At 43.9% G+C, this 71,359-nt stretch overlaps 4 protein-coding genes and 1 pseudogene across 6 annotated transcripts in view; all 5 read right to left on the reverse strand.

Moving 5' to 3' along the window:
- Positions 1–20,971: 20,971 nt before the first annotated feature.
- Positions 20,972–24,644, reverse strand: LOC310787672 (ATP-dependent RNA helicase DHX58-like; annotated as a pseudogene). The gene is made up of 11 exons (XR_014554092.1): positions 24,468–24,644; positions 24,117–24,321; positions 23,723–23,913; positions 23,498–23,611; positions 23,272–23,410; positions 22,859–23,047; positions 22,491–22,744; positions 22,050–22,361; positions 21,768–21,958; positions 21,568–21,664; positions 20,972–21,350 (listed from the first exon to the last, which is right to left on the reverse strand). The product of XR_014554092.1 is annotated as an ATP-dependent RNA helicase DHX58-like (transcript).
- Positions 24,645–29,668: 5,024 nt separating this feature from the next.
- Positions 29,669–33,894, reverse strand: LOC310787540 (ATP-dependent RNA helicase DHX58-like). The gene is made up of 12 exons (XM_083648990.1): positions 33,789–33,894; positions 33,239–33,429; positions 32,888–33,092; positions 32,494–32,684; positions 32,269–32,382; positions 32,043–32,181; positions 31,636–31,818; positions 31,262–31,515; positions 30,821–31,132; positions 30,540–30,730; positions 30,337–30,436; positions 29,669–30,113 (listed from the first exon to the last, which is right to left on the reverse strand). The coding sequence occupies exons 2-12, from the start codon at positions 33,413–33,415 to the stop codon at positions 29,928–29,930; spliced, it is 2,052 nt and encodes a 683-aa protein (XP_083505116.1). The 5' UTR covers positions 33,416–33,429; positions 33,789–33,894; the 3' UTR covers positions 29,669–29,927.
- A 6,271-nt stretch (positions 33,895–40,165) lies between these two features.
- On the reverse strand, positions 40,166–44,329 carry LOC310787670 (ATP-dependent RNA helicase DHX58-like). The gene is made up of 12 exons (XM_083649154.1): positions 44,267–44,329; positions 43,737–43,927; positions 43,386–43,590; positions 42,994–43,184; positions 42,770–42,883; positions 42,544–42,682; positions 42,138–42,320; positions 41,764–42,017; positions 41,323–41,634; positions 41,042–41,232; positions 40,839–40,938; positions 40,166–40,610 (listed from the first exon to the last, which is right to left on the reverse strand). Exons 2-12 carry the CDS (start codon positions 43,911–43,913, stop codon positions 40,425–40,427), a joined length of 2,052 nt encoding a protein of 683 aa, XP_083505280.1. The 5' UTR covers positions 43,914–43,927; positions 44,267–44,329; the 3' UTR covers positions 40,166–40,424.
- Positions 44,330–45,817: 1,488 nt separating this feature from the next.
- Positions 45,818–57,054, reverse strand: kat2a (K(lysine) acetyltransferase 2A; the record flags this gene model as incomplete). The annotated part of the gene is made up of 18 exons (XM_083648952.1): positions 45,818–47,690; positions 47,834–47,918; positions 48,687–48,750; positions 49,843–49,879; positions 50,262–50,376; positions 50,471–50,614; positions 50,723–50,833; positions 51,248–51,374; positions 51,458–51,666; positions 51,796–51,932; positions 52,623–52,727; positions 53,242–53,348; positions 54,325–54,516; positions 54,704–54,885; positions 55,688–55,777; positions 56,041–56,186; positions 56,384–56,507; positions 56,830–57,054. 18 exons carry the CDS (start codon positions 57,052–57,054, stop codon positions 47,497–47,499), a joined length of 2,394 nt encoding a protein of 797 aa, XP_083505078.1. The 3' UTR covers positions 45,818–47,496.
- Positions 57,055–59,773: 2,719 nt separating this feature from the next.
- The window catches only part of rab5c (RAB5C, member RAS oncogene family), a 16,790-nt gene continuing 5,204 nt past the window's right edge, over positions 59,774–71,359 (reverse strand). For both annotated transcript variants that reach the window (XM_083649835.1, XM_083649836.1), the window contains exons 2-6: positions 66,418–66,749; positions 62,202–62,353; positions 61,870–61,992; positions 61,632–61,725; positions 59,774–61,270 (exon numbers count right to left, since the gene is read on the reverse strand). In XM_083649835.1, the coding sequence (XP_083505961.1) occupies positions 61,143–61,270; positions 61,632–61,725; positions 61,870–61,992; positions 62,202–62,353; positions 66,418–66,583 (663 nt within the window). In that variant the 5' untranslated portion in view covers positions 66,584–66,749 and the 3' untranslated portion in view covers positions 59,774–61,142. The remainder of the gene's footprint in view (positions 61,271–61,631; positions 61,726–61,869; positions 61,993–62,201; positions 62,354–66,417; positions 66,750–71,359) is intronic.

Raw genomic sequence — 71,359 nt, forward strand, 5'->3', positions numbered from 1 at the left:
AGTTTGTTAAAATTTCCATGTGTTCATTTAACGTTATACCAATGGAGGGCAGAGGGCAGATATGTGGTCGCTATGGGTGGAGGGCAGATATGACGACCAGGTGTGGGTGGAGGCGAGTAAACTTGCGGTGAAAGCAAACATTCTGTCAGGTGGAGACGAGTAAGGCCAAGTAAGAGTAGAGTCGTACTGTGCTGTTACTGTATATGTGGTGGAAATGAGCCATTTGTGACCCAGTGAGTGAGTAAGATATGGCCCCGTGAGCGAGTTGGTGAGTCAGTTAATGGCCTATTGAGTGAGTGAGTTAGTGATACAAAAAGAATAAAACTGCTTGCACACAGGGCTCTCTTTCAGGATTTTATTGCACCAAGTGTTAGGGTGATATTTCGAGCATGATGCTCTTCATCAGACTGATGGGTCAGTGTCTGATGAAGAGCGTCAAAGACAGTGGCCATTACACACGCCAAACTAAGCACAACACACCGTCAGGCCCGTATGGTTTTTCCACTCATACTGTAGCAGATACATTAAGGTATGTGCAGCTATACTCCATAACTCCTGTCAGGCCTCCAGCCTCTCAAACTCCCACTCACATTGTTCTCAACAACCTGTCCATGCGTCAACCTGGTTTCCACAGCAACCAAAGTCGTGGCAAGCTGAGTCCATCCAGCATGAACTTTAAAACTCATCTTTAAATGGAGCCTTTGATGGAGCAGAGCGAGCGGAGGGGAAACCAGCAAAACAAATGGAGGGAGGGTAGAGGAACAATGGCACTTCAGGCGGCTGATTAACTTCAGCATGAGTTCAGTCAAAATGGAAACGTTCAGAAAATGGAATATGGAAATGTTATGTTAAAAAGGCTGGAATGCATGATGACTCTTCTTGCTGGTTCCATTTAGAGTTGTTGTTTCCTTTGGATCTCCATGGACCTCAGTAAGAATATAGGCCTATAGATCCGATGTGCATCTTCTGTATAAAAAGCATGTTTGCTATCTTTGGGTATTAAAGCAATAGAAACACACACAGGAAAGCTCATTTTATTCATACAGCATATCTTAGAAGGAAAAAATCCACCCTCAGATACTCCACACTATAATGTATAGTTAAACTGTGTGGTACTTTTTTGGTGTACCTCCTTTTTTTGCATGACCTTCATGCATTCATGAAGGTCATGGTTTGAAAGGTACCGATATCAATAGTTTTTACAGTCAAGAAAAAGTGAGAGTCGCTCCCCTTACAAACCTTCAAAACACAACATGTCTTGTAGCTGCCTTGCATTCTGGTGACTGGCGACTGACGTTACAAAGTACACGGGCCAATCAGGGACCTGCCTCATAGTTGACATCATAACCGGCCAATCAGGGACACCGCTGGCAAAACTGTAATGGCTGCTCCCATGGCTCTGCGGCTCCTGAAGTGATGAGCAGTAATGTTAATGTTGGTCGAGTTTACACAGGCGTAAGAAATACAGAAATAGACTCAATAACAACAATTCAACAAGAACAGGAGCATGCAACAGCGGAGTTTCTCGGCATAAAATGTGTTTTCGCCATTCTTCCGAGTGGATTTGGATTTGACTGGATCTGATGCTGATTGGCTGAAGTACTGGATTTGGCAATGCTGTCGCTGATTGGCTGAATGAGTTGTCTGTCAAGGCAAGTACTCACACCCACTCAAATTACTGGGGACAGCTTGGAGTCCAGATTGATACGTAGAGTGAAACAGAACGTGAGATCATGAATCAGGATTTCTTTCTAAGCAGGTTAGTTCTACAATGGTTTTCTCTCTGTATGATTGTTTTAGCTTCAGTGCAGAATGTTGAGTCTATAGACAGAAGGGCTTGCTCTTTGATTCTGAGGGACTGACACCAAAAGCTGACATTTACCGTTGATGTTTTACAGTAGATAGTTGAAAGTGTTTCTCCTCTCAAATTCCTTTGTAGCTGCACTGGAAAATATCTCAACTTGACATCACCTCGTTATCCACATAGTTCTCCGTGGGAATAAGAAAAACCCTACCAAGCAACAGAATGGACCCAGAAATGTGAGGAACATCACCCATAGCTGGAGCAGGTGTATCAGGGTGGGTTGCTCCTTTTCATCATGAAATGGCCTTGCTTGGGTAGACATTGCACTCCACTATCTATTAGGAGGATTTTTCTTACACATCCAAACCTGAATGAAGGCATTTCGGAACAGCGACATTTCAATGGTTTTATATACGGTGCCACCAAAAATGTAGCAGTTCTATATATGTCATGTAGGCTACATTGTTACTATGAGCTCTATGGGAAAGAAGTTATAGATTGAATGTGCCGGTACATCAAAGAAATGAGAGGCCAGTTAAAACCCCATACTGTAGCCAGCAGGAGGCCACTGCAACAAGAGTGATGGTGACTTAATTGCGTTGTGTGTCCGCAGCGGGGGCACGCCACTGCCCCATTCACGGTCAGCTGCCCTCAGCACTGGTTTGAATTAGAAGTGTCCAGTGGGATCACCGCAGAGCTAATTAATATGCTAAGTATGCCGGCTGCTCCATAGAGGCACTAATGGCGGGCAGACCGGCGCGTACAAAGCAGAGGGCAACACACTGACCTACGTATGTGAGGGACTAAAAGGCAAAGACATGGCAAAACAAACACCATTCACCATTCACTTTAGCTCTCTCTCAGATGTCTATCGACTTCCAGAAATGGAGATTATTTGATAGTTTGCTTCACAGACACTGTCATTCAGACTTCAGATGTCCATCTCTAGGCTCAATCAATTTTTCAGCACGCCTGCAGTGAGACAGGTCCACGTGTGACTGACAGTTACCAAATGAGGAATGACCGCTGAAGACGGAGGGGGATATTTCTCTCATTCTCTGTGAGGATGGTGGAAGTCATTGCTTTGATATGAGAGGCTAGTGCAGTATAAAAGATGGGTATAATCTACATATTACAACAATAATAATAATCAGCAGCTTCAATACAAAAATGACAGTATAAACCATAATAACAACCAGCAGTGGTTTGCTGTGATCCCAACATGTTCTCGCGGCGTCCACCCGCTATGCCGACCACCCGCAATGCCGACCTTAGGTTTAGGCGTGGGGGGTGGGAGAGGTTAGGTTTAGGGTTAGGGTCTGGGGGAGGTTAGGTTTAGGCGTGGGGGGTGGGAGAGGTTAGGTTTAGGGTTAGGGTCTGGGGGAGGTTAGGTTTAGGTGTGGGGGGAGGTTAGGTTTAGGCATGGGGGCTGGGAGAGCTTAGATCCAGCCGGTCCACCGACACGATGCACGCCGCCTCGCTCAGCTGGTTCTGCTTGTGGGCTATCGGCATTGCAGCCTGTCGGCACTGCGGCCTGTCGGCACATAGGCGCAGCACCGTTCTCGCTCCCGACTCGCCGAATACTGACATTTGGTCTGGACTACTTGGCGTCACTTCTTAACACACTGGATAGCCTTTTTAGGCCACTCCCACGTCTGAAATCGACACCATGGGAGCGTGACGCTGAAATACAACGATGGCCAGAAGGGCATTGTGATCGGGGTGCTGGACGGATGTATACGCTTGCCTTTGATTGCTGACGACCGAGGTTTGATCCTCAGCATTTTCAATGTTTTAACTGTAAGCCACATTTAAACTTTTTCCTCTTCTTTCTTTCTTTAATCCTAACCCCAACCAGATATCTAACCTTATCAAAGTTGTTTTAGTTGCCTAACCATAACTGTAACACAAGTTGGCTGCGGCTACCCAGTGCGTTAACAAGTAACGCCAAGGGGGGTCTGACCAAACTCGAGCTGGGAGTGAGAATGTGTTGGTGGTCCAGTTCATCCAGTCATCCTCCACCCATATCTGGACAGGATGCACACAGCCTTGGGTATTTGAGTTTTGTTGCAAGATTTTCCACTATTTTTCTCTTTGAAAATTATCAGCAATGTAAAGCTGCTTGCTTGAAAAACATACTTTTATGGATGTAATTATCAATATTTTTGAAATGAAAAGAAATTGAGTTGATAGCGGGCAAATATGAAACCCAACTGAGATTACTTGATTATGTGAGGACCAATTAGAATGTGCACTGATTGGATTAGCATGCATTCCACAGACCCTGCAGATGGGTGGGTCACACTGTGATTGAAATTACTTGATTAAGTATTTATTTCTTGATCAGGTTCTGTTGGCTAAGACCTCTAGCATTACAAATGACAAATTGCAAGGTTATCCACATGCTGCTGCCTATGGTATTATACTGTCGTATTCAAAATGAGAAAATCAACTATTGCTGCAGCAAAAAGAAGAACCCTGATATATGACTTGGCAATTAACCCCCGTAGGGCCGGAGTTGACTGCAGACTGGGACTTTCTCATAGCTGAGGAACAAAGCCTCACAGCTCTCGCACTCTGACACACTAACAGCTTTTTATTCCACAGGGAAGACAGGCCAGAAAAAAGCTATACATATTAATAAGTATAATGCCTACTCCTACAGCTTTACACACAGGAATCTGCACAGAGTTAAACCACTCTCAGCTTAATGGGAAGCTAACCCTATGGCATGTATGGCATATGTGAGCAAATTTCAACAAGCAAATCTCTCAAAATAGTTTACTGTACAAAGACTATAGACGCTGCAAAGAATTTCTCATCATCTAGGTCTCGGCAGTGACCCTGCATATAAGAGTGAGTCCAGGAAAGGCACTTCACTGTCACAAAGAGAGGCTCTTGAGCCTACATTATAGATGATTGCCTACCAGCTTTCGCAGGTTTAATCGTCAGAGTGACACCATGGAGAGAGCCGGCAGTGAGATCTTCACACCTCTCCTCCATTGCTTTTCTGTAGTGTTGAGTGATGATGAAGTGGCACTTTGGAGGACAGATGATGAGAGAAGAGATTCAGAAGTTTCAAACTACCCCAGGGAATAGAATACTATCAGACACTTGTCTTTTTTCTTTTTCTTCTTCTTTTTTAGCATGATCAGATAGCGATATATTGCTTTCAGTACAGAAGGGAACAGTCATTCTTAATATTTCATATTTCGACAGTCTAATCTGTTGCCTGGGGCATTAAATGCATGAGGGCTGATCCTCAACAGAGGTGCAAGTCACTAAATAATCAATGTGTAGAAATGTTTCCTGTGACTTTTAAAGCCACAGCCAGATATTGAATGGGAAGCCTGCAGTGAATGGTACAATAGATCTAATCATAAAGACTCAAGCAACAATGGACTTGTGTCATTCTGTACGACAGGCTATTCAAAAGCAATGAAACAGTCATAGCTCATGAACCCACAGTCCCTTTTACAAAATAAGAAGAGTTCTGCGATTTTATTCTCTTTTTTCGTAAAGATGATTTGAAACCTTTTGTATCTTTAACAAGTTTCTCATTATGTTGAAGCTGCTAAATATGTGTAGGCTATATACAGTATGTAAGAAAAAAAAGTGTAGTATGTAGCTACACAGCTACATACTAACCACTTCCTTCCCCCCTCAGCCTCTCCTGAATTCTGCCTGTCTGATCATCAGCTGATCAGTTACCCTTCTCATCCAGAAAAGTGCTATTAAACTGTTATTATATTGAACATGTTTACCAAAGTAAAGGTGGCCTGTTCATGAGAAACGTAGAAAGTCAGGTTGCGAGCACACTCAAAAAATATTAAAAACTCACTGGGTGCAAGGCAAGCACGAATATTGGACAAGAGAAAAGCCAGCACTCCAAATGTCTTTTTTGTTGATTTATTTCCTCCTCAATACACCTGGGCAGCAGCAACGAACGTTTCAGTCAGAGACCTTCCTCAGCGTTCATGAGAAACACATAGGGCCTACATCACTTTTTTGGCAAGCGATGTCCAAAAGCTGGTCATAGGTCATGCAGGCAGCGATATGTGAGATTACATCATGTCCTCATTCATATCTCTAAATTGATGTAATGACTTTGAGTAAAAAAAATCCTAAAAATCCTCATAATTTTTAATTTGTGCCATGGAAATATGCAATCCAGTTGCACCTGATTGAAAATGATGATGAAGGAGAGCGAGTGACACAAGCGGCTGTGATTGTGATCGCTTGTTCGTTCACTCGCACAAGGCAGCGACAGGGAAGAGGAGACTTTAATGCTGCTCATTATCACGTCAAGCTTGAGGAGACGTGGCTCAGATATGGAGTGGAGCGGTTGTGTATACAACAATAGATTGCTATTGTGATTTCTACCAGCATCATTTCTCCGTCATTCTCCGTCGGCTCAGGATTTCTTTCAGGCTGAATGATTCGAAGTGAATCTGATGGTTTAAAAATAGCAGTGCTTAAGAGGAGCCATGAGGTGTAAAGGTGTTATGAAAAGGCAGAAGTTTGCTGTCTATTGGCCATTTATTATCCTAGATAAGACGGTAAGTGGGCTGTTTTGTTAACCTGCCCTCCATCTCCTCAACTTTTACCATTCCACGCCTAGCTGTCTGTCTGTATAGATTCTCCTCTCTCACAGACGCAAACCTCTGCACGACCTCCAAAATCATCTCATTGTCTATTGCTGTCCTCTTTATTTCTCTGCCCCCCCCCCCCCCCCCCCCCCCCCGCACCTCAACTCAGCTCCCGATCCGTTTGACTCTCGCATGCAATCACTTCTCCTGCTTTCTGCCCCGCCTCCCCCTCTCCCTCTCCCCCTCCCCCTCCCTAATCGTTCTGTTTTCTGCTGAAGGTTACTCTTGCCTGCAGGGCTAGGAAAATGTCAGAAAGGCCCACTCCATTTTCAACTACGTAAATAGCCATTTCCCGCCAGAGCAAACCCACTTTCCCGCGTCTGACCTGCCACGTTGCACATCACACATCCCACCTCCTTCTATACCTGAGCCCACTGGCGGGGGGCAAAAACAGCTCTCTTTCATTCTTTATCTGTCATTCTATAAATGACTGTCCTCTGTATCCATCTCCCTCATGTTTCCATTTAAACCAACACGACTCAGGGGAGACGTTAGCTACATCAATTCAGGTGAAATTGCTCTCTGTTGTGATAAGCTTATTGAAAATACACCCATATAGGCTATAAATTGTTGTGATTAAGAGCTTGTTTTCAAGATAAGCAGTGTTTTCCATTGGGGAAAGAAAGTACCTGATCAAGTTGACAATAATTTAGGTTATACATACAGCATTACTTGTAATAACACATTGAAGATTGTGTACCTTATTGAATGTTGCTTTTTCCAGTATTTACAACTTTTAATGGACACATAAAGTATTTCTCATCATATAAAAAATGTAGGGGTTGAAATATTAAAATATAGCCTATTCACTAGAAAAACATGAAGCTGCCATATTGAAATACTCATTTCACTTCCCAGTGGTCACAAAAGGAGCTGAAATGGACTTAACCTCACCTATAAAGCACTCGTTATTCCCCAGTCTGAAATGTCCTATTCATATTGTAATTGTGATTTATCAGCACAGGAAGGAATATGGAAAACTGTGTGTTCATCGACAGACAAAGAGAGAGTGCACTCACAGTGTCCGGGAGAATGACAGTCGGAGAAGGGCCGTTCTCCCATCAAACCACTGAGAGCTTCAAATAAAACGTGTGTTCCATTAAAGCTTTTACTGTGAGTCTTAACACTCGAGGCCAGGGACAAATGCTCTTCTGAGGCTGAGCGAGTGTGTTTTCTGCCATCCCTAAAGGTGTGTGAAGTGTTTTCTATGAATTAGAATAGGGCATCTGATGCAGTGGTGAGAGGCGGCGTGGGCTTGGAGGAGCGATCTGGCACAAATATCAAACCTGGAATTCTGCCCTACGCGTTCTTTGTTTCTCCTGAACGAAAGTAGATCACCCGTTTTGATCTCTTGCGTTTTCTTGAACACCTGTTGTTGCCACTCTCTCCAGTTCCCTTACACCTTCCACAGCGAGCCCCCTGAAGGTCATGCAAGTACGTGCTCATTTCCGCGTGCCGTGTCCCAGAAAGCCCTGACGTGTTGCACGTCACTGCTGCCTGTCCTCCACTTCTTCTCTCTCCTCCACCAGCATCCTCCCCTGATCTTCCCTTTCAATACCCTGGAGCTCAGCAAGACAACGGAGAGCTACATCAAAGGCCCATGTGAAGGGATTGATAGCTTGCAGAGAAAAAGACAGGGAAAAAAAGGCTTGATTCTGGTTCAACGGTGTTTGCCCAACTCATTATCTTACAATACATTTGCAGCATAGCTTTCCGTTTCTTTGAAATTTTCCTTCGAAGAAGTGGAGGACAAGCTGTTCAGACAGCAGGTGCCAGCTGCCTGGACCAGCGAGTGGAAAGCATTTCACAGGCAAGCAGCCAGTCTTTAAACATAAGGAATGAGGTATGACACCTGAAAATAGACAATCTGACCTCTGGAGAGTAGAGGTCACATGAATTCTGAGAGATAACAGGTGTCAAAAACCATTGTATTGGCTAGAAATATAATTTAGTTACAGACATTTATATCGAGGTCTGGTATGTTTTCCTAGTAGCTAGTCGATGCAGGATTGCAAGTTGGCAAGTCATCATGCTGTAATATCTCTCAGCTAAGAAATCTATCCAACCAACCAACCAACACACACTTCATGCTCACACACACATTTCCTGTAGGTTTCTTATACCAACTTATCACCCAAACTCGTGAGATGGAGCAGAAGAAACACCGTTCACACACAAAAAAGATTATTGAATGGCCCAGATAGAAAATTAGGCCTACTTCCATTCAGGCTAATTTACCTTGGGTTTACTCTGTGTTGTTCCTTTCTTAACAATGGACATGGTGAGTCAACGCTCTCAAGTCTCCCACTACCTCTCAAGTCTCTCACTACCATGCTGCGGCTGAAAATGACTTTCAACAGCTTGATCAAATTAATTGGCTTGACTGTTGGGCGGAGGGGGATAGATAGACCATTAGCTATTGAAATGGAAAAGATTGACAAATGCTGTTTCTCAGGAATAATTGAGAGGGAGGACTCCGGCTAGAGGGAGAGTGAAGGGTACAAAGAAAGCAGGCCTCAGATGTGGACAAAAGAATAGATTGAGCAGAAATGGGGCTACTTTTGTTTCCTCGTCTTGGCTGGAGTCAGATGTTTTGCTGTGTGCTCCTTCTTGTGAAGCGTGACTCCCTTTTCTCCTTCGACACAAAACCTATAATTTGGACGTTTATGGATCGCAGGGAGAAAAGCAGCTTAACACAGAGACAGGAATAGATGTTTCGAGGGATGTGGTGACGGCATGAAAAGTATTCAATGTGGAAACATGAGTTTTGTCGTAAAGCATGTGACTATTAGTAGATGACTGTTTTCTAAGGTCTGTGGTTAACAAATGTTTACGAAACTGACATATTTATGTTCAGCAAGATAATCTTCACAAATGAACACCACTTTTATGATTTTTGAACCGTATATGTGCGATCGCCAAAAATCGTGATGGCCAGAAAATGCTTCAAAAATTATTACAAAAAAATGATGTTCATCTGTGAAGATCATCTGGCTGAACACAAAGATCTCAGCATCATAAACACAGACCTTATTTCAGGCATCTAACCAAAAACCCATTCAAAAATCCGACTGACTTCCAGACGAAGGAACCAGACGATGCTAACTTCCGGGTTTTAGGACTCATCCCTGTGGTACTCTATTGCTGCTGTATCGTCCAATCCGCTGTGAGGAAGAGAGGGAAAGTGGGTGAGCTGGACTGGAACGAGTCCCGTGCCACTGTGGCTGCTTGGAGGGCAGGGCAAAGGCAGAGGGATGGAGCCCATTCTAATTGGATCTGTCAAAACTCTCCCACACCTAATGTAGTGCCTCTATTAGGCAAACCTGCAGTCCGTGGCCCGCAGCTGTCCCAACATGATTGATGGCTCTATTTGTTACTTTGCTGTTATTGTTGTCGTTGTTGTTGTTGGCGGTGATGGCGATGATTATGATGATGGCTGATACCTGGTTCTTTGAGAGGCTGTTGATTGTGGCCTACACATCAAAACCTTTTTTACAGCTGTTGCCAGATCCTTGCACTCCCGACTATTAGTTGCTTTGAAGTGATGTAGGCTCATAAAAAAAGTCAATTAGTATATGAGGCAACTAGCTAGCATTATTAGTCAAATCAGTTATATTTGCAGAAAAGCATCATGTGTTCCTTAAAAGACCATTTAATCATGCATCTTCCAGAGGTGTGATGCTACCTGTACATGTAAATCAATATGCTATTGATTTACATAACAAATACATTAAAAAACATTGACATCAGCCTGAAAAGGTGAACTCTATTCCAAAAATAAATGTAAAAAGTGCACAAATTAAGTTTAGGTGAGTTGAGCAACTACACCCATGATTGGTTGCTCATTGCAATGTTGGCAATGTTGAATTTAAAGGAATAGTATACTGAAAAGTGAAAGTTTTGTAATTATTTATTTATCCATGTCACTCGAAATCTATAGCCTATACATAGCAAGTTAGTGCAGTTTCAGCTTTCATTTTTAGTGAAGACTTGTGCTAAATACTGGTGCAGCTATCTTTTGGACCCACAGCTGCATTCAGAACACTTGAAAAGGGTGACCGTGCTTTTAAAACTGTAGCTCCGAAGCTTTGGAACGCTCTTCACCTGGACCTAAGAGCCTCTGCCTCCGTGGATATTTTTAAGAAACAGCTAAAGACTTTTCTGTTCCGGCAAGCTTTCGGTTAGCCAGTTATTATTGTTTATTTTTCCCTGTGTCTTTATCATGTATTCATCTTGTTTATCGTTGCTTCTTGTGTGTTTTTTACCTCCGTTTTATTGTAATTTCGACTCTGTTTCTCTGTGAAGCACTTTGTGACCTCGTGCTGTGAAAGGTGCTATAGAAATAAAGAATTACTTACTTACTTACTTGAATCATGCTGCACAGTGGAGTAATTTTATGCTCCTTTTGCCCTTTTTGGAAGTCTAAAAGAACCATTTCCCATTCACTTCAGTTGTTTTTGGAGAAGGCTGACATGGAGCTGCGCTAGCTAGCTCGGCATTTTTAGGATAAATGAAGTATCACGTTCGAGACATGGAAGTCATAGGCTATGCCCCAGCTGTATCCAGCTGTCAGCTGCTGATTGGATCATTCATTCACCAACCACAGCCATTCTCACAATAAGGCTGTCCATTTAAATATGGCCTCCTCTCTCACTCTGATCTGCTCCACAAATGCTGCTTCACACTGCGGCTGCTGGCAACGCTTTGCCTCCACCACCCCAGCCTCCACCTTTCTAGCTCAGTCTGCTTAGCTCAAAGGCCAATCATGTATTCTAGCGCTAGAGTCTGCATGGCTCAAAATGTGAACATGTTTCCATGTCTTGCTTAGGCTCCCTCTCTTACTCACTATGGCTTTAAATTTATCTGGCATCTTGTATCCGCATGGGGGGATTTTGCTGCCCTCCCTGCTCGGCGTACCTTGCTGCTGGGCCGGTTCAGGGAGGAGCATCTTCTGTAAAGAGCGGAGCCTTCAACGCCAAACATAACTGTATTTCCATTTATGCAATAAATGGTTAAATCTATGACGAGGGTGTTCTTGAATGAACTATTCATTTAAGCTTATTTGACTGTTGCACACAGTGTCACAAAGAAAATGCAAACAAAATAAATATTTTTATGCCGTATGACCGCTTTACTTATCTCCAGCTCCACCTGGTAGCTACAGAGAAACATGCCTCTCCAGGTTTGACGGGGCTGCTCAGGCACTTGTAACGGTCTGTATCAAGCGGCCCTTTGAGACTGTTGTGTTGATGCCTCTTGGTGTTTACATCAGGTCTCTGGAGTGTCTGTTGTGTTGATGCCTCTTGGTGTTTACATCAGGTCTCTGGAGTGTCCCCTGTCCTGGCAAGGTTACGAATGATGAACGACTCCGGCCACTCCTTCCTCCAGTCCAGACACACTGTTCCTCCTCTCTGATTCACCCTCTCTCTTCTTCGCTCTCTCGCTCTTAATCTGTCTCTCCTCCTCCGCCTCTTCTCTTCAACATTCAGCCTTTCTCCTCTGGTACCCTCTCCTCTCTGCTCCCTACTTCTATTTCCATCTCTCTCTGGCAGAAACATCATTGTCTGGAACACTTTAAAGGGCAGCTGTACTTTACTTTCCTCGTTCTTCACAGCGTGATGATGAGCACCCTCAGTGCCAGCCTCGGGGGTCTTTGGTCAAATGCCTCTTTAGCTTCTTCTTGCATGTTCAATTATTTTGGCCCTTCAAAGCCCCACAGACTTGGCTTGAGGATCAAGACTCCCCATAACCTTCCCCTAGCCCTGACACACACTATCTCACTCACACACACACAGGCTACAGCTGCACCCACACTCACTCAGACACACTCTCACTCACACACATAGGCTACAGCTGCACACACACTCACTCACTCACTCACTCACTCACTCACTCACTCACTCACTCACTCTCACACACACACACACACACACACACACACACACACACACACACACACACACACACACACACACACACTCACACACACACACACACACACACACACACACACACACACACACACACACACACACACACTCACTCTCACTCACACACATAGGCTACAGCTGCACACACACTCACTCACTCTCTCTCTCTCACACACACACACACACACACACACACACACACACACACACACACACACACACACACACACACACACTCACTCTCACTCACACACATAGGCTACAGCTGCACAAACACTCACTCACACACACTCTCTCACTCACACACACACACACACACACACACACACACACACACACACACACACACACACACAGACACAGACACACATTCTTGTCCCCCTCAACGTCAGCTTCAACTGAATTGAATTGATTGATACAGGTGGTCTCTCTCACCACTAGGCCATCGTGCCACCCACAAACACATAAACACACACACACACACACACACACGCACGCATGCACGCACGCACGCACGCACGCACGCACGCACGCACACACACACACACACACACACACACACACACACACACACACACACACACACACACACACACACACACACACACACACACAAGCATAGACTTAGCCATATTACAATTATATGTAATAAACATAAAATAAATCACTGTCAGCGTATGAAAGGCTAAATACATCTGTGGGCTTGGTGAATCAGTCAGATCAACCCCCATCGGCCCAAATGAGAGGGAGGAAGACGAAGAGGAAGAAACATTATTTTAGACCAAACTAACCAACGTACTCTCTCACTCATCAATCACACACACACACACACACACACACACACACACACACACACACACACACACACACACACACACACACACACACACACACACACACACACACACACACACACACACACACACACACACACACACACTCAATGAAGATCTGAAGCCTGCACATAATTAGATAAGATTAAAAAGAGCATCAGAACTTGACTCCACCAACAGTCTGTGCAAAGAGACTTTGATCTGAATGTTTGTATTCCTACTGTTTTCTGGCATAAAACATCAACATCTGCACTTGTTTTGGGTGTGTAGAGAGAATTAACACATTCTTTCCTCCTGCCGGTGAGACAGCCGAGCAGTCCTGTGTGATCTGTGAGGGGAACTTCCAGAGGCTGATGAAGTCAACTTATTGGGAGCTGATGTGTATAAACTCTAATGTAGCAGGCAGCTCTCCACAGGAAGAAGCAGGCAGCTCTCCACAGGAAGGAGCAGGCAGCTCTCTCCACAGGAAGGAGCAGGGAGCTCTCTCCACAGGAAGGAGCAGGCAGCTCTCCACAGGAAGGAGCAGGCAGCTCTCCACAGGAAGGAGCAGGCAGCTCTCCACAGGAAGGAGCAGGCAGCTCTCTCCACAGGAAGGAGCAGGCAGCTCTCCACAGGAAGGAGCAGGCAGCTCTCCACAGGAAGGAGCAGGCAGCTCTCTCCACAGGAAGAAGCAGGCAGCTCTCCACAGGAAGAAGCAGGCAGCTCTCCACAGGAAGGAGCAGGCAGCTCTCTCCACAGGAAGGAGCAGGGAGCTCTCCACAGGAAGGAGCAGGCAGCTCTCCACAGGAAGGAGCATGCAGCTATCCACAGGAAGGAGCAGGCAGCTCTCCACAGGAAGGAGCAGGCAGCTCTCCACAGGAAGGAGCAGGCAGCTCTCCACAGGAAGGAGCAGGCAGCTCTCTCCACAGGAAGGAGCAGGGAGCTCTCCACAGGAAGGAGCAGGCAGCTCTCCACAGGAAGGAGCAGGCAGCTCTCTCCACAGGAAGGAGCAGGGAGCTCTCCACAGGAAGGAGCATGCAGCTATCCACAGGAAGGAGCAGGCAGCTCTCCACAGGAAGGAGCAGGCAGCTCTCCACAGGAAGGAGCATGCAGCTATCCACAGGAAGGAGCAGGCAGCTCTCTCCACAGGAAGGAGCAGGCAGCTCTCCACAGGAAGGAGCATGCAGCTCTCCACAGGAAGGAGCAGGCAGCTCTCTCCACATGAAGGAGCAGGCAGCTCTCTCCACTCTCCACAGGAAGAAGCAGGCAGCTCTCCACAGGAAGAAGCAGGCAGCTCTCCACAGGAAGGAGCAGGCAGCTCTCCACAGGAAGGAGCATGCAGCTCTCCACAGGAAGGAGCAGGCAGCTCTCCACAGGAAGGAGCAGGCAACTCTCCACAGGAAGGAGCAGGCAGCTCTCTCCACTCTCCACAGGAAGAAGCAGGCAGCTCTCCACATGAAGAAGCAGGCAGCTCTCCACAGGAAGGAGCAGGCAGCTCTCCACAGGAAGGAGCAGGGAGCTCTCCACAGGAAGGAGCATGCAGCTCTCCACAGGAAGGAGCAGGCAGCTCTCTCCACATGAAGGAGCAGGCAGCTCTCCACAGGAAGGAGCATGCAGCTCTCCACAGGAAGGAGCATGCAGCTCTCCACAGGAAGGCAGAGGAAAGGGCCAAGGCAGTAAGGAGCCGACACAAAGCCAGCCACAAAGTGGCAGCCAGCAATGACTTTTATCTATAATAAAGCCTGAAATAGGCTGGTTAACTCTTGACTCTGGCCCCACACCAGCGCTCCAGTCCACTTCAGAGAGCTACAACCTCAATCATAGCAGACTTGGGACAAAACAAGCACTCTTCATGGACACTACAGTATAATGGCTTTCATGTTGTCTTCAAAATACACACGCAAATAAAGTCATAAATAAAGTCAATGTGTTTTCAGCATCTGAGACACACAAAAAAGAACAACTAGTCTAGTGACAATCTTGTGATAGGATCACACCAGCCGTGAGGCCCGTGACTTAAAATGAATGTGGGCCAGGGCCGTAACGTGTGTGTGTGTGTGTGTGTGTGTGTGTGTGTGTGTGTGTGTGTGTGTGTGTGTGTGCTGTCGCGGGGGGTAAAAAAAGGAAAAAGGAACGCACTAAAGCACTCTTGAGTTCAAGTTCAGTGCTTTCCTGAAGGCAGCCACGCCACCACAGGCGGGGGAAGGCGTGGAAAACGGGAGAGGCCTGATTGAGATCAAATGTCATTACCAGACAGAGACGTCAAAGACACTCCACACTGCTGCACCGCCAGCCTCCAAACATAGACACCGTACAGTGCCGCGCACGTCCACGCGGCCTGACCGGCTGCTCCACACACAAAGCACTTTGAACTAAACCTGGCTCAAACTCAAACACACACCGACAACATACAACACAACACAGCTGTACGGCGGCTATGTCATGTCATCACCTATCTTGTCACCGAGGGTAACCGGATCTGCTGCTGGTGGCCAGAGAGTAGAGATATTGAAGTCCTATGGCCTCTGTGGGGAGTGCATGGGGACACTGCCCAGCAGCAGTTTCATGTGCGCTCAGACAGCATGGGCAGGCTGACAGGCAGCTCCCACAGGAAATGCTTGTCCTGTGACCGGCTGACCATACACACACATGTACTGAAATTGCAGTGCATTGTGGGTATTTGATAGTGGACTATATAGTGAATCAAATTAACAGTTGAGAATTCGGACACTATGTAGTACAAAATGGCCAACACACTATATAGTCCACTATTTCTGTAATAGGGACCGGTTTTGAACAGGGCTATAGCCTCTGTCTGAATGTGCGTGCACGTGTGTGTGTGTGTGTGTGTGTGTGTGTGTGTGTGTGTGTGTGTGTGTGTGTGTGTGTGTGTGTCCTGAAGAGAGTATGTGTGAACATTGCAAACAATAAATGTGTGTGTGTTAAACTGTTGACAGCATGAGGCAGAGCATGCTGTGTTGTGTGAGAACAGTTTGACACTGGACTAACAGGTGTGACTTATGCTCGCAGCCAAGAATTGGATCTGTCAGGTACTTTACGGTCCCTGGAAGGTTTACTGGAAGTCCCACTCTTGGGAATGTAGCCTGGGTAATGATTCTCTCTCGCTCTACGTATTATCAGAACCGATCAGAACCAAACAGAATATGAGTTCACGTGATCAGAATGCTTTACCAGGCTACTGGAAATGGTGTTTTACCATTCAATATGTTTCTTGAAGGGTTTGACTATATGCTTGTGTATTCTAGTTTGACTGCTGAAAATGCTTATAAAGTGCTTATTTTTAATCTTCATCCATCCACTTTCGGCACCCATCGCATGCTTGACTGTTCTGGAAGGGGTTTTTACCTTGTTTTCATTGAGGCCCGTGTGACTCATAAACCTAGTCTAACTCATAATTTGAGTCAAACTAGGTTTGACCAGGTGAGTCAGATTAGGTGGTAGGTAAAACAGCCGGCGTTTTGAACAGGAAGTCTAGATACAATGGGTCAAGTGTGCGGGGCTACATAAGATGAATAGTATGATGCTGATGAGGATGTGGGGGTTGATTGTAACTATGAATAAAAACTACAAATAAACTTGACTTGACAAAACATTACCTGTACATGTACCTTCAGTTCTGTCAAAACATGCTATGCCCCATTCTGCTGTCACATGCTTTATATGACACAAAAATTATGAACGATTATGTCGATTTTTAGTGGTTAGAATTATGAATTAGGTTTTTTTTGGTGATTAAATTTTTATTATAGATTTTGCAACATCACATAAAATAAGATACCACTTACAAAACCACATACATCTACAAAATCATATACATGCACATATAGGTACATTCAAACATACAAACATATCCCCCCCTCCCCACAGGACCCCCTTACCCACAAACCCACAAAGTACAGATGCACGATGATACGTCAGCCACCATATCGGTATGGGCAGATGTTAGTGGTATGAGTGATATAACAGCAATGTTAAAGTTCACAGTATTACATGTGTTTCCAGCATGGACAAAACTTGATCATCACAGAACTTCTTTTTAAACAGATCATATCGTCATTGGTGAACATCAGTGATTGGCCATAACAGCAATGTTACTGGTATCGGCCAAGAATTTCCATAAAGGTGCATCACTACCCCAAAGTAAAGAAAAGATAAATGCAACCTAGCTATCATGGCGTCATTCATTAGATATCGTTTTCCCATGTTTAATTAATCATTTGGATTGGGAAGTTGAGATATTGTTTCAGTAAAGTCAATAAATGAGACGATGAGATGAAATGAGATGTTTCCTCTCAGCAAGGAGTATCAAATTAAAATGTGAGGCATAGTGCTCACCTAGATTTCAGATAAAGGCAGATGTGCACACCTTGAATACCAATAAAAATAGACAGACTATAACGGGCACAACATTCGCTAAATACACAAACACAGACACACACACACACACACACACACACACACACACACACACACACACACACGCACGCACACACACACACACACACACACACACACACACACACACACACACACACACACACACACACACACACACATCATATTATCATGCTTTGCTAAACTACTCTAAGCTTTAATTTCAGAAGAGAGCTAATTGCAATTAAGATGCATGGGGTGTTGAGCTGGGAAGTAAAGGGAAGCAATCAGTGCTGATTATAGAGCCTACGCCTGATCAGAGTGCACTGTATGGCTGATCAGAGTGCACTGTATGGCTGATCAGGGTGCACTGTATGGCTGATCAGGGTGCACTGTATGATCAGAGTGACTGTATGATCAGAGTGCACTGTATGGCTGATCAGAGTGACTGTATGATCAGAGTGCACTGTATGGCTGATCAGAGTGCACTGTATGGCTGATCAGAGTGCACTGTATGGCTGATCAGAGTGACTGTATGATCAGAGTGCACTGTATGGCTGATCAGAGTGCACTGTATGGCTGATCAGAGTGCACTGTATGGCTGATCAGAGTGACTGTATGATCAGAGTGCACTGTATGGCTGATCAGAGTGCACTGTATGATCAGAGTGCACTGCATGGCTGATCAGAGTGCACTGTATGATCAGAGTGCACTGCATGGCTGATCAGAGTGACTGTATGATCAGAGTGCACTGTATGGCTGATCAGAGTGCACTGTATGATCAGAGTGTACTGTATGATCAGAGTGCACTGTATGGCTGATCAGAGTGCACTGTATGGCTGATCAGAGTGCACTGTATGATCAGAGTGCACTGTATGATCAGGGTGCACTGTATGGCTGATCAGAGTGCATTGTATGATCAGAGTGCACTGTATGGCTGCCTGCCTGAATATGAGTCAAGCATGACACCAGAACATAGCCTGTTCTGACTGTGATTATGTCCCAGGCAGCCATGGCAGCACTATTGACTCCAGCACTCTGCTAAGCTACATTTGACAGGATTACTGAGCATGTGCAGAGTGAGCTGGAGCTAATCATGTAGAGATACACAGTAAGATGTGTTGTGGGTCAATAAGTGAGTCTGCCCAGTCAACATGCACTCCCAGCCTTAAAATGAATGGTTTCCTCGCCAGTCGCCTGCGTTTCATAATCTGCGTTTGTTTAGGAAAGTCCTAATTATAGCTGAAGCTAAACTATATTCAGCTTTATTCATGTATGCGAAGCCAAGGCTATATGTTCTGTATGTAATTTAGTTGTCTAAATCTGTCTTTTGGGGATTGCTGAAACTATAGCCAAGGATCTGAGAAATAGTGAAGTTATGCGATATAATCAAGCTTTTCTGATTTCAGTCTCAGCAGGCAGTCTGAACTGATAAATTGCATGTGTGATAAATCGTTTTCTCTATTTAGACTCTTTAGATGGTGTTAAATGACTCAAGCGGAAATATTACATAACCCTGTGTTGATCTAGTGAAGCAGAGCAGCATAGTCTGGCTACTGTAGTCACAATATTTCATGAAGCAACTGTGTGCACGTGTTTTTATTCCTCTATAAAGCTATAATATGTATCTTAAAGAGCAGCTCTTCACAAATATTTTGGGTTCAAGGACCTTTTTAGTTTCACAAACTGGTATGCTGCTGCCAAACACAAACAAGCTGCTGTAAACTTACAAAACTAATATAAACCTTTATTTCTATGAGCAGACTTAGCTCAGAAAGCACTTAGTAACATCCCTGGCATTTACACTCGTTTAAACCTTCATGATATCCAGGGCAAGTTAATGAGCCTGGCTGCTGTTCTCCACAAGTCAACTCACTCATACAGTTCCACACATTCACACCCAGTACACTATACAATGACAGTCTTGTACCAATTGTCACAAAGCGGCTGAAGCTGGGGTGCCTTGCTCAAGAGCCCCTCAGCGGTGGTTGTTGAGGGAGGGGAGAGACTCAACTCACCCTCCCCACACACCCACATTTACCCTGCTGTTGTGGCGATTCCAACTCATGACCAATAACAGGCTCGCTTCTCTAACCTGTAGTCCAGTGTACCAGTGCCCCCCACCCCAACTCTATGTTTATTGAGCAAAGTTACAGCATAGAAACACGCCTTTCAGTTGATACTTGTTACATTTTTCTTTTCTTTTTTTAGTTCTTCCAAATAAAAATCCATAAATTCCAGTACCAGTCCAACTCTACTCTTGCAGACCTGATTCAATTAAGGTCCCACACATTCTCATTAGGCTATACCTGAACTGAATCAGGTGTGCAAGTTGGAGGAAACTGGGTTAGGCCAGTGATCTTCAACCTGGGGTCTGCAGAGGTACTGCAGGGGGTCTGCCAATTTTTGTCAAAGTAGTTTGTGAAAATGTTAAAAATGGATTTTAGACATTAATAGGCTACTTTAATAATAGGCTACTTTAATAAGCTAGTTTTGACTAAAATGATTTACAAAACAAATCTGACAATCTATTAATAAAAATAAATCCTGATATCCTGGTGTGCGCTGGATTATAAATGTTATTATAGGCCACGCTTAACATGCAACACAATTCATGTATTTATTTTAAATCATAGGGGGTCCCTGCTCTGTTTCTCAATCAACCAAGGGGTCCTTGGGCTGAAAGGTCGAGGTCCAATCCCCCCTCACCTTCAGTTTGAGAAACACTAGAATCAAGTATAGAGAAAGTAAGCATTCTGGTGTCATCCACACCCTTCAACAGAGAGCACGGAGGTAGTGGAAGAGGAGACATCTGTATGTAGGTTGCCCTCTGGTGTGGACACAGAGAAAAACATAGAAGAACCAACATTGACACCTAGTGGTGCAGTTTATAAAGGCAGAATAAAAACAAAAAAATCTGTACGGCGCATCTACAGTACCAGAATGTTTATTTAAATTCATCTTAACCTCAGTTTTAGTTTATTTACAGAGGCCATGAGAGCAATTGTAGATCTAATGACATGTAGATATGAGAGAGAAAGGGGGGGAGAGGGAGAGGGAGAGAGAGAGAGAGAGAGAGAGAGAGAGAGAGAGAGAGAGAGAGAGAGAGAGAGAGAGAGAGAGAGAGAGAGAGAGGGGGAGGGAGATGTAGCATGTTGAATAATCTCCATGATGAAATGTATCTGTGATGGTGAAAGCTCATGTTGCAGCATAGCTCACTTCATGCTCTGTTTCTCAGCTCAACTTGAGATGGAGCAGAAGAAACGTACATGCAAAGGGAGATCAGTCCTTGGGCATAAACAAAGCTGTCATGCTAATTCCAACCATGATGATGTGTACTAATGGGTTTTAGCACACTACTCATGCTGGCTCTCTGGTTGCTACAGCCCAAAGAAGTGCTGGCATGTGGAGTGCATTTTAAAAAGCATGTATACATCTTTTAGCACTATACAATGATGGGGGGGGGGGGCAGTATAAATGTGCACAGACAAGCTAAGACACTCATCCATGAAAAAGAAAGATAAATTGACAGTGAGAAAACAACAACAAAAACAAGAGTTCTCTTGGAGATGTCTCAATCTAATAAGTCAGGATATTTGTCTTTGCAGTAATCACCGAGGTTAAACTCATCAACAGTGAATTTGACATCCTTCCACTTCTTAACAATGGTTCTGCCATCTGGGGTGTCCAGGGCAAAGTTCTTGATGGCCAGATTGGGCAGCAGGCCAACCTTCTTGTACTTCATCTCATATCCCCAATACTGTGATTTCAGATAAGAAAAACATTCAATGCCCCTAAGCACCACCATCAGCTTAATAAGGCTGTTGTCAAAGAGCCTGGAGCAGAACAGTGTCAATAATATAGTATATAATATATAATATAATATAATATAATATAATATAATATAATATAATATAATATAATATAATATAATATAATATATAGTAATATTTGGCAGAGTCGAAGGCCCACTGTACCTTGTTGCACTTCCCGTTACTACAGCTGATCACACGCCCAGGCTCCCAGTCGAAACTCCTGTCTAACACCACCAGCCCACCAGTCTTGTAGTGCTTTCTGAAAAGAAAGACACACCAAGGTTAGAGCAGTAAGGCTTTGTAAAGGCTTAGTTCTGTTCATTCAGTTCAGCATTTTTCATAACACAATGAGAACAACTCACTCAAACTCGGGGTTGACGTTGACATAGTGCTCCTTGTCAATAAGTTTAATGTCACTGCCAGAGGCCACAGGCTTGAAACAGTCACTGCACACAAGCTGGATGCTGGCAGCAGTGTACAGGCTCCTCTTCTTGATCTTGAGACCTTCTGCAAGCCGACTACAAGCCAGTGCCTTTGTTTGAATATCTGCTAACTGGAGGGAGAGAAGAAAAGGATGGCAGAAACACTGAGCAGCGGCGGCCCGGGCATGCTGTTGTACAGAGAAGTGTGCGGCCGCCCCTCACCTGCAAGCGAAAGTCTTGGAGACTGATCCGCTGGACCTGGCTGATGGCTTTACCCGTTAACTCCTCCAGGTATTCATTGGTGCGTTCTCGACGCACCTCCCGCCCCCCTGCCTGGGCAACCACTGAATACACGCTGTCCCTGGCTCGGGCACGTCCACTGGCCTGCAGCTGGGCAATCTCATTCGTAACCAGCCCATAACGCACCACCAGGTTGCATTCTGGGATGTCGAGGCCTTCTTCGGCCACACTGGTGGAGATCAGGAGGTTGAGAGTACCCTTGCGGAAATTACGGATTGTGTCTGCCTGCTCATTCTGCAAGCAAGTACATGTAAAGACACATAAAGACACACTCGTGCATCAGAGAAACATACCCACAGAGAGATCAACTGAACAAACTGTAGCAATTCAAGATCAAGGATCAGGATTGTAGCACAAATATACCTGAGTCATGTTACCGTTGCCGTTGCCAGCGCCAGTTAGGATGGCTGCCTTGACGCCGGCATTCTGTAAGGCTGTATTGTTGTCGACCCAGTCATTTAGGTAGTGGGTGCATTTACGGGTCTGACAGAAGAGGATTCCCCTGGAATTCACACATGGAAGACCAAACTGTCTCAGCAAGGTGCTCTGAAGTTGCTCCATCTTTGGGTTCTCAAAGCTAGAATCTGTTGCCAGTCTCATCAGCTCAACCTGGTTCTCTGTGTAAAGTAAGGGCAACACTTATTGATTGCTTGCATGGTGAACAGCCTGAGCTACATAAGAACTTAATAGGGCTAGACATAGGGATACAGAACCGAAGAAAAACTCTGCACACTTGCCTTGAAAAAGTCCCAGCAGGAGGAAGTCTATTCCGTCGGCAGCTGTGTTCTTGGTACTATAAAAGTCCTCGAGGGAGCAATAAGCATCCATCATTCGCACAGTGTCATTGATGAGCAGGGCATCATTGTATTGCCTCAGGTGGAGTGCACATTGTGATAGCAATCTGTTGCTATCTACCACTCCTGAGACAGGAAATAAAAATATGGAAATCATGTATGGGTGTCACCAGGTGTCAAGAGCAGTAGGCCCATTGCTTTCTCTAGACGTTTGCCCCGCCCAGTCTCAAACTCACAAGCTGTCTCCTTGGCAGCAGATGTGAACACCTCCCATTAACTATACAACATTAAAACAGAAACTACTGCTTAACCCTGAATGCATTTTGAAAGTATTTGATACGTCCTCTTACCCCGCTTATGTAGCGTCACCACATCTTCCTCATACTCCTGTGTGCCCATCTGCCTCAGTCTGAAGTCCACAGGTAAGTCAAGAGCCATGAACTCATGGATCTGCTGCATCATCCACTTCAGATGATCTCCAAATGGATCCTAAGAGAACAAAATAGCTGTCTCACAGATTTGTGTCCTCTTAACCGGAAAATAATAAAACTATACACTGTCACAAATCAGTCTCACCCTACGTGCACTGTCCACAATGTCAAACATTTTGATGGGTCTGGGCACCTTCTCCTTCAGCTCAGGGGCATAGGTTTTAGATGACACTATGGCTGAGTCCAGGTTGGCACAAATCTGAGGGAGATCAATATGGAGATGGACAGAGAGAGATGTGGGGGATCAGACACAACAGCTCATGAAGTTAGTGGTGAGCAAAGTTCAGAAGGCAAACAGGTAGTCACTGACCTCCAGTACATGCTCCACAGCATTGTCCAGGGTTCTTGCTTTCCCTGTCCCAGGTGATGCAGTGAGGCCCAGGATCTGTGGCAGTGGTCTGTCTCCTCTCAGCTTCTTCTCCACATAGCGCCTCATTATCTTGTTGTAGACAGCCTCCTTGTGCGTGTGGTGACACTCATCAATTATCAGTAGAGTGATGTCTGTAGTGAGGAAGCACAAATGCATTAACCTGACTCTGCCAGATGGGGGCGGTATTGTTTTCACATGGGATCCTATTAAAATAAATAAGTATGATTGCCTATAGAAAGGTCCCAGTAAGAATGGAATGAATGAACAGTGGGAAAACATATCCAACGTTGATTGACAATCATAGACAAGGGTCTACAAGTTCACATGTACTAACCTGAGAACTCAACATGTTTGCTCTCCTCTGTGTTGATCAGGGCATTCTCTAATATCTGTGCTGTGCAGATGACCAGGTCGGAGTCCCTCACCACATTGCCAAAAAAGTCCTTCTGCTCACATTCTCCACTGATTGCCACCAGTTTGTACTTATGGCCCAAGTAAGGATCAAACTCATTGTTGTAATGTTGGGTTACCAAAAGAACCTACAGAGCACATCAGTAATAACACATTTATACTCTGGTAATAACACTCAGAGAATATCTTGGAACTCTACTGATCATGAACTTTGTGGAAATCATTCTGAATTGTGTCTATAGGCCTACCCTTACATATTATGTATTCTATGTACCTTGTTGACCAGTACCACCACCTTAGCGTGTGGGGTGGTCTCCAGGTGTCTTTTGGCCACGTAGACGGCAGCTCGAGTCTTTCCACCTCCTGTCGGCAGCCAGATAATGATGTTCTCACCCTGGACAGCTCGCTCTACCACCTCCTCCTGGTAAGAATACAGACTCAAGTCTTCCATCCTACTCTTCCCTCCTGTTTAAAAACACATCAGAGTTAGAATACTTTTGTCATTTGAAATAGATTTACAACAGATCTTTTTCTTGGTGACGATCCAGAAAGATATTGACAACTCTGTTATAAGTTACAACTCTGACATAAGTACATAGTGACACACATATTGCCCAGCCTACTTTTGAGTGCAGGGACATACAATGGACAGTAGACAGTATATCACTTTACATACTATACATTCAGCATTGTATCATAAAGTGCATCAAGTTGCACTTCTCTGGTGTGATCAGTTAGTCACAGAGAGAAAATGACCCAGCATTATGTGAGAGACAGCATGTTTAACAACTACGCCAAACACATCCATCAGGTTTTCAACTCACCCGTCAGCTGTGAGAAGAGAACCGTGCGCAGTAGTATTGATCGGCTGCTTCTCCTAGTCCACTCTGAGCAGGAAATGCAGTTGGAGGGATTTTAACTTCTGTGTTGGTCTATGATATCAAGAGGAGTAAACGAAAGCAAAATCCCTTGGCTCTCTGCCAGAGAAATGGCCCCTTTGAGGGAGGCTCTCGAGGAACAACAGATGCAGTTCATTATACAATGACAGATGGAGCTGGCATTACACACATGCATATAAAACTACAACAATGGGTATGTGACTGTTACAGTCCTTTCAGAATGTACAGTGTATGTCAGTGATACACAACTTGCGGCCCGGGGGCCAGATACGGCCCACCTTGAGTGGCCCCCTGACCTGATATTGCAGCCTGCTTGCCACCCAGGCACTTATGTACTACATTACTGTAACTGACCTAACCTAACTAATTATCCTGTGGGCACAAAGTTGACCTGTTTGGTTAATTTTCTTTTTGAGAGAGATATCTTTTATTGATTTGGTTGGGAAGAGGGTTTACTCTGAACAGATTTGAAAACTGAACTGAATTGAAGAAACTGAATTTCTAACTTTTGTTTGTTTATTGTTTTCATTGTGCCTTCAATACACTGGATATTGTGTTTGCATTCTCACTCTGATTATTGCTTGTTTACATTCTGCTTTGTGGTTCAGCTAGCTGAATGCTATGTGGGTTCATGGCAAGACTGTAAAGAATCTTAAACATTTAAAATTGTCAGGCTAAATTCCGGCTGGCACCCCAAAAACCTACAATCAGCTACAGAAAAATGTATATGATTTTATATGATTAATGTTTGTTTATTGACTGGCCCCTGGTCTCCTGTCATTTTTCAAAAGTGGCCCCAGGGCAAAGCAAGTTGAGTATCCCTGGTATACAGGTATGTGGTCAATCTTGTATTTGTGTCCTTCAGCTGAGGTCTTTTGCAGTCTGTTGAATAGGATGAAACTGCTCTAAGCTCTGCCTGTCTGAATGTTCCCCAAGTGGGCCCTGCTGTTTCGTTCCTATTACGTCAGGAAATCGAAAGCTACAGCGATAGAGCTGATGTTGGTAACCCCCTTGGCTCTTTTCAGTGGTATCTTATTTTACTTTTTTTCTTCTCACGGAAGTCCCATCATACTATGCCTCTGATTGGCTTACCCTGATATTTTACCCTGACCTTAGCCAATCATCACTCCTCATGCTTAAACCCAACCCAATCATCAGTCCCCATGCCTAAACCCAGCCTCCTCATGCCTAAACCTAACCAATCATCAGTCGCCATGACTAAACCTAAGGGCGGGACTTGGCACAAATGGGGTGGGGGTGGGTGAATAGTGTCCTACTAGTCAGCACTTCTATGCACTTTTGGGTGTGGTCCCATTTTTGGCCCCGGTGCGGTAATGCACCAGGGGCCTTACGTTCCCGCATGTCGCTAAGACATATTATGCACGGCTTTAGAAGAGACAATGGGCCGGCCACTAGAGGGTGCCGCCGCCCCACTAAGATTTGCCATCATACCTTCCTCACGGTATCAGCTGTTTCCCCAAAACAACGTGCCCAGGTCGCTTTACAGAGTGCAGCTTACGCGGCCCCTCCCCCTTGCTGCATGCCTACCTAGATGCACAGTAGAGAGGAGCTGTGAGGAGCTGTCCCTGTGTGTTTACAACTGTGTGTGTGATAAAGCAGGAGAACGCAAGGACCCCCCTGAACTTTCCCCCATCTAAAAACGTCGGCTGTATGGGAATATTTTGGCTATTGTAAAAATACAGATGGCCATAGCCTCAACGCGAGACTCATCCGAATGACTGATGAGTCTCGCGTTGAGCCTAGGATGGCCAGGGCTTAGATCTGCGTGAGCACGACCCGTCGTAATTTGTCAAATTCAAGGTACATTAAAACGTTGTCTTGCTTCAACATACATCGCATCGCATAAACCATTTCCACCCGCAGGTTTGAGGAGTAGCTAACATAAACGTCAGATAAATACTCTCTATAGGCTAACGTTACCTACTGAACTCAACTAACGTTAACGACACGTTAGTTGACTGAGCGAACGTCGCTGTACAGCAGGTCGTTATCAAAACGTATTGCACTGAAGAGAAGTAACATTAGAAAATGACGAAAGACTCCTCCAATCTGGCAGTGGAAATTTATGCACACTTTGTGTGTAACTTTGCGAGACTCATCCGAATAATGAATTTCGTTGTCGGAGATTGCTCCTCCTAGCAGCCAGACTCCGAGGTGCTCTCGGTAACAAACCGTCATACAGGGGGACATTATTATCCTATGAACTGATCTTTGCAGCTCTGTTGGTTAGCTAATGTTTCCGTAGCATTTGGTTAACGTTATGATTTAATTCATTTTGTAACAAATGTTGGTTTAACAGGTGAAATCGAACTGAACCTTTGGCTACGTTGTAACGTTTACTGACTGGGCAGCCCAGTGCTGCTGTCTCTCAGTCGGGTCGTTTGTCTAACTAACGTTAACGTTATCCAGCTGCCTGTCTCTTCTGTATCCTAACAGCTACGAGGAGAGGAGCTTGCTAACATCCCGTAAAAGCACTTCCCAGAGATATATAGGCTAAATACTCTCCTCGTGGTTCACCCCAATAAAACCTCTAGTGTCTGTTTGCGACAGGCTGGCTAACCCGTTAGCTATTAGCTAATGGCTGGTATTGTGTAGACTCATTTTAGACCCGGGAGTTGTAACGTTAGAAAACACATTTCCTGGCATACGCAGGCAGTTGGACAACCTGGTAAGTTCTGAAAATATGTGTCTGTTATTCCAGCTATCGTTATCGGTTGTTAGATTGTTGGTAATGTTATGCCGACATTAAAGAATGAAGCTAAGCCGGCTAATGCTAGCTCGACGACACCGTTAAAACCATCGATGTATTAAAATAACCGATAACGTAGCTGGAGTAACTACTAAAACACGTAGACAGATAAAGCAGTGTCTTCCTTCTGTTTTACACAATGTTAGCCAGCCTGCCTGGTCTCTTCTCTGTATATACAACAGCTAAGAGAGGAGCTTGTGAAGATTGAACGAACATCCCCACAGTCAAAGCACTTCCCTGAGATATCTATATAAAAACGTTTATTGCTTTAATACCAAAAATAAAACCTCCAGTGTCTGTAAGCTAACGCTAACGCGTTAGCGATTAGCTAATGGCTGGTTGTTGTGTACACTTGTGTAGGCCCCATGTTATGGTTAGACCCGGGAGTTAACATTATAAAACACATTTCCTGGCACATGCAGGTAGTTGGAAAACCTGGTAAGTTCTGAAAATATGTGTCTATTATTGTGTTATTCCAGCTATCGTTATCAGTTGTTAGGTTATAGTAATATGAAGCCGACAAAAAACGGCAAAACAGACAAGTCTGCTTCCATTAAAACCATTGTGTATTAAAATAAACGATAACGTAGCTGGAGTCAGAGGCGTCATGCCCATTGTAACATTGCCCCCTTAGATTTTTGAGAGGTAATTTTTTTTTTTTTAAATAAACATAGGCTATAATATTATAGGCTGTGTGTGGTAGTTGAAACATAGTTTCAAGTTGACGTTTATTTATGTTTGTAGTTCAAACAAAAACATAAATACTGTATAGGCTACATACAGTACAACACAAAAGGCTGTTATTTACCCTTTGTTGCCACCTGGTGAGTAAATATATATAACTAAAACCATTAAAATTGACAACCGGTCCGCAACTTTTTTCCCCCATGTATCTACCGGTCCTTGGCACAAAAATGGTTGGGAACCCCTGCTCTAGAGGACACTAGATGAGACTAATGGAAGAGAAAAGATGTCTACCTTCTGAAAAGGCAATACCAGCCAAAATAAACATTGTGTTACATTGCTTTGAAACGTGTGGTCTCCCTTTTTTGTCAAGTCCATTGAGCCTGGGCAGTGGCAATGTACTTAGTCTGGTGATTATGGATCTTTCCAGGAGGCTGAGAGCAGTTTGGAAAATAGCCTTATGGTTACACCTGCTCAGTCTGTTAATTTAAAATGAGATATTCCTCTAAATCTGGCTTCCAACCCCCCAATTTTTTTTTGGCGCCGCACAAAAATTCGCCGCATTGGCTTTGGCTTGCATGACGCCCCTGGCTGGAGTAACTAATAAAACACATTATTTTCTGAACTTACTTCAGTCCCCAACCAACTTCGCGCACCTTTCTCAAAACAATGTCCTTTTTATTGCGGTCCATCGATATACAGTCTGGTAGACAGATCAAGCAGTGTCTTCCTTTTGTTTTACCCATGGTTTTACCAAGCAGTGTCTTCTCTATGTAAAATAGATCTATAAGGTGAAGAGCCTGTCCAGCCAATGACGGCTTGAGACCGGCTGCCACAGCTGTCAATCATCTCTTTTTATATGTCAAATAACTACTTAAAAACAAACTGATCAGAAAAATGACCACTTGCACAGGCATTAGCATGACAATAACTATCTAAAATGATACAACCCACCTTTGGAAAAAATGGGTGACGATACCTATACCTATGCCTATGCCAGGTTTCGACCTGGCCTTGTTTCCAATACCAACCATAACAAATGTTGCATTATAGATACCCTCTGGCAGTTACATGTATAAGGCAGTTTAGAAACCACCGGAAAAATGAATCAACTACTTATATAAAAAAAAAATTTATTGTAATTAACAGTATTACAGTTACAGTAAATCGCATTTATACCATAACTAGAGACAGTAGCAGTCCAGTCCTTGTATAGCTGGAAGGTTCACTCAGACAGTCCTTGTATAAGAGAATCTGATATGCAGCATAGGTAGATCAAGGGAGAAATATGTAATTAACCCTGAATAATGCAACACACAAAAGAAAGATAAATTGACAGTGAGAAAACAACAACAAAAACAAGAGTTCTCTTGGTGATGTCTCAATCTAATAAGTCAGGATATTTGTCTTTGCAGTAATCACCGAGGTTAAACTCATCAACAGTGAATTTGACATCCTTCCACTTCTTAACAATGGTTCTGCCATCTGGGGTGTCCAGGGCAAAGTTCTTGATGGCCAGATTGGGCAGCAGGCCAACCTTCTTGTACTTCATCTCATATCCCCAATCCTATTTCACATAAGAAAAACACTCAATGCCCCAAACTAAGCACCACCATCAGCTTAATAAGGCTGTTGTCAAAGAGCCTGGAGCAGAACAGTGTCTTAATATAATATAATAATATAGTATATAATATAATATAATATAATATAATATAATATAATATAATATAATATATAATATATTATAATATAATATAGTAATATTTGGCAGAGTCGAAGGCCCACTGTACCTTGTTGCACTTCCCGTTACTACAGCTGATCACACGGCCAGGCTCCCAGTCCTCGAAACTCCTGTCTAACACCACCAGCCCACCAGTCTTGTAGTGCTTTCTGAAAAGAAAGACACACCAAGGTTAGAGCAGTAAGGCTTTGTAAAGGCTTAGTTCTGTTCATTCAGTTCAGCATTTTTCACAACACAATGAGAACAACTCACTCAAACTCGGGGTTGACGTTGACATAGTGCACATTGTCAATAAGTTTAATGTCACTGCCAGAGGCCACAGGCTTGAAACAGTCATTGCACACAAGCTGGATGCTGGTAGCAGTGTAGAGGCTCCTCTTCTTGATCTTGAGACCTTCTGCAAGCCGACTACAAAGCAGTGCCTTTGTTTGAAGATCTGCTAACTGGAGGGAGAGAAGAAAAGGATGGCAGAAACACTGAGCAGCGGCGGCCCGGCATGCTGTTGTACAGAGAAGTGTGCGCCCGCCCCTCACCTGCAAGCGAAAGTCTTGGAGACTGATCCGTTGGACCTGGCTGATGGCTTTACCCGTTAACTCCTCCAGGTATTCATTGGTGCGTTCTCGACGCACCTCCCGCCCCCCTGCCTGGGCAACCACTGAATACACGCTGTCCCTGGCTCGGGCACGTCCACTGGCCTGCAGCTGGGCAATCTCATTCGTAACCAGCCCATAACGCACCACCAGGTTGCATTCTGGGATGTCGAGGCCTTCTTCGGCCACACTGGTGGAGATCAGGAGGTTGAGAGTACCCTTGCGGAAATTACGGATTGTGTCTGCCTGCTCATTCTGCAAGCAAGTACACGTAAAGACACATAAAGACACACTTGTGCATCATAGAAACATACCCACAGAGAGATCAACTGAACAAACTGTAGCAATTCAAGATCAAGGATCAGGATTGTAGCACAAATATACCTGAGTCATGTTACCGTTGCCATTGCCAGCGCCAGTTAGGATGGCTGCCTTGACGCCGGCATTCTGTAAGGCTGTATTGTTGTCGACCCAGTCATTTAGGTAGTGGGTGCATTTACGGGTCTGACAGAAGAGGATTCCCCTGGAATTCACACATGGAAGACCAAACTGTCTCAGCAAAGTGCTCTGAAGTTGCTCCATCTTTGGGTTCTCAAAGCTAGAATCTGTTGCCAGTCTCATCAGCTCAACCTGGTTCTCTGTTTAAAGTAAGGGCAACACTTATTGATTGCTTGCATGGTGAACAGCCTGAGCTACATAAGATCTTAATAGGGCTAGACATAGGGATACAGAACCGAAGAAAAACTCTGCACACTTGCCTTGAAAAAGTCCCAGCAGGAGGAAGTCTATTCCGTCGGCAGCTGTGTTCTTGGTACTATAAAAGTCCTCGAGGGAGCAATAAGCATCCATCATTCGCACAGTGTCATTGATGAGCAGGGCATCATTGTATTGCCTCAGGTGGAGTGCACATTGTGATAGCAATCTGTTGCTATCTACCACTCCTGAGACAGGAAATAAAAATATGGAAATCATGTATGGGTGTCACCAGGTGTCAAGAGCAGTAGGCCCATTGCTTTCTCTAGACGTTTGCCCCGCCCAGTCTCAAACTCACAAGCTGTCTCCTTGGCAGCAGATGTGAACACCTCCCATTAACTATACAACATTAAAACAGAAACTACTGCTTAACCCTGAATGCATTTTGAAAGTATTTGATACGTCCTCTTACCCCGCTTATGTAGCGTCACCACATCTTCCTCATACTCCTGTGTGCCCATCTGCCTCAGTCTGAAGTCCACAGGTAAGTCAAGAGCCATGAACTCATGGATCTGCTGCATCATCCACTTCAGATGATCTCCAAATGGATCCTAAGAGAACAAAATAGCTGTCTCACAGATTTGTGTCCTCTTATCCGGAAAATAATAAAACTATACACTGTCACAAATCAGTCTCACCCTACGTGCACTGTCCACAATGTCAAACATTTTGATGGGTCTGGGCACCTTCTCCTTCAGCTCAGGGGCATAGGTTTTAGATGACACTATGGCTGAGTCCAGGTTGGCACAAATCTGAGGGAGATCAATATGGAGATGGACAGAGAGAGATGTGGGGGATCAGACACAACAGCTCATGAAGTTAGTGGTGAGCAAAGTTCAGAAGGCAAACAGGTAGTCACTGACCTCCAGTACATGCTCCACAGCATTGTCCAGGGTTCTTGCGTTCCCTGTCCCAGGTGATGCAGTGAGGCCCAGGATCTGTGGCAGTGGTCTGTCTCCTCTCAGCTTCTTCTCCACATAGCGCCTCATTATCTTGTTGTAGACAGCCTCCTTGTGCGTGCGGTGACACTCATCAATTATCAGTAGAGTGATGTCTGTAGTGAGGAAGCACAAATGCATTAACCTGAGTCTGCCAGATGGGGGCGGTGTTGTTTTCACATGGGATCCTATTAAAATAAATAAGTATGATTGCCTATAGAAAGGTCCCAGTAAGAATGGAATGAATGAACAGTGGGAAAACATATCCAACGTTGATTGACAATCATAGACAAGGGTCTACAAGTTCACATGTACTAACCTGAGAACTCAACATGTTTGCTCTCCTCTGTGTTGATCAGGGCATTCTCTAATATCTGTGCTGTGCAGATGACCAGGTGGGAGTCCCTCACCACATTGCCAAAAAAGTCCTTCTGCTCACATTCTCCACTGATTGCCACCAGTTTGTACTTATGGCCCAAGTAAGGATCGAACTCATTGTTGTAATGTTGGACTACCAAAAGAACCTACAGAGCACATCAGTAATAACACATTTATACTCTGGTAATAACACTCAGAGAATATCTTGGAACTCTACTGATCATGAACTTTGTGGAAATCATTCTGAATTGTGTCTATAGGCCTACCCTTGCATATTATGTATTCTATGTACCTTGTTGACCAGTACCACCACCTTAGCGTGTGGGGTGGTCTCCAGGTGTCTTTTGGCCACGTAGACGGCAGCTCGAGTCTTTCCACCTCCTGTCGGCAGCCAGATAATGATGTTCTCACCCTGGACAGCTCGCTCTACCACCTCCTCCTGGTAAGAATACAGACTCAAGTCTTCCATCCTACTCTTCCCTCCTGTTTAAAAACACATCAGAGTTAGAATACTTTTGTCATTTGAAATAGATTTACAACAGATCTTTTTCTTGGTGACGATCCAGAAAGATATTGACAACTCTGTTATAAGTTACAACTCTGACATAAGTACATAGTGACACACATAGTGCCCAGCCTACTTTTGAGTGCAGGGACATACAATGGACAGTAGACAGTATATCACTTTGCATACTATACATTCAGCATTGTATCATAAAGTGCATCAAGTTGCACTTCTCTGGTGTGATCAGTTAGTCACAGAGAGAAAATGACCCAGCATTATGTGAGAGACCGTATGTTTAACAACTACGCCAAACACATCCATCAGGTTTTCAACTCACCCGTCAGCTGTGAGAAGAGAACCGTGCGCAGTAGTATTGATCGGCTGCTTCTCCAAGCCACTCTGAGCAGGAAATGCAGTTGGAGGGATTTTAACTTCTGTGTTGGTCTGTGATATCAAGAGGAGAAAACGAAAGCAAAATCCCTTGGCTCTCTGCCAGAGAAATGGCCCCCTTGAGGGAGGCTCTCGAGGAACAACAGATGCAGTTCATTATACAATGACAGATGGAGCTGGCATTACACACATGCATATAAAACTACAACAATGGGTCTGTGACTGTTCCAGTCCTTTCAGAATGTACAGTGTATGTCAGTGATACACAACTTGCGGCCCGGGGGCCAGATACGGCTCACCTTGAGTGGCCCCCTGACCTGATATTGCAGCCTGCTTGCCACCCAGGCACTTACAGTATGTACTACATTACTGTAACTGACCTAACCTAACTAATTATCCTGTGTGCACAAAGTTGACCTGTTTGGTTAATTTTCTTTTTGAGAGAGATATCTTTTATTGATTTGGTTGGGAAGAGGGTTTACTCTGAACAGATTTGAAAACTGAACTGAATTGAAGAAACTGAATTTCTAACTTTTGTTTGTTTATTGTTTTCATTGTGCCTCCAATACACTGGATATTGTGTTTGCATTCTCACTCTGATTATTGCTTGTTTACATTCTGCTTTGTGGTTCAGCTAGCTGAACTATGTGGGTTCATGGCAAGAGTGTAAAAAATCTTAAACATTTAAAATTGTCAGGCTAAATTCCGGCTGGCACCCCAAAAACCTACAATCTGCTACAGAAAAATTAATATTATTAATGTTTGTTTATTGACTGGCCCCTGGTCTCCTGTCATTTTTCAAAAGTGGCCCCAGGGCAAAGCAAGTTGAGTATCCCTGGTATAGAGAGCCGCAGGGATGACGTATTTTTGTAGGCAGAATGCGGAAGTCCCGAACTTCCTGGTTCTACACTGTTTCTGTCTATAGGATTTTTGAATGGGTTTTTGCCGTGATGCTTCAAATACGGTCTCTGGGCAACGCAAGATTAATCAAACGCGAACCAGAGTTCCGTCGGATAATCTTCACACATGAGGACCACTTTCATGAGTTTTGAAGCGTAAATGCGAGCCCTAGAAGTAAAATGCTCGAGCTAAGCTAATCCAGAACTACACACTGTCGCATAGGCTTCCACGTCACGTCAGCACTCAACCTCGACTGTTGTTGATGTGTGCACTGATTACCCCGGGCTGAACGGGGCTGAACCAGGTGAGGGAAAGAGAATTTCCGTGTTCGTCCTTTGAAGTGGTGACGTTATTGACGTTTATAAAACGGCTCTCTCAAATCAAGCAATCTGATTGGTTCACAGCCATTGTATAAATCCAGTAACCCACTCCAATAACCCATGGCCATGGGTTATTGAGTTGCCATGGCAACTCTCTTACTAAGAGAGTAATAATAAGGCTTACCTCAAATGACAACGTAGAAAAAAAAAATGGCGGAGACAGCTGTCAGATCCTTGTGAATCGATCTTCGCTTATAACTTTACTAATACTTCACAGAAAATTATGTTTTGTACAAGAATAGATGCGGGCTAATGTCTTCTTTGCAAAAGAAAGGCTGTTAACCCAGCATTTAACCCCGCATTTAACCCCGTAACGTTAGTTGGTGTCAGGCTTTGCAGAAAGCACTCAGCTTCTCAGCAAGCGCTGAGAATGCTGCGCTGTGCTCGAGCTGCCTGTCGGCTTTCCAGAAAGCTCTCAGCTTCTCAGCAAGCGCCAGGATTGGCCAATGTCAACTTCAGTCTCCAGAACGATCCAATCAAATCACCCGCACGTTCTTGCGGTCCCGCCTTACAGTAGTGTTTCAACTGACTCTATCAGAATACCATGCCAGTCGGACTTATAGTATTATTATATTATTATACTTGGAAACCGTTTTATAAAAGCAATATAGCACTCGAGCTGCATGGTGTTGTGGCATATATCCCGCTGATAAGCTGTTATCCCACGAGGCCGCAGGCCTCGTGGGATAACAGCTTATCAGCGGGATATATTCGCCACAACACACTTGCTCTCATGCTATATTGCTTAAATATATCCATATCGACTCAACAGTGTAGTCTCATTTAGCCGTTTGCTAGCTAGCCGTCCTTTTAACGGCAAGTAAAAGCTTCAAAACTGGTAAAAGTGGTCCTCGTGTGTGAAGATGATATTACTAAACACTGGTTCGCGTTTGATTAAGCCAGTGTTGCCCAGAGAGGTTATTAGAAGCATCGCGCCAAAAACCCATTCAAAACTCCCATAGGCGAAAACTGTGAAGAACCAGGGCTGTTAGCATCGATGATTTCCGGACTCGTTACTGCGGCTCTCTATACAGGTATGTGGTCAATCTTGTATTTGTGTCCTTCAGCTGAGGTCTTTTGCAGTCTGTTGAATAGGATGAAACTGCTCTAAGCTTTGCCTGTCTGAATGTTCCCCAAGTGGGCCCTGCTGTTTCGTTCCTATTACGTCAGGAAATCGAAAGCTACAGCGATAGAGCTGATGTTGGTAACCCCCTTGGCTCTTTTCAGTGGTATCTTATTTTACTTTTTTTCTTCTCACGGAAGTCCCATCATACTGTGCCTCTGATTGGCTTACCCTGATATTTTACCCTGACCTTAGCCAATCATCACTCCTCATGCTTAAACCCAACCCAATCATCAGTCCCCATGCCTAAACCCAGCCTCCTCATGCCTAAACCTAACCAATCATCAGTCGCCATGACTAAACCTAAGGGCGGGACTTGGCACAAATGGGGTGGGGGTGGGTGAATAGTGTCCTACTAGTCAGCACTTCTATGCACTTTTGGGTGTGGTCCCATTTTTGGCCCCGGTGCGGTAATGCACCAGGGGCCTTACGTTCCCGCATGTCGCTAAGACATATTATGCACGGCTTTAGAAGAGACAATGGGCCGGCCACTAGAGGGCGCCGCCGCCCCACTAAGATTTGCCGTCATACCTTCCTCACGGTATCAGCTGTTTCCCCAAAACCCCTCCCCCTTGCTGCATGCCTACCTAGACGCACAGTAGAGAGGAGCTGTGAGGAGCTGTCCCTGTGTGATAAAGCAGGAGAACGCAAGGACCCCCCTGAACTTTCCCCCATCTAAAAACGTCGGCTGTATGGGAATATTTTGGCTATTGTAAAAATACAGATGGCCATAGCCTCAACGCGAGACTCATCCGAATGACTGATGAGTCTCGCGTTGAGCCTAGGATGGCCAGGGCTTAGATCTGCGTGAGCACGACCCGTCGTAATTTGTCAAATTCAAGGTACATTAAAACGTTGTCTTGCTTCAACATACATCGCATCGCATAATAAACCATTTCCACCCGCAGGTTTGAGGAGTAGCTAACATAAACGTCAGATAAATACTCTCTATAGGCTAACGTTACCTACTGAACTCAACTAACGTTAACGACACGTTAGTTGACTGAGCGAACGTCGCTGTACAGCAGGTCGTTATCAAAACGTATTGCACAAAATGACGAAAGACTCCTCCAATCTGGCAGTGGAAATTTATGCACACTTTGTGTGTAACTTTGCGAGACTCATCCGAATAATGAATTTCGTTGTCGGAGATTGCTCCTCCTAGCAGCCAGACTCCGAGGTGCTCTCGGTAACAAACCGTCATACAGGGGGACATTATTATCCTATGAACTGATCTTTGCAGCTCTGTTGGTTAGCTAATGTTTCCGTAGCATTTGGTTAACATTATGATTTAATTCATTTTGTAACAAATGTTGGTTTAACAGGTGAAATCGAACTGAACCTTTGGCTACGTTGTAACGTTTACTGACTGGGCAGCCCAGTGCTGCTGTCTCTCAGTTGGGTCGTTTGTCTAACTAACGTTAACGTTATCCAGCTGCCTGTCTCTTCTGTATCCTAACAGCTACGAGGAGAGGAGCTTGCTAACATCCCGTAAAAGGACTTCCCAGAGATATATAGGCTAAATACTCTCCTCGTGGTTCACCCCAATAAAACCTCTAGTGTCTGTTTGCGACAGGCTGGCTAACCCGTTAGCTATTAGCTAATGGCTGGTATTGTGTAGGCTCATTTTAGACCCGGGAGTTGTAACGTTAGAAAACACATTTCCTGGCATACGCAGGCAGGGTTACATGCTGCCACTCCGACGTGCTGCCACTCTGACGTTCTGCAACTCCGAAATATCGGCACTCAGAAAGGGATCATGTCCTCCCCCAAACCCTAACCCAAAACCTAACCTCTCCCACCCCCACGCCTAAACCTAAGGTCGGCATTGCGGCTTCTAAGGTGAACGACCGCCAGTCTGGAAGTTAACGTTCGGAGTGGCAGGGCTTCGGAAAGGCAGACAGTTACCCGCAGGGAGTTGGACAACCTGGTAAGTTCTGAAAATATGTGTCTGTTATTCCAGCTATCGTTATCGGTTGTTAGATTGTTGGTAATGTTATGCCGACATTAAAGAATGAAGCTAAGCCGGTGTAACGTAAATTTTTGCTACCCGTCGAGAACTGCTACTTTGTGATTCTGCGCGTGCGCAAAGCCGATTTTCCAAGTTTCATCGCCAGTGTCGCCACGCCCATAATTTTAGGGTTAGGGTTAGGGTTAGGGTTAGGGTTAGGCTTCGTTAGCCCTAATCGATAGACAGACCCTATCGGTTTATGCGGCGGTAGCATTTTTCGACAAAGCAGCAAAAATCGACGTTACACCGGCTAATGCTAGCTCGATGACACCGTTAAAACCATTGATGTATTAAAATAACCGATAATGTAGCTGGAGTAACTACTAAAACATTATGTATGCCTAATGTTTAATTGTATGTTTAATAAGGTACATGCTATTTGCACCTGTATGTCAAATACGTCGAATTTAAAATGTCTGAACACGTCTAACATATGCACAATGCCTAATGTTAATTGTATGTTTAATAAGGTACATGCTATTTGCACCTGCATGTCAAATACGTCGAATTTAAAATGTCTGAACACGTCTAACGTATGCACATGACATGTGCACCTATGTGCAATGAATAAGCCACTGACTTGTCTTATCGCTATTCTGCCTTATTGCCTATTGCTGCTTAGTATTGCTTATTGATGCCTATTTCTTATTGCCTATTGCTCATTGCTTGTTGCCTATTTGTACTATGTCGTAAACGGAGTCCACAGCACAAGAATTTCACACGTGATACTTGTACCATGGAGTGACAATAAAAATCTTGAATCTTGAATCTAAAACACATATTTTATGAACTTACTACTTCAGTCCCCAACCAACGTTACTTCTTCATGCACCTTTCTCAAAACAATGTCCTTTTTATTGCGGTCCATCGATATACATGTACAGTCTGGTAGACAGATAAAGCAGTGTCTTCCTTCTGTTTTACACAATGTCAGCCAGCCTGCCTGGTCTCTTCTCTGTATATACAGCAGCTAAGAGAGGAGCTTGTGAAGATTGAACGAACATCCCCACAGTCAAAGCACTTCCCTGAGATATCTATATAAAAACGTTTATTGCTTTAATACCAAAAATAAAACCTCCAGTGTCTGTAAGCTAACGCTAACGCGTTAGCGATTAGCTAATGGCTGGTTGTTGTGTACACTTGTGTAGGCCCCATGTTATGGTTAGACCCGGGAGTTAACATTATAAAACACATTTCCTGGCATATGCAGGTAGTTGGAAAACCTGGTAAGTTCTGAAAATATGTGTCTATTATTGTGTTATTCCAGCTATCGTTATCGGTTGTTAGGTTATAGTAATATGAAGCCGACAAAAACCGGCAAAACAGACAAGTCTGCTTCCATTAAAACCATTGTGTATTAAAATAAACGATAACGTAGCTGGAGTAACTAATAAAACACATTATTTTCTGAACTTACTTCAGTCCCCAACCAACTTCGCGCACCTTTCTCAAAACAATGTCCTGTTTATTGCGGTCCATCGATATACAGTCTGGTAGACAGATCAAGCAGTGTCTTCCTTTTGTTTTACCCATGGTTTTTACCAAGCAGTGTCTTCTCTATGTAAAATAGATCTATAAGGTGAACAGCCTGTCCAGCCAATGACGGCTTGAGACTGGCTGCCACAGCTGTCAATCATCCCTTTTTATATGTCAAATAACTACTTAAAAACAAACTGATCAGAAAAATGACCACTTGCACAGGCATTAGCATGACAATAACTATCTAAAATGATACAACCCACCTTTGGAAAAAATGTGTGACGATACCATGCACCGGGGCTATGCCAGGTTTCGACCTGGCCTTGTTTCCAATACCAACCATAACAAATGTTGCATTATAGATACCCTCTGGCAGTTACATGTATAAGGCAGTTTAGAAACCACCGGAAAAATGAATCAACTACTTATATAAAAAAAAAATTTATTGTAATTAACAGTATTACAGTTACAGTAAATCGCATTTATACCATAACTAGAGACAGTAGCAGTCCAGTCCTTGTATAGCTGGAAGGTTCACTCAGACAGTCCTTGTATAAGAGAATCTGATATGCAGCATAGGTAGATCAAGGGAGAAATATGTAATTAACCCTGAATAATGCAACACACAAAAGAAAGATAAATTGACAGTGAGAAAACAACAACAAAAACAAGAGTTCTCTTGGTGATGTCTCAATCTAATAAGTCAGGATATTTGTCTTTGCAGTAATCACCGAGGTTAAACTCATCAACAGTGAATTTGACATCCTTCCACTTCTTAACAATGGTTCTGCCATCTGGGGTGTCCAGGGCAAAGTTCTTGATGGCCAGATTGGGCAGCAGGCCAACCTTCTTGTACTTCATCTCATATCCCCAATCCTATTTCACATAAGAAAAACACTCAATGCCCCAAACTAAGCACCACGATCAGCTTAATAAGGTTGTTGTCAAAGAGCCTGGAGCAGAACAGTGTCTTAATATAATAATATAGTATATAATATATAATATAATATAATATAATATAATATAATATAATATAATATAATATAATATAATATATTATAATATAATATAGTAATATTTGGCAGAGTCGAAGGCCCACTGTACCTTGTTGCACTTCCCGTTACTACAGCTGATCACACGGCCAGGCTCCCAGTCCTCGAAACTCCTGTCTAACACCACCAGCCCACCAGTCTTGTAGTGCTTTCTGAAAAGAAAGACACACCAAGGTTAGAGCAGTAAGGCTTTGTAAAGGCTTAGTTCTGTTCATTCAGTTCAGCATTTTTCATAACACAATGAGAACAACTCACTCAAACTCGGGGTTGACGTTGACATAGTGCACATTGTCAATAAGTTTAATGTCACTGCCAGAGGCCACAGGCTTGAAACAGTCATTGCACACAAGCTGGATGCTGGCAGCAGTGTAGAGGCTCCTCTTCTTGATCTTGAGACCTTCTGCAAGCCGACTACAAAGCAGTGCCTTTGTTTGAAGATCTGCTAACTGGAGGGAGAGAAGAAAAGGATGGCAGAAACACTGAGCAGCGGCGGCCCGGCATGCTGTTGTACAGAGAAGTGTGCGCCCGCCCCTCACCTGCAAGCGAAAGTCTTGGAGACTCATCCGCTGGACCTGGCTGATGGCTTTACCCGTTAACTCCTCCAGGTATTCATTGGTGCGTTCTCGACGCACCTCCCGCCCCCCTGCCTGGGCAACCACTGAATACACGCTGTCCCTGGCTCGGGCACGTCCACTGGCCTGCTGCTGGGCAATCTCATTGGTAACCAGCCCATAACGCACCACCAGGTTGCATTCTGGGATGTCGAGGCCTTCTTCGGCCACACTGGTGGAGATCAGGAGGTTGAGAGTACCCTTGCGGAAATTACGGATTGTGTCTGCCTGCTCATTCTGCAAGCAAGTACACGTAAAGACACATAAAGACACACTCGTGCATCAGAGAAACATACCCACAGAGAGATCAACTGAACAAACTGTAGCAATTCAAGATCAAGGATCAGGATTGTAGCACAAATATACCTGAGTCATGTTACCGTTGCCGTTGCCAGCGCCAGTTAGGATGGCTGCCTTGACGCCGGCATTCTGTAAGGCTGTATTGTTGTCGACCCAGTCATTTAGGTAGTGGGTGCATTTACGGGTCTGACAGAAGAGGATTCCCCTGGAATTCACACATGGAAGACCAAACTGTCTCAGCAAAGTGCTCTGAAGTTGCTCCATCTTTGGGTTCTCAAAGCTAGAATCTGTTGCCAGTCTCATCAGCTCAACCTGGTTCTCTGTGTAAAGTAAGGGCAACACTTATTGATTGCTTGCATGGTGAACAGCCTGAGCTACATAAGAACTTAATAGGGCTAGACATAGGGATACAGAACCGAAGAAAAACTCTGCACACTTGCCTTGAAAAAGTCCCAGCAGGAGGAAGTCTATTCCGTCGGCAGCTGTGTTCTTGGTACTATAAAAGTCCTCGAGGGAGCAATAAGCATCCATCATTCGCACAGTGTCATTGATGAGCAGGGCGTCATTGTATTGCCTCAGGTGGAGTGCACATTGTGATAGCAATCTGTTGCTATCTACCACTCCTGAGACAGGAAATAAAAATATGGAAATCATGTATGGGTGTCACCAGGTGTCAAGAGCAGTAGGCCTATTGCTTTCTCTAGACGTTTGCCCCGCCCAGTCTCAAACTCACAAGCTGTCTCCTTGGCAGCAGATGTGAACACCTACCATTAACTATAAACATTAAAACAGAAACTACTGCTTAACCCTGAATGCATTTTGAAAGTATTTGATACGTCCTCTTACCCCGCTTATGTAGCGTCACCACATCTTCCTCATACTCCTGTGTGCCCATCTGCCTCAGTCTGAAGTCCACAGGTAAGTCAAGAGCCATGAACTCATGGATCTGCTGCATCATCCACTTCAGATGATCTCCAAATGGATCCTAAGAGAACAAAATAGCTGTCTCACAGATTTGTGTCCTCTTATCCGGAAAATAATAAAACTATACACTGTCACAAATCAGTCTCACCCTACGTGCACTGTCCACAATGTCAAACATTTTGATGGGTCTGGGCACCTTCTCCTTCAGCTCAGGGGCATAGGTTTTAGATGACACTATGGCTGAGTCCAGGTTGGCACAAATCTGAGGGAGATCAATATGGAGATGGACAGAGAGAGATGTGGGGGATCAGACACAACAGCTCATGAAGTTAGTGGTGAGCAAAGTCAGAAGGCAAACAGGTAGTTACTGACCTCCAGTACATGCTCCACAGCATTGTCCAGCGTTCTTGCACCCCCTGTCCCAGGTGATGCAGTGAGGCCCAGGATCTGTGGCAGTGGTCTGTCTCCTCTCAGCTTCTTCTCCACATAGCGCCTCATTATCTTGTTGTAGACAGCCTCCTTGTGGGTGTGGTGACACTCATCAATTATCAGTAGAGTGATGTCTGTAGTGAGGAAGCACAAATGCATTAACCTGAGTCTGCCAGATGGGGGCGGTGTTGTTTTCACATGGGATCCTAACAAATAAATAAGTATGATTGCCTATAGAAAGGTCCCATTAAGAATGGAATGAATGAACAGTGGGAAAACATATCCAACGTTGATTGACAATCATAGACAAGGGTCACAAGTTCACATGTACTAACCTGAGAACTCAACATGTTTGCTCTCCTCTGTGTTGATCAGGGCATTCTCTAATATCTGTGCTGTGCAGATGACCAGGTGGGAGTCCCTCACCACATTGCCAAAAAAGTCCTTCTGCTCACATTCTCCGCTAATTGCCACCAGTTTGTACTTATGGCCCAAGTAAGGATCGAATTCATTGTTGTAATGTTGGACTACCAAATGAACCTACAGAGCACATCAGTAATAACACATTTATACTCTGGTAATAACACTCAGAGAATATCTTGGAACTCTACTGATCATGAACTTTATGGAAATCATTCTGAATTGTGTCTATAGGCCTACCCTGGCATATTATGTATTCTATGTACCTTGTTGACCAGTACCACCACCTTAGCGTGTGGGGTGGTCTCCAGGTGTCTTTTGGCCACGTAGACGGCAGCTCGAGTCTTTCCACCTCCTGTCGGCAGCCAGATAATGATGTTCTCACCCTGGACAGCTCGCTCTACCACCTCCTCCTGGTAAGAATACAGACTCAAGTCTCCCATCCTACTCTTCCCTCCTGTTTAAAAACACATCAGTTAGAATACTTTTGTCATTTGAAATAGATTTACAACAGATCTTTTTCTTGGTGACGATCCAGAAAGATATTGACAACTCTGACATAAGTACATAGTGACACACATAGTGCCCAGCCTACTTTTGAGTGCAGGGACATACAATGGACAGTAGACAGTATATCACTTTACATGCTATACATTCAGCATTGTATTATAAAGTGCATCAAGTTACACTTCTCTGGTGTGATCAGTTAGTCACAGAGAGAAAATGACCCAGCATTATGTGAGAGACAGCATGTTTAACAACTACGCCAAACACATCCATCAGGTTTTCAACTCACCAGTCAGCTGTGAGAAGAGAACCGTGCGCAGTAGTATTGATCGGCTGCTTCTCCTAGTCCACTCTGAGCAGGAAATGCAGTTGGAGGGATTTTAACTTCTGTGTTGGTCTGTGATATCAAGAGGAGAAAACGAAAGCAAAATCCCTTTGCTCTCTGCCAGAGAAATGGCCCCCTTGAGGGAGGCTCTCGAGGAACAACAGATGCAGTTCATTATACAATGACAGAGGGAGCTGGCATTACACACATGCATATAAAACTACAACAATGGGTCTGTGACTGTTCCAGTCCTTTCAGAATGTACAGTGTATGTCAGTGATACTCAACTTGCGGCCCAGGGGTCAGATACAGCCCACATTGAGTGGCCCCCTGACCATTTTTTAATTCACAATGAAAACTAATGTTAAATACATTTTGACTGAGCTCCAGCTAAATTGTCAAATATCGCAGCCTGCTTGCCACCCAGGCACTTATGTACTACTTACTGTAACTGACCTAACCTAACTAATTATCCTGTGTGCACAAAGTCGACCTGTTTGGTTAATTTTCTTTTTGAGATAGATATATTTTATTGATTTGTTTGGGAAGAGGGTTTACTCTGAACAGATTTGAAAACTGAACTGAATTGAAGAAACTGAATTTCTAACTTTTGTTTGTTTATTGTTTTCATTGTGCCTTCAATACACTGGATATTGTGTTTGCATTCTCACTCTGATTATTGCTTGTTTACATTCTGCTTTGTGGTTCAGCTAGCTGAATGCTATGTGGGTTCATGGCAAGAGTGTAAAGAATCTTAAACATTTAAAATTGTCAGGCTAAATTCCGGCTGGCACCCCAAAAACCTACAATCAGCTACAGAAAAATGTATATGATTTTATATGATTAATGTTTGTTTATTGACTGGCCCCTGGTCTCCTGTCATTTTGCAAAAGTGGCCCCCAGGCAAAGCAAGTTGAGTATCCCTGGTATACAGGTATGTGGTCAATCTTGTATTTGTATCCTTCAGCTGAGGTCTTTTGCAGTCTGTTGAATAGGATGAAACTGCTCTAAGCTCTGCCTGTCTGAATGTTCCCCAAGTGGGCCCTGCTGTTTCATTCCTATTACGTCAGGAAATCGAAAGCTACAGCGATAGAGCTGATGTTGGTAACCCCCTTGGCTCTTTTCAGTGGTATCTTATTTTACTTTTTTTCTTCTCACGGAAGTCCCATCATACTGTGCCTCTGATTGGCTTACCCTGATATTTTACCCTGACCTTAGCCAATCATCACTCCTCATTCTTAAACCCAACCCAATCATCATTCCCCATGCCTGAAGCCAGCCTACTCATGCCTAAACCTAACCAATCATCAGTCGCCATGACTAAGCCTAAGGGCGGGACTTGGCGCAAATGGGGGTGGGTGAATAAAGTGTCCTACTAGTCAGCACTTCTATGCACTTTTTGGTGTGGTCCCATTTTTTCCAATACCAACCATAACAAATGTTGCATTATAGATACCCCCTGGCAGTTATATGTATAAGGCAGTTTAGAAACCACCGGAAAAATGTATCAACTACTTATATAAAAAAAAACTTTATTGTAATTAACAGTATTACAGTTACAGTAAATCGCATTTATACCATAACTAGAGACAGTAGCAGTCCAGTCCTAGTATAGCTGGAAGGTTCACTCAGACAGTCCTTGTATAAGAGAATCTGATATGCAGCATAGGTAGATCAAGGGAGAAATACGTAATTAACCCTGAATAATGCAACACTGACATCACTTCAGTTGTTCAAAGCTAGTCATGATTCAAGTAAAAAAATAAACACACAAACACAAACTCACACACACGTAGGTCAATGGAACACTCAACAAGCAGGCTCAACCAGCAGTGATCAGTCACTTCTGAAACATGTCTTAGAAATAACAAGTGAAGGCATCTCAGGAAGCATCCAATCTGACGCTGACCACTGGAGAGAGAAAATAAACGTGTTTGTACGACAACAACAGTGGCCATAATTGTGAGTACAATTTGGATTGTTTGTTTTTATGAACATAAATCCTAGACTGTCCGCCATGCAACAACACCCATTACAGCTTGTGAGTATGGAGTGATGAATAAACCACAAATTAGGTCCTTTGTACAACAACCATAACGTATCAAAAAAACAGCCCCGAACTACTGGGTGGTCTGCTGCTCAGCTCCCACCCCTTTGTTGAAGTCATATCAACATAAACTAAACGTGTCGGATCATCACAAACGTGGCTGTATGTTAAATGGGACTAGGTAGCAGATCGGTGAGGTGACCTAGTTTATCAGGACTACAAAACAATGCCAACAACTGTCATACGCAAGCATTGTTTAAAGCAAAGCTACAATGTGTCCGCAGCCTAAATGGTTTGGAATAAACCCCCACAAGTGGAAAATGATGCTTCAATTACAGTACACATCCTTTACTGTATAGATGAGCGTCTATTTATGCTAATTGTCAACATGAAACAACAGTGAGGTTTTCTTGAATGCAACCTTTGGGGAACTGTTTTAAGTTTTGCACGTAAAGTGCTGGAAATCTTTGATGCCCAGTCCATCACTAGCAGTCCAGCACTGTCTCACACTACTCAAGAGTCAGTCTTTCAATGTGAAAAGCCTAATAGGGACTTCACCTCTCAGAGATACTTCATCTTCAAGTTGACTGGCTTGTTCAAGTGTCTGTCAGTAACGGAAGGCAACGTGGCTTAGGTCCCAAGGTCTAGTTTTCTGTGAAAGAGCTCTAAAATACTGTATGTACACCTGTTTGTGTGATGAGTTCCGGGCATGTGAAAATTGGACTGAACAAACAGGTCGATCATACTATACTTCATATACAACTGAAAAAAGTGGCAACATTTTAACTGAGACCTATCACTTTGGTACACTGAATGCAAAACTTATGTTAAAATGTATCGCTAACCCATTTGTGAGTATTGGAAAAGAGACACGACAGAAAGTAACTGAAACGGGGAAGGCAATGCCATTTTGACACTTTCTAATGCTCAACTGTCCCTATGACATTGGCCAACCCCCTTCCATAATCCATAATGCTCGTACAACCCCAACAATTCCTTTCTAAGATTAGTCAGTTATGTACTGTACACAAACCTTACATACACTTACATTAACCCAGGTATGAAAATAGCTAGCAGTGATCCCCTGGTGATTTGCTCCATGTTTGTCTGTGGCAACCAAAGAAAGTATATCAGTCTGTGGCTGAATTCATTTCTCAATCAGGCCTCCATCTTTCAACTTGAAGTAGAAGAACTTCTCCAACGTGTTGGCACACTTGCAGTACTCGCTGTCTGGAGGGTTGTACTCTCGACAGTTAGTGATGATTCGCTGCAGGTCTGCGATGAAAAGCTTCTTGGTCACGTAATATCTGTTCTTCAGCCTCTCGGTCATCGTCTTCAGGTCTGTGGGGACACGAGGGGAGGAGGAGAGTGACGATGAAATTCAAAGTGAATTCCTTTTCATATGACAGATGAATAGTTTGTGCGTCGTAAATGGAAACTGGACGAGACAATGACAAGTCGGGTAGGTATGGTGACAGGCTCACCGATGGGGAAGCGGATGATCTCGTAGTAATCTGGAGCTTCAGATTTCTTCACTGGTTCCATGAAGGGCCAGGCATCTGGATGAGTCTGGTGAAGAGACACGGTCTGGTTATGGGGCTGACACACACACACAGTCGATAATCGGTGGTCGGCAAAGTCTGGGCCGTGGGGGAGCGGCTGTCCTGCACTGTTGGCTCTAGTCGCCGATCGGCATCAGGCAGTTGAGATAAATCACTCAGATTGGCTGGTCAGCTGGTTAAGCAAGCAGTGCAGGTGAAGATTGGGCTCACAAAAAACGTTCTGTCATTTCATCTGATAATTCCAATACACAAATATTTTCACAATGACGTGGCCTTCAGGAAAGCCCATTGAGCTTCTCACTGTATATCATTCATTCAGTGCAATTTCTCCTTATTCTTCTGCCTCCGCCTTTCTTCCTCCACAAGCAAAACACCAGGCAAGGGCTGACAACACCGGCGCCATTTGCAACTTTTGATCATATTGTTGATTAGAAGTAGCTATATTACAAAACAGTTAAAATGGTGAGCGAGAGTGGTGTGAAAATGGTAGACAAATGCTGCTTTGTTTCATGTATCGGTTTGTATCCGCAGTCCTAGGTCTCACGCAGGCGCAGAACGTACGTGGCTACGTGCTAGTTGACCGTCGGCTGCAGTCTTTGCGGTGTGTTCATGTGCAAACCTTTGGCCCAGACACAGGCGATGTGAGGTGACTCAACAGTCGGCCTTCATCGTCGCTACTTCTTTGCCGTTGCGTGTGCGTGTCCCAGGCTTTAGTCGCCCCTCTCAGCGCTGCTTTGGTTTCTGTGTTCCTGTCTGGCGGCAAAGAGTCACTTACCTTTACCTGGGCCAGAAGGTTCTTCAGCATGTTGTACAGCAGATCAGGGTCCTTCACCTCTTTCCTACCAAACATTCAATCATTCATGCAAAGCAAATGAGTCATTGCATCCATGACTACACTTAATGGACTGCAGATGAAAATTAGCCTGTATGGCTAAATCTGGCACATTTACATGATGGACTCATGTGCTCATGTTAATTAATGTGCATTGTCCCTTTTCTTAAATAAATAAACAAACAAACAAACAATGTGTTGTATGAGAACAACTGATGACAACAGGTGTTGAGTAACCAATCTTTTTATACTACTTGCTAAACCATGATTATAAAATAATGCCAGCATACATTCAGTGCTAATGTGCTATGTAATACAAATATTTAATTATAAAAAATAAAGAAAAGTCTTTGACCAGACTATATATTGAAAAACACTACTCCCGGTCAATCTTGTATGTATGCAATATTGAAACAGGAATATGAATAGTTAAATTAGCAAGCACACAATAGGTATAGACACCCCCCCGGAGCACTTTTATTAGGAACACTTTACTAAGACTGAGTAGGTATCAGATTTCAGCTCAGTTTCAACTGGTTACCAAAGTGACATCTGCCTCCAGGTTGGACGTGTTGCATTCTGGGATGCTTTTCTGCTCAGCACAGTTGTAAAGAGGTTATCTGAGTTACTGTCTCCTTTCTGTCAGGCAACAGTCTGGCCATTCCGCTCTGACCTCTCATCAACAAGGGGTTTCCATCCGCAGAACTAACGCTCATTGCAGGTCTTTTGTCCCCCCCCACCCACCATCATTCTCTAAACTCTAGAGACTGTTGTGTGTGAACATCCCAGGAGATCAACCCTTTCAGTAATACTCAAACCAGCCCATCTGGCACCAACAGCCATGCCACGGTCAAAGTCACTGAGATATCACACTAATGTTTGATGTGAACATGAGCTGAAGCTGCTGACCTGTATCTGCATGATCTGATGCACTGCACTGCACTGCTGCCACGTGATTGGCTGAATGGATAATTGCATGACTAAGCAGGAGTACAGGTGTTCCTAATAAAGTGCTGGGTGAGTGCACTATATACATATAGGTCAAATTCATGCGATAACACACTTGAACATTGATTTAAAAACTATGACTTGAGCTTACCCTTTCTCCTTGCTACTGGGCTTCCAGCCGGTCTCTCCTGAAAACAACAAAAAGTCAGAAATATTATGGACCATTGTGTGTGTTTTTTTTACAATCAACTTTAAATCTAACTCTTAATAAAAATGACTGTTAAACAGATAAGAGTAGTGTTTTTAGTATTTTTAAGATTTATTTTAGATTTAGAATGTAAATTGTCTATAAAATATAATACATGGGGATATAATATAATATATATAATATAATATAATTTTAATGTGATATTTCACATATCAATATTTATTTTTGCCCCACGACCCTCCATCCAGATACATTTTTGGCCCTTCATACGAAAGAATTTAGGCACCTCTGTTAGAGACCCTCCCGACTTTACAAATTCCTCTTAATGTATCCATAAAGCATCCTCAAACCAAAACACTCACTGATGCCTGGGATGCTCTCCACGGGGATCTGTCTAACCCCCTCTTTGAAGCAGGTCAGTCCTGGGTAAACCTTCCTGATCTGGCTCTGCTTACGCTCAATCAGCTTCTTTATGATCTGACATGACATTGAAAGATATATTTGATGTTCAAAATACAGGGATTCACAACCGACAAGTGGGCTTTAATGAGAATGTCCCAGACTCCCATACCTCCTTCTGTCTCTTGATGATGTGAGATAGCTCAGTGTAGGGGATTCTGGGGTTCAGCTCGCACTCCATGAGAGTCGCCCCCTCGTAGTCTTTGATGTAACCAAGGTAACGACTCTTCGGCACTTTGATGTCTTTGGAAAAGCCCTGCGAGGAAGACGGCAAATTACAGAAAGGACAAGACATGGAAAGATGGGACATGGCAGGATAGAGCGGGAAGTCCAGGACAGAATGTACAGGTTGTGCCTGCAGTACCTGCTTCTTGAAGTAGCCGATGGCATACTCGTCAGCGTAGGTGAGAAAATAGAGGATGTTGTGTTTGATGTGGTACTCCTTCAGGTGGTTCATCAGGTGCGTTCCATAGCCCTTTTATTAAAAAGACCAGAGACGGGACAATTGGACACATGAGCCTGACAACTTAGTACATGCATGTTCATAATATTCAGATTTTTCCAAACACAAGAGAACAAGACTGACAAGAACAGTGGTAGAAAAATTGGCAGTAGTGGTTGGTATAATGATAAACGGTCAGTATGGAGCACATTGGCTGCATTGTGGGACTTGGGAGTGGGCAAGCAACTTGGGAGTGGTACCTTATCAGTGTTTGCCGATAGTGGCAGCTTATAGGTGCTATAGATAGTTATGCAACCAATACAACCAGCTTTTCAATATCAGTAAAAAAAAAAGGCAGTTGAAGGAGTACTTTTCCTCTCTCTGTAAAATGTTCTAAGTCTGTTCAGACCAGTTCGTCTCTTATGGGTATAAAAGGTAGTTATGTACCTTAACTTGCTCGTTGGATGTGACGGCACAGAAGACAATCTCCGTGAAGCCCTGAGTGGGAAACATCCTAAAACAGATGCCTCCGATGACGCGTCCATCTTTGATAAGGGCTAGGGTCTTGTGCTTCCTGTGAGAGTTGAACAATTCAGGAACTCAAAAAGGGAAGTGACGCGGCATCCGATAACCATGTGGTCTCAGAAACCTACTTACGGGTCAAACACCAGTCGTGTGATGTATTCTTTGGGCATGCGAGGTAACTGATGGGAGAAGACGTTCTGCAGGCCGACCAGCCACATCAGGATCTTCTTGTTGGACTTCTGGGAAAGTGAGTTTCCAATGACGTGGAACTCTATGATGCCTCGCCTCTCCTCCAACCTGGCAGTCTCGTCGCGGGCAGCATTTGGGGTCAGTAGGTTGGTCTAGCAAAGTAAATAAATAAATGACAAACTGTCAGTATAGATTTAAATATTTGACCAAATAATGAATCTCCTTTTACCTCATAAAGATCCCAATCTTACCAAATGAGCAGAGACCTACAGGGTGCTCACCTCTGGTCCCAGCATAGCAGCAGGGTCAGTGATGGTCATCATGACCTCGTTGACCAGCTCCATGGGAATGTCTCCCATCACTCGGATCCGCTTGGCATCTTCCAGGGTCAGCGCCTCCGGAAGCTTACGCTTCTCTCCTGGACGGGACGGCAAGACTCGTGAGGCTCTATTTTTAAGCAATAAGCCACAAGAGGCCATACTTGAGTGTTTTAGATGGAACATTCAAGAGGTGGTTTTAGGCATCAGCTGTTGGCTTATTGGTTAAGTTATTGGTGTACAGCTCTTATAAACACTGTGTTCAACAAATTATTTTGTTTTAATATACCAATAATTCAATAATAATTGAATGTTCTTGAATAATAGCTAAACAACATGGTAGTTACAGTGACATAACTAGTGCTATGAGTGATGATTTCAAGTTGGCACATTAACATTTGAAACTTATGCAGTCAGAGATGCGCGTTTACTGGGTATTTTACAGTGCAATGTTATGGTTTAGTTATTGGCTTATAGCTCTTATAAACATTGTGTTCAACAAATTTTGTTTTAATACGTTATCGCAATAATTAAATAATAATTGAATGTTCTTGAACAATAGGTAAACAACATGGTTGCTACAGTAAATTACATAAGTGGTATGAGTGGTGATTTCCAGTTGGCACATAACATTTGAAACATAGACGTGCATGTACTGGGTATTTTACAATGGCTTTCAATGTTACAAAATATCCTATAAACAAGAGACATTTGTGAGGCCCCAATGCACATAGTCAGGATGTAGTAGCAAGGTACTGGATGATAAAGGACTGCACCCAGGGCCTACAGACCTGTGATGGGCTCTGCCCCACCTGTGTCCATGCTGCCCAGTGAGGAGCCGCTGCTCATTCCCTTGGAGAGGGAGGGGGAGCCAGACACTGCTGCAGGACTGATCACTGCAACAGAGAGATGACCAGACAACGGTTCATAAATTACAAACATGTAGGTCTTATATTAATAAAGCACCCGGTGCTGCAAACAATACATAAACCATTATAAAGAAGAAAGAAATGGGGGAAAAAGAGACTCAAGTGTGTTTGAACCTTTTTGTGCACATTTTGGGACAGGTAGAGAGATGGCACTGATTATAGCATAGTAGTATGAGAGAAACAAAGGAATTACTTGACATTCATTAGTTTGAAATGTTGCACAATTTCTTTGAAATGTTCTAGTAGTTTGTATCTAGCTTTAGAATAGCTGTATTTGAATTGAGAACAGTTTACATTCCCATGGTCAAGTAACCTGAAGAATGATTCAAGAACTGTACTTTACTATAAGTATAGACATTACAAGGTACAAAGAACAGAGGTTTTCAGCAGAAGTACAAAATATATGCATATGTATTACTGTCTCGGTCCCGTCCCATCCCATAGGATATGTGTCCGTTAAACCACAACGTGTCCCCCTCACCTGTTTGGTGTCCCAGCTGTGTGCCATCTGAAGCAGGCATGGTGAAGTCAGCCTCCCAGATGGGTGAATTCTCCCCATAAATTTCCTCCTCCAGCATGGACAAGAACCTGGAAGACATATATCCATAATTAAGACAAACCGAAACAAGCCTCCATCAATAGATCCAAGGACTCTAGCAATATGGCACAACATGCTTTTTCACACACAGGCAGAGCAGAACAAAAGAACAGTTCCTGGCTGTATGGTGCTCAAAGTCTGCACTTTAACCCATTAGCCATTCTTTCATTTCAAATCCAATGTACTTCGGTAAATTTTTTATTACGATATCAGTCAGGACATTTTATTACATTATTGGTCAAGTTATTACATAATTGGATTTTATTGCATTTTTGATCGTTAAATGAAAATTGTATTACATTTCCGGGCGTTATTACATTATTGGTAAATTATTACATTAATGTGGCCTCGCCCGCAGCTTGGCAGCTGCGTAGCATGCGTAGTGCACAATTGCCCAACTTCGCATCACTGATGACATCACTCACTGATGACATCACAATTGCATAACTGCAATTGCATAACTGATGACATCATCGAGTGCTCAAGTGACATCAATGATGTCATGACGACATCCAAATTGCTTGAGTGACATCACTGATGATGTCATATACATTGTGACATCATCAGTGATGATGTCATAGACATTGTGACATCAGTGACATCACAATGTGGGACAAAAAATGAAATATATATATTTGGGGTGGGGGGGTGCATTTTTGCCTTTATTAGATGGGACAGTAGATAGACAAGAGAGGTGGAGAGAGAGGGGAGTGGTACGCGCTCTACAAGGTGAGCCCAGTATAAGCGGTCATTTTGATGTATAAAAACAGTCAGGGACACAATGGAAGGGATCCACTTTTGTGAGAAAGGTGATAATTTCTACAGGAACTTAGAAAGATTGATCACTGAACATTGTACAGTCATGCGCACTAATGCAAAAGCACACTAACCTAGTGCAATACAATGAAGGGATGTTGCACTGCTTCATAATATTTCGTGTTTTTTTCCATGAGTGGTTGCACTTACTTGGGGAAGTGTGTGAGGATGAGTGTACGTTTCTCTGGTAGCAGTTTATCCTTCTCTACTCTGAACTTCTCCAGGAGCTGGCGTCGGGTCACAGTGAAGATGGACTTGAGCAAGCTACGGCCGAACACCTGAGTGGTTTCATAGCGCGGGAGGCTGTCATTGCTCTGGGGGACATGGCAGTAGCACAGCCACCTGGGAATCACAAGGCAAAATGCTGCCATTGTCTCTAGACTGATAACAGCAGAACCAGCACAGAATTCCAACAAGTCAAAGCATGCAAAGCGGCCAATATATTGACAAAGGAATTACTGTAAAGATAAAGTGTTACTGCTTCCTTCAAAAATTAAATGAGAATGCGTGCGCGCGCACATACACACACCTAGTGTAGTCCACTTTGTAGGCGGTGCCATCATCCTTCTGGGAGCGCTGGCGATATTGTGTCGGCGTCTCCAGCTTCCAATAATTCAGGCACAAGAGGAACATCTTTGAAAGCTCAAACATGGTCTGCCTCTCCTTAGGTGCCAGGTGGCTGAATTTATACTGAACAAAATTCAAAACCCCCTTTGGAAGAAAGGAAAAAGGAAGTCATCACACAACTACTAAATTGCCCCTAGCTTACTTCCTGTTGCAGTGGTTGCTAATACAATAGCTGTCAGGAAATAAGCTAGGTTTCAAACTGCTCCCTTGCAACACAATTCCATGAAAACCATATAAAGATGGGTGACAAATTAAAGGAAAAACCAACATAAAGTGTCTTAGCACAGCAGCCAGAACAGCTTCAATGCTAGTTGGGATATAAAAGTCTCTAACTCTACTGGAGGGATGGAACACCATTCTCCCAAAAGATATTCCCTCATTTGGTGTTTTGATGATGGTGGTGGAGAGAGCTGTACAACACATCGGTCCAAAATCTCTAATGGCATTAAATTAGGATGAGATCTGGTGACTGCGAAGGCCATAGCATAAGCATAATGATTCACATAATTCATATTCATATAACCATTCAGTGACCCCTCGTGCCAATAGATGGAGGCATTGTAGTCCTGGAAGAGACCACTCCCATCAGGATAGAAATGTTTCATCATAGGATAAAGGTGATCACTCAGGACAACTTTGCATTGATTTGCAGTGGTCCTTCCCTCTAAGGGGACAAGTTGACCCAAACCATACGAGGAAAATGCCACAGCAGAGACACCGGATCCCCTCACTGTATTCAGGATTCAGGCTTGTACATGTTTTTCCTTTAATTTGGCACCCGTCTGTATATCCTTCCAAATACATCCTTGGTCCTCATTCGGTTACAGCTATAGATCAGGATAGGAGCTGAAGATGTATAAACAATTTCACTTTCGTCCATGTTCACCTGCTCAATGTTGGGCTTTTCAAAAGGCGGACTTCCAAGAGATCCCTCCACGATTGGCTGGCTCATCTGCAGGATACATTTCCTGAGCAGCTAAAGTGAAAGAGCAGAGAATTGAGGGAGAACATTAATGTGAGATTGGTAAGTTTATGATGACGTATGTTTAACTCCACTAAATGAATACGGTAGCATTTGAGGCATTCCGCCTACCGTCTTACCAGTGACATGACACAAGGATATTGATACACACATTTGCTGCTTTGGGGAGTGGACCCCTGACCATATTTCAATAAATCAGCCTACCTATTAGAAGAGCGTGTCATACTTCACACCAATCAGAGATGTACTTTGGTTACCTTGAAGAGGTAGAAGTAGACCTGCTTGGTGTCCGTGTCCTCCTCTTTGTGGACGGACATGAAGAGGTTCTCCACATCCACCACCATCCCCAACAGTCTGTTTATCTCGTCCTCAGACACGTTCTCCAGGTGGGACACATGGTCAGCTATAAAGGCAGCATCAACAAAAAGATGCACAAGTCAAAACAAGGCACTTTGTCTCTGCAGCTACATGCAGGTGAGGTGTCAGTGTCACAAGAACTTTGGCAATCAACAAGTCAGAAGTCACAGATAGATTTGTCTGTCGATAAATTAAAGGCTGAGTAGTGGATGAGATGTGGAGGTGGTTAGCGTTAGTTTGTACCCAGAGCATGTCCACAGCTGCGACAGGACTCGCTCAGACTGGCTGCTTGCTGTTGCAGGTCCATACGAGTAGCTGTTGGTGGATTTGGGTTTTTCCATCCATTGCACTTGCATGTGTCACTGGCCTGAGAACAGGCAGAATATGTAAAGCGACACATTTTAGCTGTCATGTTGACATTCTATCCAAGCCAATGAATGACTACACAGTTAGCTGAGCATAAGTGCATAATTTAATATTACATATTTAATGACATGCATAGTAGCAAAGGGATAATCTAGCTAGCTACAACAAGTTAACGTTAGCTTATACGGCTTTTCTATTGATATTGTTGTTTTATTGTGTCCTAGGTGTCATAACATTAGCTACCTCGCACACAATAATGCTAATACTGCCCTAACAGTGCTTTGTTGTGGTGAACTTTAGCTAGCTAACGCTAAGCTAGCTACCTTGCATGCAGAGAATACGCCAAGTTTCTCAAGCTTTTTGGCCCGTGGGAAAGCCCGGACTTGGGCTTTCTTCTGGCTTGCACGCTGTTGCTGGCTCAGTCCTGGTCTGGCCGGGTCACTATTCCCTGACCCAGAGCCTGTGGCGGCAGTGTTGGACCCAGCTGACCCGCTAGACTGGGCTTGGAGAAGCCGGGGTTGCAAGGCCTGTGCCGCCGGGTCCGACATATCCACGCTGCGGCAGACTCTTCCTCTGCTCTCGTTCGACTATTAAGATGCCTTCATGTACTGTCGGAAATATCTAAATCACGGAGTACACAATATTTACAAGTAGTAAATACGATTGGTGGTGGAAATCTTAATTTTCTATTATAGCGAGTTGCTGACATTATACGTTTAGGCCCTAAAACAGAAATGTCAGCACGTGGTAGACCGTGTCCACATCTGATGGTAAAACTGGTGTATAAAAATAACTGCGACCAAAAGTACTCGAATGCCCCGACATTATACGCAATTTACGCAGAGCACTTGAAAGCAGCATTGCTGTCCACGCCTAGTCTCCGGTGAAATGTTTTATGGGCACTGTAGTTTTTGGCAAACGCATCAAATTATTTGCAAATGTTGACTGACAGTTGATGCATATTTCAAATGGATTGATTAAATTAAACGTTTACACAATTATATATATATATATATATATATATATATATATATATATATATATATATATATATATATATATATATATATATATATATATATTTTTTTTTTTTTTTTTTTACTTCTTATCATTTGTAATCAGACCATCATTTCCCAGTTGATGAAGATACTGTACATTGAAACACAGGGAGATCAACCAAAACTATCAGCCATCTAAACATTTAATGCTCAGTCAGGAATTTCTAATTTGTGATTAGGAGATACATGTCATGTGCCCCCCCTTTTTTTAATGAACTATGACATGGATCTAGGCTATACTGACTGAAACAGCAAGCTGAGTAAGCTTGTAAAGCTGAAGTGTGCATGATGGACAACAGGAGGTTGACCCTGTGTTCACCCAACAAAGATCACAAAGAACAAGACTGAACAACACTGATCTATTTTATTTCAAACCCTGAAGCTAATGTTCCTTCCTGATCAGCATAGCCCTCTGGAAACTCACCTTTAGTGGATCATGTCTCCAACAAACAAATGAACAAACCAACTAAATAGCAGATGTCAGTGGAAAGAAAAATAAAACCAATACATCACATTGTTGTAGAATTAAAAAAAAATGTCAGTATGTAGTACATTTGCCTGTAAAAAACAGTTTATCAACTCAAATATGGACAATATAAATTATTTTCAATATTTTAGCAATATATTTTAAGTAGTTTTGAGCAATCAGATCTATCCACCTCATACAGTAGTGAACTCACTTCAACAGCTGCTGTTAATTTCAGCCAAGAAAGCGAAGCCAATTTGCTTTACTGTCACATGTCAAAGGACTCGGGCCAACCAAACCCACTGCGAAGAAACAACTGGAGGAGGAATGTGAGGAATTGAGCAAGGGCAAGGCAAAGTGACATGACGAATTCACAAGTCTCCAGGCTCTCATGCAGTGACTGGCTGAGTCAGCTTTGACTCACAAATCTAACATACAAGTGTAGTGAGGGACAGTCTTTGCAATCTGCCGCTTCTACTTGGAATGCTTGGAACTCATTGCAAAGTGAAGATGTATTTAGGCTTGTCTCCTGATCCTACCACTTTTATTAGAACATTGCATTTTGATTGCACTGGTGAATTTTGGCTTTGCAGTTGTGATTTTAACAGTTTTATACTAGGCTACTTATGTACATGCAGTAGTTGTGTTATTAGTCTACCAGTGCATTTGCAACAATGCCCGTTTATTGATCAGGGCCCGTATTTATCAAGCGTCTCAGAGTGCCATTTTAGTCGTAAATGCTGAGAATTTGTGAAATTTAGTCCTACTCTCACACTTAAGAATAAAAGCTTTTTATCAACCTTCTTAAGACTAGGAAACACTCCTACTCCCCCAGCTATTTAGGAGTCATCAGGAGGTGTCCTAAGTGGTTAGGAGTTGCCAGCAGGGCAATGTTGACATCATGGCATTCAGGAGACAGAGACGTGCGCAAATCTTCTACTAACTCCACTAAGCACAGCGTGTCATCCTCCCTCCAATTCGGCTTTCTTTTGGATTCCATGTTTACTCATCATACAGCCTATAGAACCTGGCTATATAGGGTAGTCAATTGACAGCACACCAGTTTCGAGTCAGTTGTGGGATTAGGTAAATTGGGTGGATTAGGAAACATTTAGCCTATTCTTGAGTCATTTTCAATGTAGGCTATCTTGTATTATTTTGTTGATAATTTCTTCTGAAATTATTGGTGATTATATGCTACACTCCCATTGTGCATTTCACTGTTGAATCATCTCTATTTAGGATATTCGTGCATAAGGGATTCCATTCAGCGATTGGCCATTCCTGTGTACTTGGAATTGCGTCATCAACATTTCCCTTTACGGCACACACACCTGTCGTAAATCAGCTCTGAGATTGACACTTAGGATTCAGTCCTACACCTCGCTGAAAGAGCGAGTGAGATGCATAATAACTGACTTTTAAGTGCAGCTTTTGGCTGGGAATTTTTTTGCTCATAAGTGTACTCTTAGCAGTGTTCTTAGGAGTAATTCTAGGAAGCTTGATAAATACGGGCCCAGGTTTCTCTTAAAAGATAGAAAGACTCAGTGTAAATCTGTGGTTAAATACAGGTTAGATTAACTGCAAAAGTTCCACTGATTGTTATATGAATACAAATCAAAATGTCCTAAGCCAGAGTCAATATTTAGATATGAAATGATAAGACAGGCAGACAAAAAAGGATACCTTCCCCTCGTTTATTGGTAAAATTACAATTTGTTTTTTTTCTGCTTTCTCTACCCATGATGACCCCACCCTCCCCCATATCCCCCACCTCACAGCAGCGGCTGCTGCACAGGTACTGTTGTGCTAGTTGTTGATGCCATAACAAAGGATGACAACACCGGTCAAAGCAATCCCTCCCTGATATGAAAAGTCCAAATAAAGAGAAAGGAAAATGAAAGGAAGCAGAGGATAACATCTGAATTCACAAAGATGAGACAGAACCAGTGCATTTAATACCATAGATCTTCAGGAAAAAAATCAAGACAAATAATAAAAAAAGAACATTTCCATCACAAAAGAATTGAGTACGACAAAAACATCATGTAGAGATTGGGAACATATTGTTTTGACAATAACTACTGATTGGTTATTATAAGCTTGCAGAAAAGGATGATACAAATACAGCAACATGTTTCCAATACACAATTGTGATTTTGGTCAAGAAAACAAATCTTGCTTTATGAATTTTTCATTGTACACTGATGATTCAAAAACATTACATTAATGCTAAAATGACTTATTGGTGACAATGTTAATAATGTACTATTTACTGTATATGGTTCGATATCATAGGTGAAGGATTGCAAAACCTTAGGTGGTCTAGGCTTTAAAATCATACTGAACAGCCTATGTCAAGAGGCTGGAGTAGTAATAACATAGTCATAATTCAGTTAATCTACACAGCTGCTATCAAGAAGGAAATAACTGTCCATTCCCCTTCTGCTTTTATGAACCCTCCCCTCTCCATCTTTTCCAGGAAGCAGATCAGGAAGAAGAAAGAAAGGTGAAGGATTGCTGCATGCACCTGCCACCAACCTCAACAGGAAGTGAGTTTAAACAGTGACATAGGACCATGATGGAATACTGTATACATGTATGGTGCATGGGAAATAGGGGGGTAGGAGAGGAAGGAGAGGGCCAACAAGCCTGCTTACGTTCCTCCCAGTGGTGTTTGATTTTTCCCCACTACAGAAATACAGAAACAAAGCTAAGCAGATGGCGCCATTAAGTGTGATTGGTACTGATTGATCTTTTTCCTTTTTTTCCTCCTTCCATCAGCGGGACCTTTTTTTTCTCTCCCCCTGGGGTGACGTCAAATGTCCATCGTCAATTGAGAGGTCATGGGTTGGCATGTGTCCTGGGGTTAAAACTTGATTCTGTAAATGAGCCTGTTGGGTCAATTTCTTTGTCTGTTGGGTCGGTTCATCAGTTGAAACCATCAGTGGGGTCTGGCAGTTTACTGGCCAGTGGACTGGTTTGCCAAACAGTTTGATTGGTGCTGTGTTGCTCAAAGGGTAGCTGGTCTGACCAATGGGACGTGTTTGACAGCTGGTTGATATCTGGTCTGGGTGCTCGATACTGAAGGCTGGCTGGATCAGTATGTTCGTTAGTTCCCGCCCCCACAGCACTTGCCACTAGAGCCATGCGGTGTAGCTTCCTGCAGGTCCACCCCGCCTCTGGCCCGTCCGCCAGCACCCGCTCCACCCTGGGGTTCGTTCTTGGGAAGCTTCTTGGCTAATTTAGAGAAACAAGCACAAACATTTTAGACGACAGCGCCACTTTTCCCTCGCACCCCCCCCACAAACAACACCTATATCCCCCTAGCCACTAATCCTACCCACCCCTCAAATCCTGACTGTACCACCTTCCTATGCCTAGCTATGGCCTAATGGCCCGTTAACCACTAAACGTCCATTACTTAGTGACTGACTGAGTGACTGTCCTGACTTTTCCATCTTATGACCCCAGTAGGGCCTCTGGCACAGCGCCGTGGTAAAAAGAGTCGGCAGGGCATTGAGTGCATTTCTGCACTAAGAAAATGTAATGATAAAGTGTTTTGCATCTGTGTTTGATTCTTCCCTGTTGGAGCACTTACCTATAGCCATAAAAATCTCATTGACGTTCATAGCGGTCTTGGCGGAGGTCTCCATGAAGAGCAAGCTGTTGTCATCTGCGTATGCCTGTGCTTCCTAAAGCAAGAATGAGAATATATGAGACAATATAATAACTTGTTGTTCCAATTAAGAGTTTCATTAAAAAGCTTAAATATTGCGTGTAAAGGTTGTAAATAGTGTACTGTGGTGAATAATTGATTGATGAGGATTCCTCTGTACCTGGAAGTCTACAGCTCTCTTGTTGGCCAGGTCTGCTTTGTTCCCTGCCAGTGCAATGACAATATTAGGACTGGCTTGTCGCTGAAGCTCCTTCACCCAGTTCTTTGCACGTGTGAATGTATCCTGAAAAAACAGAAAACAACATGCATAATCATAAAACACTGTAATTTTAAAACTAAAAAAATCCCTGATATGACTTTTACATCTGACTTGTGTCAGAGTTAAAAGAACAAAGGTCTGTTAGCGGTCTGTGTAACTGAGCAATCATCAACCCAAGCTGCAAGACCAGGGTAATCGCACAGCTGGCTGAACCATGTGGGTGCCTTACTTACTGTGTTGGTGATGTCGTAGACCACGATGGCGGCCTGCGCTCCCCTGTAGTACATGGGCGCCAGGCTGTGATACCGCTCCTGTCCTGCAGTGTCCCAGATCTCAAACTTGACTGTTGTGTCATCCAAACATACCGTCTGTGTGAGGAAGGCAGCTAGAGAGAAGAGATACAAGCTGTTAGCACTGAGGAGAGGTGTGCAGTTTGATCATGCCTAAAATCACATCCCACCCACCGCCCCATTACAGCACTGACGTTTCAGATATCAAATGTAAGAGAAGTCAGACCAAACTACCGTAATCAAAGCAAAATCACACAATCACTTTTTGTTTTTTTTACGAGACGTCGTGAAGCTACAATGCTAGTTCCTAAAACGGAGCAGGGAGGAAGGGAAAGAGCATTGTCAACAAAATAATTGCAGATACCCTGGATGACAAAGCAGAGACTAAAGCCAGAGAAAGCAAACAAGATGGCGTTCCCACTGGTCCAGGGCGTCCTGGGATAAGTGCATTCTGAGAGGTGCATTCCAGACAGTGAAAGTCAGTGGAAATCAGGAACCTGCTACTGAAGTCCTGGCTGTAACATCAGGGGATTTTGTCTACTGCTTCTTCAAAATAATTTGTGTCTGCTTGTCCACTGAAAAAAAAGGCGAAACGCTTTTACATTAGGGCCAGGTTTAACTCAAAATGTTTTACACCACATTAGCGAAAGAGCAAATCATTTGAAATCCTACCCCTGTGGGGAAATGATCTGTGAAAGTAAAACACTGCAAAGAGAAAATGCAGAGGAAATTGTGTAAACGACACAATGAGTAAGCTGTGGCTAACCCAGTCTATAAAAGGCCCCAGAGTGTCAAATCAATTTAACACTTTAAGAACTTTCTGGAGTCGACATACAGCACAAGAATGCCAGGAAATATTTTTTTACACGTGCCACGGAAATGCACACAAAAAAGAAAATCTGAAGAATTCAACAATTCCCCCGGCGTCTAGAGTAAGAACAGAGCTTATACGAGTGACGAGAGAAGCACAATTGCACATACTACTTGCTTATTCAGCCCGTTGTCACATGACGCAGGAAAATGTGTGCTGGTTTGAGTAGCACATACTTTGAAGCTTTGTAACCTTTGGTCAGGCTGCATGCTGACCACATGTTAACCAGGAAAACAAAACATGCTGACTCGTTTTCAGTCTTTGGCTGGTGTAAGCACCGAGCATCCTGTCTCTACAGCCTTACGCCCTGTTACTCATAGGAGGCTTCCTATAGGCAACTGGAAAAATAAAATATGTTGCTTCAACATGAGAGAGAAAAGGAATGAATTGACCCAAAATAAAGTTCTGTTGCTGGTAAACATCTTTATAGCCGTATACACCAGACAGCTTAGCAGATAACGCTACTCAATATTTATTGACTTACAAAGTCCTGTGTGAGAACGTATTTTATATACAGCAATGGCCTGGGGGAAATAGCACACAGAGGACCGAGGCTATGGGAGGTCAATGGGAGAGATGTGGGGAAAGCAGATGAAAGTTAACATAATCATGAACGATGAGTCCAGTCTGCAGAATCTCCTACCACAATCTGAAAGGCCCATTGGCCATCTAGCAGGTCAGGTGACGTGCTAAGGACTATTTGCTGCATTCCCATTAAACTGGGAGCTTGGGATTTCACAGTTGAGTGACATCACACCCGAGTTGTCGGCGTTCCATTTAAACAATCGGGAAAACGGCCATGGTTAGCTCTAGCCAGGGTAGCCATTGTTAGCAATAACAGTTGAGGACAATGCATTTCGTGGTATTTTGCACATACAAACACTGCAGCAACATGTCCACACAGATAGACGTTAGCCAGTGCTGTGTGTGTACAGCTGATTTAATGAGACACAAAAAGACTACGATTTTAACTACTGTTGATGATGAGCGGAGCAGCCATCTTTGATTTTTGAGGTCGGGGCTGGTGAGGCTCCCCCGAGTTCGGCAGAGAAAATCCGAGGACAGGTGACATCACGTTCATGACCTTTGAACCGTGAAATCCCCGGCTCCCAGTTTAAATGGAATGCAGGATGTTATTTCCCCATCTGGTTCAGAGATTTGCACCCATCTTGTCAGTTACAAGCTTACTTCTGCAACCTTCAGGCTTCATTGTTTTATCTGTGTATTATCTTATTATTGCTGTACAAATTAACCTAGTTATTTGGCCATCTCATCATTCTTGGGTAGTCTGCAGCAGGTCCAGGAAAGCCCCCATTGTCTCACTTCCTTCCTGTTTGAGGCCATGTTTAGACGACAACCATCTCTGCATAAAACGGCAAACTAGCGTTGCGTCCTCACCTTTTATTTCGCATTTACACACAGCTGGTGTGATAACGATTTTCGTGCAGACTGTCTGCTGACTGAAGCTGCAAAAGCATCAAGTGAGCCAGAATAACATTGAAACTTCTGGTTAAAACCTTCACAATAATGGGAATTAAATAAACTAATAGTCTTATTGATGCATGTCGCAACGTTTTTTGTGTGTGATCCGAAATACACAGAAGACATATAGAACACAGACAACTAAAAGTCAATTTTAACACGCAGTGAGTCGACGACCCTGATTTTTATTTATCCAGTTATAAAATACGGCTTTTATTCTGAAGGTAAAAATGCCTAGCTTCCCCTGTTCTGTCTGTTTCTAACGGGCTTGATTTAGCTTTGTGATAGCTCCAGATGATGCTCCAGATTGGATTACCGAATAAAAACCCAGTAAAGCAACATCAAAAAGACCTGAGCACAATTGCGACTTCACTTGAGGAAATGCATCGCAGACGGTGAGTTGTTGTCAATTATTCAATGCGGGAGACAGTGATGAATAGGCTATGTGCGACGTTAGTAGGGGGGACTTAACGCAGATTGTGTTTTTTTGGAAATAGTTATCACGTTTGTTGAATGTCAATGCGACTCATTATGCCTGTGCCATAAGGCTGTATTGGGCTAGTTCAATGTTCTTATTGCCTACCATTGTCTAACATGGTGAAGGGGGGCTGTGTCATCACCTGAATTGCGTTTCTCCACTTTACAGGCGACAGTAAGGGGCAGCATTTTCAAGAATTCCACTCTGGGACCCGTTCTCAGATTTGGGCGTTTTCACCCCCCAATAACGCCGTCACCGTGTAAAAGGAAGGCACTAACGGTAAAGAAGTTTGCCGTTTTATGCAGGGAGCGTCGCCGTGTAAACAGGGCCTGAGTGACCTCACTCACTGCCTCAAGGTGCGAAACACCATTCAAAAGAAAACAAGTCTCACACTGCCTCAAGGTGCGAAACACCCTTCATAGACAACAGTCTAAAATTGCACAGTCATTTTCTTTTTTCTGTGGAAAAAGCGTGAAGTGAATGAAGCCTTGCAGGCATGTGTGCCGTGTCAGTCTGATGAGCTTGCTGGCTCATGGGAGGGTCAGGTGATCAGCTGCCAAGAACTGGTTCTGCCGCTCCTCCTTCACAGGTTTTGACAACACACCGCTTTAGGGCTGGTGAGTGAGCTAGCACTTACCTCTGCTTCCATGCAGCCAGCAGTGTCCATTAACATGTTCAAGCTCCAGGGTCCCAATAGTTAACCAAGTCAACTACTATTAGTTCAATAAGTATAGATTCTATACAGCCCCCCCCCCCCCCCCCAGGCACATATACGGCGATGACGTAGAGTTCCTTCTAAAGAAAGAAAACTGCGGGAGGGTACCTGGTAATTCACAGCTAATGTGTGACAATTCAGTGTTTAGCACACAAACATTTGTGTGGTCGCGCACACACAATATCAGCAGTGACCACCACAATATATTTAATAATAAAGTTTAATACCGAAGCTATGTGTAAATTGTTAGCCTTTCATGTTGCACACACCCAGTATTTTAATTTGGTTAATGAGCAAAAAAAACAAACAGAACAGTATAGCACTGCGCTTATATCTTTAAGTTATGTTATCTTTGACACAAAGTACTCGAAGTACACCCCCCCCCCCGGCCATCCCACCTACCAGCACGAAATGCATTTGGGTTTCTGTGGGGAACACTGCAAATCATAGCTTCCAAAAATACAACTTTCACATCATTCTACTACCTACATACAATGAAGAAGAGATATGATTGGTAGAAAACTAAGTGCTGTACACCGTGACAAAGCCAGCACAGCATAAAGCATGAACGAGAACAGAGACCAGTGCTGCTGAGAGGATGTGAAACTCTCACCTCCGATGGTGCTCTCCTGGTACTCGTGGAACTGGCCCTTGACGAAGCGCAGCACCAAGCTGGATTTGCCCACCGCCGATTCTCCCAGCAGCACGAGCTTGAACTGGCAGATCTTGTTGCTTGCCGCGGTCCCGTTGGTCCGCGCCGGTCCGCCTCGCCCTGCCATGCCGCTGTGTGGAGAGCCGGGAGGAGAGAAGACGCCGGGAGTAGAGGCTGGAAGTCCGGGCGACTGGAGGCTGGGGCGTGGTGCAGGGGCTGAGGGAGGCCGAGCTGGGCAGGTACAGGCCAAGCAGCGGATGAGCCGGAGGAAGGGGACACCTCACCAGTGGGACCTGGAAAAGACGCCACACACACAAATGAACCTCAACTCTGAACTGAGAAAAGCACCCTATTGCATCAGCCATGTTTTGTCACTTACCACAGTTACCAGACCTAGTCCTAGAGACCTTGAAAATAAAATTGAGATTCAAAATAGCCTTCCTTAACTTCCTTGTTCCTTCTGGCAGTTGCTTGAATAAGTAGACAATAACAGACCATTATAAATCAATAAGAGACTATTTATTATACTGTACACGTAACTGCCAAAACAGTCTCCCAACTGTCCCTGTGAAACTTAATATGCTGGCCAATAGCGAAAGTAGTCAAGCTTTTGTTTTAGCCAAGGTTATTTTCAGAGCTTCGTGCTGATATGGTGGTGTTGACACAGAAAGCTGCTACATCACATCAGGGTTGGGCCGCTAGATAAAGGGGTTATATTAAACACGCCTTTAAGGAAATAACCTGCTCTCCCATTCCCATTTGAAGCCATCTGCGCTCTATCTTCCAGAACTTGTCCTCATGGAGTGCAGGCTATGTGACATCGGGTGACTATTCACCTTATGTAGCCCCGCCCACTTGACCCAATTTCACATTGAGTGGCAGATGATTCTAGAGGCCGATAACACAACGAGCACAATATATAAGTACTGTGTACTGTCACAGGAAGTGTCAACACCAATAGGAAGTAATTGGCTGACCCGCGTTGGAACATAAGGTGAACAGAAACTATAGAAATTAGGAGGCTAAAGCTGGAAACATGCTACAACGTTAGCCTCAACTTGGAGCCTTGTCAATGACAGCTAGACCTACATACTCTCAAATGTAAGCTTGAAAAGGGGGTCGCAGGGGAGTCCTCAGCAAAATGAATAAATTACGTGATTTCACTAGGATTTCAATGACTAGAAGTTAGCTCAAGGAGAGAATGTAGTGCAGCTTTCACTCTGTCCTGTTACTTCCCCATTCACACAGTATATATTATATTATTAGCTGCGTTGAGTCACATTTGTGGGGAGCTGCACGCTGGCTGCACGTACGGCGAGGGCTTTGACGTTGTAGCATGCTCTCCGCTTAACGTCTTTTCCAAACACAATCTCATACATCAGCACATTTGTTCTTGTGACTCACTTCTTAACAAATGTTGTCTGGCCACCCGTCCCGTACAACAGTGTTAAGATCTCTCTGGTGGAACCCACACTGCTGCTGACATTAAGAGGAACTTATATCACAGAGGTGGAGTTACACAATCAACATGTCTGTCAACCATCCAGCCCATATACATATAAGCCGTATAATCCTGCACAATAACAGCAAGTTGACAGTCAAATCGGCCAATCACTCATCACTGTTCTCTCATTGTTTATGAGAGTATCTGCTTTGAGAAATCTTGCCTAATCTTGTTTCAGTTGGGCGATACGCATGAGGTCAGCCAGCTTCTGCTTGGTCAGAGGGACAGGAAACCCAATTCAGCTCAAAGCAGGAAGTGAAGATTGCTGAAGATATTACACTGCTGAGCAGCATGTAAGTGTGTGTGGGGTAGCCTCAACTTTGTCACTGGGAAAGCCAAATCCAGGCCCTCTGAGACTCTCAGGCCTGAGTTAGTCTACTGAGACTCTCAGGCCTGAGTTAGTCTCCTCTGAGACTCAGGCCTGAGGTAGTCTCCTCTGAGACACTCAGGCCTGAGTTAGTCTCCTCTGAGACTCTCAGGCCTGAGTTAGTCTCCTCTGAGACTCTCAGGCATGAGTTAGTCTCCTCTGAGACTCTCAGGCCTGAGGTAGTCTCCTCTGAGACTCAGGCCTGAGGTAGTCTCCTCTGAGACTCTCAGGCCTGAGTTAGTCTACTCTGAGACTCTCAGGCATGAGTTAGTCTCCTCTGAGACTCTCAGGCCTGAGTTAGTCTCCTCTGAGACTCTCAGGCATGAGTTAGTCTCCTCTGAGACTCTCAGGCCTGAGGTAGTCTCCTCTGAGACTCAGGCCTGAGGTAGTCTCCTCTGAGACTCTCAGGCCTGAGTTAGTCTCCTCTGAGACTCTCAGGCGTGAGTTAGTCTCCTCTGAGACTCTCAGGCCTGAGGTAGTCTCCTCTGAGACTCAGGCCTGAGGTAGTCTCCTCTGAGACTCTCAGGCCTGAGGTAGTCTCCTCTGAGACTCTCAGACCTGAGGTAGGGTGTGTTGGGCTTTTCCTCAGCCCCTGGCTGGACCAGGCCTTAATCTTCAGCATGTGACTGCAGATCACAGCTCTCTCTGTCTGACAAATATTCAGAATTTACATGCTGCCTTTCACAACGCACCAAGCATGCTCCATCATGCATTCAATATTACTCACATAACTGTACGCTACGTATGCTATCTAGCCACTTTCAACATTATCCATTTGATCAATAACAAAGCCCAAATGCTGTACTCACCGTCTGTCACAGAGCATCATTACCAACATAAACATCCTAGTTCCTGCATTGTACTTTCCCCTTTACTCAATTGAATACGGAAATACATAGGCTGTTATAACTGGGCATTTATAAAGTATTTTAGCTTCTAGGGGTGCTAAAAAATCGATTCTTGAAAGGATCGCGATTCTTAATGCCACGATTCCTGGATCGATTCCAAACTCCCAAGAATCGATTATTCGTATTGCAGGCGGCAATGTCAAATTTTTTCCCATTTCACAGCTTCTAGAATATGTCCAGACTGTAGGATATGTATGGAGGATAACTTAATCCTTTTCAGCTTACAGCCAAAGCTTGAAATGTGTAGCCTACATGCCCACTGTTGATATCGTATTTAGACTGGGTATATATATATATCTGTTAGTAAGTAAGTTAGTAACCAGCATGGCAGGTGAACTGTGTCCAACTAAGCACAGACGCAGGGCACCAAAGGCCTGGCTGGAGTCTTGAACTAGTGCCTGAGAGGTCACACACGTGCACACACACACACACACACACACGCGCGCGCACGGGTCTGAGGCAGAGCTGAGCAGCGGAGGTGGAGCAGGAATAAAGAGACTCTGTTCACTGGGTCAAACAGTGGCTCTGTGCTCATTTGAATGCCAATGACGGAGCTGAGCCTTCACCTGTTCACATTCCTCACTAAAGGAAGCAAGAGAGAGGGAAAAGCAGACTTAGAGAATAGACTTAGAGAAGAGGCCTAAAGCGTTTCATTTCACTCCTGTTGACCAGAGGATGCACAGGACAATGAAATGTTATAGGGACAATGAAATGCTGCTACTGCAATTCCAGTCCAGACCAAAGCCTTGCCTATTCAAAATATATCGCTTATTCAAAATGCAAGTCATGCATGCAAATCAAAGCAAACCAGCAGTTGACCGACTACTTTTTCCAATTCTGCTCATCATAAGTATATTGTAGCCTTTAGAGACACAGAGAGGAGGAAAAGCAGTAGTGATGACGGTTGGGGAGTGTAATGATTTCAAAACTCCTGGATGCGGGTTTCAAAACATAAACGATATAGGTGGGTGAGATAGCATAGGGCCTGTGCTCTCGGGCTGAACATTAATTATAAGTTTAATAACACTTTCTGCTACAAATACTTTTAAACCATACTACTACTAAAAGGAGAAATTATGCTTCAGATTGACTTGTATCAAATTATGACTTGCTTACGCACAGTCTCCTGCTAGTCGCCGCTGTACAGTAGCAGCAACAGGTAGGTTAGGTACTAGTATGTATCAAAGATGTAGGCCTGAGCGCTGTATGAAAGACAGCAGGCTGGTAGCACTCTCAGCTTGCAATCAGAGGCTCTTTCTGACGCTGGGACTGACAGACCTGCATGCATCTCAAGCAGCCTGTGACGGATGCTTTGATGGCATCCATAATGGCTTCCTGAGACCTCCACAGGGAAGTGGGTCAGAGACACAGACAGCAGGACACGGGTCAGTCAGAGAGAGGGGGAGGAGAGGAGGCAGGAAGAGGGAGCTGCCTAGAGAGCGAGCCTGTGAAATATTCATAGTGACCTCCTGTATGCTCTGCTGCCAGCATGATATCCAAGCACTTAGCAGGGATTGCAGTGCACTGAACCCCTACATATAAACATAGTAGCCTAGCCACCCATACTATCTGTATACATCTACGGGACTATTGTATGACAGTGGTACACAGTCTGCTCAAATTCAAAACTTAGGCCAGTTAAAAAACAAACGATGAAAAATTATATTCCTGAAAATTATTATTGTTCACTATAGCAGTAAGCAGTACAGTATAGTCAGTGATACTAGTATCCATAGTATTAGTGAAGAGGAAATGATGACATTACCCATTTATGACTGCAATAAAATAATGCAATACAACTGATTAGCAGATAAAAGCTCACATTCGGAGTCGGACATATCCGTCCTAAAAAGCTTCTGGAAAATCATCAGTAAAACTGACAGTCAAATGGGAAGCTAACCATGCTGTCCGTACGCAAGTCAACAGTCTAATCACAAAATCAATATGATTGAACAATACTGTCATTGTAAAGGATGTAGGTAGACCAGTGATAGTGGGCAACCATGTGCCATGGAAGGCCAAAAGTATGCAGCTTTTCATCCCAACAAAAGACTACCGGTACTCCAGCTGATTTCAGTCATGGGTTCACTTCTCCCCTCTGGGCTCAAGTTTGCTCAGGCCTGG

The sequence above is a fragment of the Poromitra crassiceps genome, assembly GCF_964638095.1.
Source record: "Poromitra crassiceps genome assembly, chromosome: 13".
Lineage (NCBI taxonomy): Eukaryota > Metazoa > Chordata > Actinopteri > Beryciformes > Melamphaidae > Poromitra > Poromitra crassiceps.

Excerpts from the sequence above, each read along its gene's own strand:
- LOC310787670 (XM_083649154.1), bottom strand. The coding sequence starts at position 43,913 with ATGGGAGACTTGAGTCTGTATTCTTACCAGGAGGAGGTGGTAGAGCGA. Across the intron at positions 42,321-42,543 it reads GGTGACGCTACATAAGCGGG|GAGTGGTAGATAGCAACAGA; the intron begins GTAAGAGGACGT and ends TTCCTGTCTCAG. Across the intron at positions 42,018-42,137 it reads CCTGCTGGGACTTTTTCAAG|AGAACCAGGTTGAGCTGATG; the intron begins GCAAGTGTGCAG and ends TACTTTACACAG.
- LOC310787540 (XM_083648990.1), bottom strand. The coding sequence starts at position 33,415 with ATGGAAGACTTGAGTCTGTATTCTTACCAGGAGGAGGTGGTAGAGCGA. Across the intron at positions 32,685-32,887 it reads CAAACATGTTGAGTTCTCAG|ACATCACTCTACTGATAATT; the intron begins GTTAGTACATGT and ends TCCTCACTACAG. Across the intron at positions 31,819-32,042 it reads GGTGACGCTACATAAGCGGG|GAGTGGTAGATAGCAACAGA; the intron begins GTAAGAGGACGT and ends TTCCTGTCTCAG.